Genomic DNA, 72,089 nt, shown 5'->3' on the forward strand with positions numbered 1-72,089 from the left:
AACAAACTTGTTGATGATCTTAAATGTGAAAATGAATCTCTTAAGATGCATACCAAGTGTTTGATTGCTAAACCTATTGTTAAAAATGATGAAAATATTTGTTGCAATCATGTTGTGGTACCCGATTTTGTGCCTAGTATGTGTTCTACCTTAAAGGACAAATCGGTGTACATTCCTCCACATAAAAGAAATCAAAAGGTGGAGAGAAAGACTGTTAAGTCAAAGCCTTTGTTTAGGTCTCAACCTAAGGTTTTGAATGGATCTAAGTTTGTTCCAACTTGCCACCATTGCAGTGTGATTGGTCATATAAGATCTCAATGTCATAAGTTGAAGAGGAAACAAAACCATGTTGCTAGATCCCTTCCTAAAAAGCCTAGTGGACCTAAACACATTGTTTGTCACCATTGTGGTGCATTTGGTCATCTAAGACCTCAATGCTCTAAGTTTCATGCTTTTAAAAGAATCAAAAGAAAATAAAAACTTGAGCTTTTTGGAAGTTGTGCTAAAAGGAGCAAACTGGTTTTGAGTGAAAATAGCATGTTGTTAAAGAAAATGTTTAATGCTCTTAACTCCTTGACTATGTGCATCTCTAGTTCTCATTCTTCCAATCCTCGTCTCACTTCTCTTGAGACACTCATTCCAAACAATCGTTCCGTTTGGATGAGGAAGGGTTCATATGGTTGAGCTTGTGCTCTTTTTGGTCCTTGATCTAATTCTTTCGATCTTTGTAAGACCCTTCATGCATTAAATGTCATATCATCATGCATTTTGTGCATCTTGCATTTATTTATATGCATTATTTTGTTTTTTATCTTACTTTTATATTTCAGTTTTGTGTGAGTAAAAAAATTTAAAATCACATAAAAAGTAAAAAATTCAAAAAGTTTGATCATATATGTTTGAGCACATATCACATGTGAGTTTGGCCTTGTACCTTTGTACAAATGGCTTTGTGCATTTACGAGCTTAACTTGTTAGTTTTGCACTTATATCTTTGTGGGAAAAATCTTGACATCTTTGTGTGATTGTTGTAAATCAATCTTCAAGCTTGTCATGAATGATTAGTCAATAATCATGTTGGTTTTGATACATGCGTAGACTTGTACTTATATCTCTTCCCACTCTTTTATTTTTATTGCTTAAAGAGCTCAATAAATGTAAATCTCAAAATGAAAAGAGATAATGAGCTGCAAAAGCTATCGCATATACTAGTATTTGACTAGGAAAAAGGGAAAGCGACTTGTATTGAAAATGTTTGATGCCCAAAAGCCAAAGGCTTATTCATCAAATTGAAATATCAAAAATTTCAGGCATCAATTTCAAAAATGAGATGTATTACTCAAAATGAGTTGTATTGATTCAAAATGATCAAATGATATGAATTGTAAGAAACCAAATGAAAAGTTTCAATCTTATGTAATCATTTTCTTGTGGGAGGTCATATATGTTTATTTCTATAATTGAGATAGACCACTTGACTTAGTACTAGTTGTGTATGACTTGATTGAATTGATCATTGAAGCTTCACTCTAGACTAAGGATTATTCCACATTTGATACACACACACAACACACATGCCTAATGTTCAATAAATGTCTTATTCATTTGTTAGATTGTACTTGTCTAAATGTGATGTGTGTGTGCTCAATCTTATATGGATTAATCCAAAAAGATTTTTGATCATTTTATATGTTTTTGGAAGTGACTTTTATCACTCTTTGTGTTCATGTTTAGTGTTTACTTTGTTTTTCATTGTTTAAACATGTTCTGTTTTGAAAAACAGGTGTCAGAGTTTTTCGCGGCTCAGCTGGCGACTCGTCAGTCACAAAACCCCAGTCGCGAGCTCATCCAGAAGCTTTTGGCGACTCACTCACGGCTTGCTCGCGACTCACTCGCGACTCGCGAAAATTTTCGCGACTGAACCTCGCGACTCGCCCAGTCGCGAAACGCCCAGAAATAGCTTTTTAAAGGGCCTTTTGTGGGAAACTTGTTTTAAACCTCTCCCATCCTCTCTAAAACCCCTCTTTCAATATTTTTACATCAAAATCCAACCAATTTGAATGGTTTTTCACTCCATTAACATTTCTAAGGTAATTATAAACTCTTTTCAATAATTTTGATCCTTAGATTATGTTTTGGTGAGTTTTGTGCTCTCAATTGGAATTTTCATCATAGGGGTTGGGAAAACTTAATTTTTGTCAAATTTTTTCATGGGATTTGTTTCTTTTGTTGATTTGCATTGGATGTTGGCCCCTTGTGGCAAAAAGAACATGTATTAAGGGTGGATTTCTTGATTTTCATGCATTGTTTCACATTATTGTTCATAGTGTGCATGCTAGGTGTTTGATAAAATGCCTCTTAGACATTTTCTTGCTTGTTTGGACTCCGATGAGTACCAAACTTTGGGGTTTCTCATGTTTCCTCATTAGGAATATGTTTGGTTCATTGGTTGTGTATTTAACACACCTTGCCCCACATGTGCATTTTTCATGCATTGGTCATGCATTGCACTTAGCCACCTCTTGCACACACCTTTGCTACCCTTGTCATGCATTGGTCTATACCTTACTTCTTCATCCTAGCATGTCATGGCTATCTTATACTTTGTAGCATTTTACATTGTCTTAGGTTTGAGCTTCATTTTCTCATTCATCTCGCACCCCTCTTGCATCATTAGCATTATTCGTACCTTCATCTCTTGCCCTCGTTTCTCCTTGACCCTTTATCTATTCCTAACAAAAAGGGGGAGAGTATACCATAGTGTTTTTGTCATTTCTATATGACTCTTATGCACATCCTTAGGGGGGAGAAATTCTATTTCTCATGCACATTTGTAAGGGGAGAGATATTCCATAAAGGAGATGCATATACCAAGGGGGAGAAGACATTGTGTTAACAACAAAACTTTATTGTGTTTGTTTTCTTGTATTGCATCGTGTTTGTGTTTTGGACATGCATATATCCCTATGCTATTGTGCTCCATTGAATGCATGTTCAGATGATTATTTGCTTTGCTATGTGATCATCGTAGTCATTTCTATATGACTGTTTTGGTGTATGATCAAGTTGCTCACATATTTCACATCATGTTTACTTGATTGCAATTTACTTATTACATTATACTTGTCATTTTATTACTTGTTTTACCTTGAGGGTCTAATGTGTTTTGTGCAAGTGTTTCAGGTTACAAGTATATATGCTCCAAGTGCATCATAGCTTCTCATCACTTTGAAGGGGAGAAACTTTAAGCACTTTTAGTTTATATTGCTTAAGTTTATATTCAGTTTTTTTTGTGTTTTGTACCCATGTGCTTATGTAAGCTTTTAGGGTTATATTTTTATGCATTTCTATAGGTTTTATGGTCTGTACCATGCTTTATGCAACCTTTTATACTTTGTTAAATTAGTACTGTTAACTAAATGTCATGCATTTTCTTGTTAAGTACTGTCACTCTTGTGCCCTTGTAGGATTGTTCCTAGATGCATATACTTAGTGTATTATGCATTGGTTGAGTGTTGGGCATACAAGTAACTTGCCTTGTTCTTGTTAACTTGTATGTTCAAGTGTTCATTCTAAGTGTGAATGAGCACTGTGATCACTACCTTGTAGTGATTACTTGTCTGATCAAGTCATGGTCTGTTTCTTAACTCCATCTTTACTTGATCACATATTGCCTGTTTCATATGCATTTCATGCTTTTCTGCATACAATGATCATGGTGTATTGTTGTGTTTCAAGAGATTCATGGTCATATGATTCAAGAGCTTCACAACTTCTAGATTTAGGTGTGAGTGAGTTTTGCCATTGTTCCTAAACTCACGTTTAAGTCTAGAGTCTGTTTTAGGGTGTTTTGTCACGGAATAGCCAAAATGGGAGATTGTAAGGTCGAATTAATCAACCATGTGTTGGCTTTATTCCGTGACAAATTTAATTGTAATACAGCACTTAGAAACCCTGTATTTAGGTGGGATTGTTGTAAGGGTAGTGTGTGAGAGAGTGTGAAGAAATGCTCAAGACTGTGTAGTGAAGCAGGGACTCGCGGCTTGCAAGCCGCCAAAAATCGCACACGTGCAGAGCATGCAGGGGAGCTGAACAGTCATGCCAACTGGAGCACTACAGGACAAAAATCCAGACTAGCCATTCAGCTAGCTCGCGGCTTGAACTCGCGACTCAGTCAAGTCGCGAGGTCAAGTCGCCAACCAGCCCTGTTTTTGGAAAAACTGACTCTTCGCATTCCATTCTCACACCAGTATAAATATCCCTCATTCCCACAAAATATGTGTGGCTATTCAGAAAGAAAAACCCTAAGAGAGGTTTCTTCAAAATACCCACCCAATTAGAAAGAGCTACTCATTCTTAGAGAGAAACCTTTGTAGTCTCTTCTCATTCCCTCTCTCATTGTCATACCTATTGAGAGGAGATTTCTATCCAAACACTACCCACACCAATTTAGAGTGTTGAGTGTTTTTGGAGTTTTGGGGAGCATTGGAAGATGCCAAGGATGGCGGATGCTATGGTCTAGTAGCGGAATCCGGTAAGCTAGAAAAGAAAAAGGTTCGGTGCAACCTCGTTGGAGCAAGAAGCTTGGAGGGCTTAGGTGCACTGGGTAGATTAGGCTTGGAGGGTCTATTGCTGTCCATGTATCCCAACTACATTTTCTAGTGGATTGTTTACCGCTTGGAGGGCGGCGAAGAGGTTTTACGCCGAGGGCTTCGGTTTCCTCTTCGATAACACATCATGTGTTGTCCTTGTGTTTGCATCTCTCTTCCCTTTATCTTTGCCTTTTATTTTCTGCTGTGGATGTGATTTTAATTGGCGTAGATTGTTTACCAATTCTATATTATAGCTTATGTTCATTTTCGGCACACTAGTTGTTTGACATAAAGCTTGAATTGGTTAATTTGTAAATTGGGGGTTTAAACGTTCAAGGGTGTTTATACACATATTTGAACTTTCAAATTTTATTTTTTATTTTTTATGATTGGTGATATATTAATTTATAAGTTTTATGTAGTAAAAGTTGTAATATCAAACTTCACTCATGAGTAAAATAGTGTGCAATCATTTAAAATATATATATATATATATATAATCATAAAATTTGGGCCTTTTTATAATTGGGGTAAGACCTTTTTTACGAAAGGCTAGTTGTGTAACACATTTACAATATATTTTTTCCACATTTTAGGGTTCCAATTGGGTTAAGTTTTTATTGGTCTTGTATTTTGGAGTCTTGTTGAAGATGAGAAAAAGAAAATGCTAAAGTTAAGAAAAAGTTTAGTACAAAATTTTCACAATTTGATGTTGCAATGAATGTGAATAATGAATTTCAAAAACCTAATTAATGATGTTTGAATTTTATTTTTTATTTTTTATGATTGGTGATATATTAATTTATAAGTTTTATGTAGTAAAAGTTGTAATATCAAACTTCACTCATGAGTAAAGTAGTGTGCAATCATTTAAAAAAAAGTATATATATATATATATATATATATAATCATAAAATTTGGGCCTTTTTATAATTGGGGTGAGACCTTTTTTACGGAAGGCTAGTTGGGGCTTTAGGCCGATCCTGATACTCATTGTTTTTTTAATTGGTGTGATTGCTTAATTATTTAGAAATTATAAAAGACCCGATAGGCTCGCACGAAGCAAAGCCCAAGCCTTTGGGGCCAATTATCTTTGTTTTGTAATATCTTATTTTATCCGACACATGATCCAAAGTCGTGTATTTTTTTTTTGCTAATGCCCAAAGTCATGTACTTTATTTAATGAGGAAAGTAAAGGAGTATGGTATGGAGGGTAAAGACTGGTTATATGTTGGTTTAAAATGTACCCAAGATACAAAACTTGCAGAGTCAGCTGATGACACATGAAAAATATAAAGGCCTATGAACAAACCCAAGTGCTGACAATTTACACACAAAAAGATACGTTCATTAGTTGCTCCGCCTGACATTATTTATCCATGAGAAGCATGCCCCCTTCATTTAATGCTCTTTAATGAGCTTCGGCCAATTTATCACGTCCTCTAAGTGCCATTTTGGCCTAGAAGGGTTCAGCAAATCAAGGTTAGTAAAAACTTTACCCAAATTGTGATTAAACCAATTCGATTCGCGGATCTCATTATGTGGCTTACTTACCAACTTGAGAAAGATGTTGACTGCAAAGTTCTTTAATTCATCAACATGATGAAGATCACGAATCTCCTTGATTACAAAACCTTACGGTGTACAAATACAACAATTTCTTAAATTAAAAGATGAACTAGGGCATATGTCTCCGGTTCACAATATGCTTGTGAAAAACTTTTGCATTAAGTTGCATCAATTGTGACAGCCCTTAAAACAATCCTTATATATGTTTAAGGTTGTGAGAAAAGAAAACTCAAACATCTATTCACAGATTGGAGTGAAATCAGATCTTAAAAACTGATTTTCATAAATCTCGACAAATACCCTATCTATCGAACAGCTGTCGAGTATCGAGCTTAAACAACCTTTTAAACCTCGATAGATACTAGCTGTTGAGTTTTAAAATTTAAAACTTTTTCACTTGTTTTTTGGACAGACTTGAATGGTTTTAACACTTGAACTTGAAACCTTCTTCCTTGAAGTATTAAACACATCCTAGATCTACCCAATTACAAGTAAAGTGCGTTTTGTCAAATGATTAGTCAATTCTATATTGACATATGTTCCTAACATAATTCACATATGTCCTAACAATCTCAAATTTTTTACAATGTCTTTCATTAATAACCCTTGTAATACCCATCTTATCTAAGACACTTATTTTACTCAAACACTTAAGACATATCTCAAATTTTTTACAATGCCTTTCATTAATAACCCTTGTAATAGCCATCTTATTTAAGACACTTATTTTACTCAAACACTTAAGACATAGTAGTGCTCTCTCTCTCTCTCTCTCTCTCTCCTTTGCTTTCCTCGTCTTATTATTATTATTTTTTATACTAATAGATATTGAAAGTATTGTTTAATTTATTTTACCTCCTGTGAGTTCGTGTCTTTAAGATGCTTTCTTTTCCAGGTACCATTAGCCTCTGTTGGATGTCTAGAATGAGTTTTGAATTTGATTCCCTTCTCTTTCGACTCGTGTTAGTCGGCTCATTCCCATTTTGCTTGGGCTTACCCAAAATCAACCCTACAAGATGTTTAAACTATATACCTTATTAATAAATGATGGATGCAATTTGCATTGCAATTTGAAATCACCTCTTCATTTATTTTTCTTTTTCTTTTAATTTTTTCTATACGATACAACTCTTATTGACTTTTATTTATTTGTTTATCTAGTGACAGTTTTTTTTTTTTTTAACTCCATTTTTATAAAGCTAAAAAATAATTGGTATGGATAATGGATTTGACATACATAAACAAATATATGTTTTCATATCGCATTTAATTTGACCATGACTTGCATTTTAGCTTCAACGTTTTAAGATTAACTAGTCGCTAACCCGTGCGATGCACGGGAAAGTTCTTAGAAATACTAAAATTTTCCAATTAAGGAGTGGTCAATCTAGTGAGAAAATGAATGTCACTATTAATGTTTTTGGAGGGTTGAGAGAAATTTAGTTAAGATAAATGGACATTTTCGCTACGGATTTTAAGGAATAAGTCACACAAATGGTTAATTACAATGGTTAATTACAACACTAATATTCAAAGGAATACACATAATTCATTAGAATGTAAAGGATTTGAGTTGGTGAGCCAAGGGGCGTGTGTGTGTGTGTGTATATTTAGTGATCTTGTCTCATATTTCTTAGTCTACCGACAAAATTTTGAAAAATAATATGATGTTTAAACATTGGTTATTGCCTGCACAACAAAAAAGGTAAAATTTCAAATCAAAATATTACATATCACGTCTAAAAGAAACAATAACAAAAAGTAAAATTATACGACATGCACTTATAACAAAAATTTATAATATTTGAAGAGTTTTGCAAATCAACTCAACAAAATCTTATTAAATTGGTCAGGGATAGCTTCACTAACTATATTTTATCAATATAAATAACTATTTTCATAAGACTTTTGTTTAAATTATCATACTAAATATGAGAAAACAGGTGCAAGCATATTGTTGTTGAATCTACACTGCATCCCAAAGAGTTTCTCTTTGATTGCTTCGTTCTTCTCTGGCTATACAGCGAAAGCTCCCCATCATAACGTTCCTGCCTAGTAAAACTTTGCAGACAAAGGCAGAAACTATAGTACATATACAATATATCTTACTCCCATATTCATGTGCTAAATGGTCTTGCTTTAATATATAACATAATAAGGATTTGTGTCAATACTAATATGCTACAAACCTAATGTAGATTTTGCTCTCATATATTTTGTGCCTTAGTGACAAAATTCACAAAAGTCCCATCCAGTAGTTTAGGCTATTGTTTCCATGTTTTGAAAAACAGAACCTAATATTTATTGAAAAAGGAATGAAATAAAAAAATAATTAAAAATCACAAAATAAAGAACCAAAAATCAAGAACATAGAGGGAGATTGTTGGAAGCAAAATTAACGAACCTAGCATGAATTGTGAAGAGTCAATTGATAAGATTTTAGACTCGATTAGAAAGGAAGCAACTCTAAAAGTTGAAGCTCGCCAAGCTCTCTTGCATTGTTTTTGTACCTCTTGAGGTACGGATACCAAGGGTTTTAATGGATGAGCAACTAATAGACTAAACAAATTGGCCCGTATTTCAACCATCAATAACACGCCCAAAATGACAAAAATCTAAATAGATTAAAATGGAAGATGGCAAAAGAACTTAACAATTTATTTATAACTGCTAAAAATGTTATAGGATTTCCAAAATATCTATTCATTTCTTTATTGTTACTATTATTATTCTAGAAAGTATGGTTCAAACATGGATGGAATTCTTTCCCACAAGAATTCGATATATTTTGAAGAAAAATAGCCTTTTACCTTCCACAGCCTTAGGGTGTTATCTTTAGAAGTAGCAGCCACAATGATATCTTCAACACCTGTATATAGAGAACAACTTTAACATTGATAGTGTAAAGAAGTAGAGTCACTGAAACATTTACCATTTGAAAGAAATAGATATCGGCGAACAAAGAATAGATGAAAAAAATATCTTCAGAAACTAAGTAGGATTAAAAAATGAAAATTATTACCAAATTGCTTCAGACATACAAAGTTCTTAAACAATTCAAGCCATATAGGTCCCAAGTTCAAGTGAAACAGTTATTTTTGGCATTTATGGGAAGTAACAATGGAGAAAGAAATACCCTTTCTTTATCTCAGATTTAGGCTTCTTATAAACTTCCTTTTCCTCTTTTTCTAACAAAGACAGTACCACCTTAACAAAAACAGTTCCCATGAATCAAAATTCCTAAGCAAATCTAAATATCCCCATAAGCAGAGCACTCAACAATAGGAGTGTAGGACTGCTATATTAATAGGAAATATTTTCCTTAAAGTGAAAGCTTATCTGAAAAAATTCAGTGAAGCCTTCTCATTGAAGTTAAGATTCAAAATAACTTTCAGAAAGGATGGAAAGTTTTCTATTAGATTTTTTTCCTTGTACTTCCTAAGTGATGGAAAGTTTGGTTTAGACATTTTTACAAATGCTTTGGGGAGCAAATAACATAGTCACCAACCAAATCTTCAACTTGTAGTACAACTTTAAACAAAATACAAATGTATATAAATAGTTACTAAGTATTTAACATCTAACCACTGTAATTTATCACACACACAATGAAGAATACAAAAAAATTCCAATACCAAGAGTAATATAAACAAAGAGAAAGTAAGTAAATCACAAAAAGGACACTCACAATGTGGTTCATGTGGGTGTGAGAGATGCAAATGAAGTCTTGCTGTATCGCCTGCTAGGGACAATGACCAACATTGAAAGCCAAATTAGGAGTATGCAAACTTATGCAGGTTTTGTGGCATGCAAGCACCACAAATTTCCACATCTTCTCTTCCTACCCTTATAGATGAAAAGTAGCTATTCATAATTATGAGGTTGTATCACAGGAACAACATCCTCTCCAATGATAAGTAAATGGTGTTATTCAATTTTCTCTCTAGAAAGACTTTAGGTTTGAATTCCTATAATCCATTTATTGTAAACCCCAAAAAAAGGAAAGAACAGTTTAGGGCATCTAAGATTGGTTCAAACATTGCGTGAATGTGTGCCTAACATGAACAAAGGTCTTCTTCAGTAACTAAAAAAATAAAAGTAATAAACCCTCCCTAGAAAACGATTTAAGAAGATGATGCTAAAATCATTAAATCAACAAATTTGGTCAACTAACAGAGTTAGCAGCTTCAACTAAACTTGAACAAATCAAACCTAAAAAATAAGAGAGACATATTGAAACAACACTGAGGCCAATATTCATTCATAATTCATTTACTAACCCAAAGCAAAACCAAAAAAAAAAAAAAAAATTAAGAAAATTAAGATTAATAAAGACAGATTCAGGGGTTAACCCACCATGACAGCAACAAAGTCAGAATCTCCTTTTAAAAGGCTCGCACGGCAGAATCTTCTTAACTTTCCCCTCATTTTCTTGTGTATTTAACACCAATAACCTAGAGGTCAGAGGTCAGTTCGTGTTTTGTGTTTTTCAGGGAAAAGATGGAGGCTAAGAGAGAGTTGAAGAAGAAGCAGATATCTTTGATTTTGCACGAGTTCAACCTTAATCAAAACCAATTATCCAAATACTTAAATTAAAGAAAATCAAACCAAATCCAAGTACCTAAATCTAAGATAACGAAAATTAAATCATATACAACACCAATTTTCTTGTTTAAAAATACCTGCACTTAGCTCTGGCGATATATGACGGTGGTCGGAGGCTGGCACTTTTTGCCACTGAAGGAGTGAGAGAGTGCCCATGGGCTATGATTTAGGGATTTTGAGAACTGAGAGAGGCAGAGAGAACGGCAAAGAAGAAAGGGTATTTGGTCTCTCTAGAGTGGGTATAAAACCTAAAATAAAAGGAAAAATAAAAGAGTGGGAGAACGCAGAGCATCAATTGAGAGAGGCAGCAGAGCATCAACTGAGAGAGGCAAAGAGAACGGCAAAGAAGAAAGGGTAGGGTATTTGGTCTTTCTGGAGTGGGTATAAAACCTAAAATAAAAAGAAAAATAAAATAGTGCGAGAACGCAGAGCATCGGGTTGGGTTTTAAAAAAAGTTTTATTATTATTATTTTTTTAATATTGTGCTGACGTGGAAAATTGTGGAAGCTTCAAAAGCTTCGGTTTTATATATATATATATATAGATTACTTCTCTCAATTTATATATAGAGTAGCAGAAAAGTATTTAGGCCATCCTAGTGAATTCAATATAAAAAAAATAAAAAAAAATAAACCATCCCATGCCACATAAGAAGGTTGAAAATTTCAAATCTATGGAGGATTGGGCTAAAAAAAATGTCCTAACCCTCCTAAAACCTGTTGAGGAATATTGGCAACCACAAGACTTTTTGCCAAATCCTACTTTAGATAGATTTATTGAGCAAGAATTAACATTTTTTATAATTAGAATGAAAGATGGATCAATAAATCATTTGAATTGATGATTTTCACATAATATATTATAATATCATGATTTATTACATTTGCTCTTTAGACAAGGTATATATGCGTGCATACAAAGCGACAATATGATGATCACTTCTATTATATTATTATCGGTATGATTACTTAACTCTTTAGAAATTTTGAAAGATATATTGATGCCTATTTTTGCTAAAGACCTGATAGGCCCATAAGAAGCAAAGCCCAAGCCCTTAGTTCCAATTATCTTTGTTTTGTAATATCTTATTTCAGGCAATGGGCCATTTTTGCCCTTATTTCATCCTACACATGGCCCAAGCCCAGGTTCTTTAATCAGGGGAAGGAAAGGGATATAGTATGGAGGGTAAAGGTTAGTTCTATTTTGGGTTTAACAGGGTCCAAGATATAAAGCTTCCAAAGTGGGACGGTGACACTTGCATAATTTGAGCAGCCATGAATAAACCCATGTGTTAGCCGGGGAAATACCTTCACAAGTTTCTCCATGTGACTAAAAATTCTACCTGACCGCATTTAGCAATGAGAAGCATGCCAGCTTTGTTTAATGCTTTCTGATGAGCTTTGGCAGATTTATTTGGTTCTCTAAGTACCATTTTGGCCTAAAAGGGTTCATAAAAACAAGGTTAGCAAAATATTTATCTAAATTATGATTAATCCAGCCCAACCTAGTACTTATGCAAAAACAAAATTGAAGATTGCCATCCTTTCATTGATCCTAGGAGCATCTCAAATGTATTACAAAGAATTGCATTAATAACCTAGTTAATAACCATCTTGCCCAAAACACTTACTCTACTCAAACACTTAAGACCATCTAAGATAATAGCACTTAGAAAAATTATTAAATACTTTGGAAGTACCATAAATGCGTACTCCCATCTCTCACATGAATTTTGGGTCCCACCATAAATTTAATTAATGGGACTCTCAATTATTTGAGAGAGGAGAGTATGTATTTTATCTAAATTATGATTAATCTAGCCCACCCTAGTACTTATGCAAAAACAAAATTGAAGATTGCCATCCTTTCATTGATCCTAGGAGCATCTCAAACGTATTACAAAGAATTGCATTAATAACCCAGTTAATAACCATCTTACCTAAAACACTTACTCTACTCAAACACTTAAGACCATCTAAGATAATAGCACTTAGAAAAATTATTAAATACTCTTAAAGTACCATAAATGCGTACTCTCACCTCTCACATGAATTTTGGGTCCCACCATAAATTTAACTAATGGGACTCACAATTATATGAGAAAGAGGAGTATGTATTTTATCTAAATTATGATTAATCCAGCCCACCCTAGTATTTATGCAAAAACAAAATTGAAGACTGCCATCCTTTCATTGATCCTAGGAGCATCTCAAATGTATTACAAAGAATTGCATTAATAACCCAGTTAATAACCATCTCACTCAAAACACTTACTCTACTCAAACACTTAAGACCATCTAAGATAACAGCACTTAGAAAAATTATTAAATACTCTTGAAGTACCATAAATGCATACTCCCACCTCTCACATGAATTGTGGATCCCACCATAAATTTAATTAATAGGACCCACAATTATGAGAGAGGGGGGAGTATGTATTTATAGAACTTCGAGAGTACTCAATAATTACCCCAGCACTTAAGGGTATTTTGTACATGCAGTAGCACAATAGTGCTCTCTATTTCTTTTATCATCTCCTTTGCTTTAATCATTTTGCTATATTTGACACTAACAAAATATTGAAAGTATTGATTAATCTACTTTACCTCTAGTGAATCTATGTCATTGAATTGTTTTCTTTGCTATGTACAATTAGCCTCTATTGGACGTCTAGAAGGAGTTTTGGACTTAAGTTCCTTTTTCTTTTGGGCTCACCCAAAATCAACCCCCAACTAATAAATGTGGATGCAATTGGCATTGTAGTTCAAAATCACATTTTCTTTTTTGTGATTCAACATTTATAAACTTTGTTTTTTTTTTTTTTTAATTCTTTTTATCGAAGTACAGTTATTTTAAACAATTACAATTTCATAAATCTAAAATTAATTTGTACCAAACAGATATACATAATTAAACGAACTATTGTTTTCATAAGTATTTAATTTGACCATATTTTGCATTTTAGATTCAACATCCTAACATTAATTGCTTCCCTCTTTTTAGATTTAGAGGAGCAGAAAAGTGTTTAGGTCATCCTAATGAATTCAATGTGACCAAAGCCCGTCCCATGCTACTTGAGACGGTTGAAATTTTCAAATCTATGGAGGATTGGGCTACCCAGTGAATTTAATATGAACAAAGCCTGTCCCATGCTACCTAAGAAAGTAGCACAATAGCGATTTCTATTTATTTTACCAACTCCTTTGCTTTCCTCATTTTTCTATATTTAACACTAACAAATATTGAAAGTATTGTTTAATCTACTTTATCTCTGGCGAATTTATGTCATTAAGCCGTTTTCTTTGCTATGTACCATTAGTCTCTATTGGACATCTAGAAGGAGTCTTCGACTTCGGTTCCTTTCTCTTTTGGGCTCACCCAAAATCAACCCCCTACTAATATATGATGGATGAATTTGGCATCATAGTTCAAAATCACATTTTTTTTGGTGATACAACATTTATAAACTTCGTTTTTTTTTTTTAAATTCTTTTTATCTAAGTACAGATTTTTTTAAAAATTGCAATTTCATATAGCTAAAATTAATTTGCTCCAAATTGATGTATGATGTACACGAAATATATACAATAAAGTACTCACATATCTACATATTTAGTCTTACTTTTATGTTATTTTGTGACTGATTATATAATATCTTTGTGTTGTAGGTAACAAGGGCTTTACATGCAAAATGGGGTTAGGCCAATTGAATCAAGCCAACTTACATCCAGCCAGGCATGAATTCAAGAAAAGACAACCCAATTAAATTTAAGTCCAATTGGGGCAAGGAATCAAAAGAAATTTGCACCAAATCCAAGTCCAATTCGGATTAGGATTCTAGACTGCACATCAGTTAGTATTTTTGGCATAACTTTCGGTTCAGATGTCCAATTGAGATGATTCAAGTTGGGCTGGAACTTTAACTTAAAGGGCTACAACTTTGTAGTTTACCAAAAGTCCAAATTCTGACGTTAAATGGGCCAAAACCGTCGGTTAAATGAAGCCTAAAAATCTGGGATTTTCTCCAAACGGGAATTCAACTTGTAATAGGATTCCTTGACCTATTTAAAAGCTCTTTAGGGCAAAATTCAGGGGGCTGAGGCTAGTGCTAGGGCTGGGGGCTGTACATAGAGAGTGGGGCTACTTCTTTGGTTTTCTTCCATGACAGTTAGTTTTATTTTATTTGTCTAGTTTAATGTTTAGTATTTTATTTTTGTGTTCTCTTTCAATTACCATGTGTAGCTAAATTTATAATTAGGGTTGAGGATGAAATCTTGTTAAGGATTATCAGTAATATTTATGTGATTTGATTTTTCCCACAATAATTGTTCTTTAATGATTTAAATTGTTCTTACTTCATATCAATTAACTAAGATAGGATTCTAGATATGAGTTCAATCATGTTTTTCTCATGATTTAGGATTTGTCTTAATTAATTGAATGCTTGGTTTATTAATTCTTGATTATAAAATTGGATATCGTTTGTGATTTGTATGTCAATGGATACAATTTATGATTTGATTTTTAGAATTGGATATATTTTGTGATTTGTTTGGCTATGGATACAATTGATGATTTGATTTTATACTTAAGTAGCGAAGAAGAATATTCTTTAGATTTTTAAACATAAGTTTTAATGATGATATTTTCCATGATAGCAAGATTGATTTCTAGATTATCATGTAGTGAGTTGGGAAAAATTAATGATCATAAATATATACTGATATGACTTACAAGGCGGATTCCAAAACCTTAATTCCTTTTCCTTGATTGTTTACATCTTTTTATTGCTTTATATATTTTGCTTAGTTTAACTATTTGCTTAATTTTATTATTTGCTTAGTTTATTTAATTGCAAACAACCAATTTTTATTAAACTAGATTATGATTAATTAGGTTAAGGTTTAATTAATTTTCCTACGTTCATACAAGTCTCTGTGGGTTCGACCTTGTTCTTGTCCAACTATACTTCAGTACGGTTCGTACACTTGCGAATATTTTAAAATTTCACAACAATGTACATAAACAAACAATTGTTTTCATAAGTATTTAATTTGACCATGTCTTGCATTTTAGATTCAACGTCCTAACATTAATTGATTCCCTCTTTTTAGATCTAGAGGAGCAGAAAAGTGTCTAGTGTTAGGACATATGTGATTTGATGTTAGGAACATATGTCAAACTAGTATTGGCTAATCCTTTGACAAAATGCACTTTACTTGTAATTGGGTAGAACTAGGATGTGATTAATGTTTCAAGGAACAAGGTTTCAAGTTCAAGTCTTAAAGCCATGCAAATCTGTCCAAGAAACAAGTGTGAAAGTGATGAATTTTAAAACTTAATAGCTAGCATCTATCGAGGTTTAAAATCCTACTGAAACTCGAAACTCGACAGCTAGCTCGATAACTACCCTATCTGTTGAGGTTTTTGAAATTCAGTTTTTCAGAGTTGATTTCACTCCAATCCATGAGTATGTGTTTAGGCTTTCTTTTCTCACAACCCTAAACATATGTAAGGATTATTTTAAGAGCCGTAAAAGGTTGCGCAAGTGTGAAGCAAAGTTTTGCTCATGCAAATTGTGACCGGAGACAAAATTTGTCCTAGTTCATCTTTCTCTTGAAGCAAAGTTTGTACACTTCAGGGTTTTATGACCAAGGATTTTCATGATCTTTATCATGTGATGAACTGCAGAACTTTGCAGCCAACATCTTTCTCAAGTTGGTGATTAAGTCGCGTATTGGGATCCGCACATTTATTAGTTAGTCACGTATTGGGAGCCATGCATTGAGAAGGAGAGATTGTCACTACAGAATAAGTCCAATTGGATATTAGGGTAAGGGTTCAACAGTTGGTTGGTATAAGGTACTGGGATCCCTTTACTTGTAACCGCTTGTTTTGATAATAGTGGATTCTCGGGAATGGTGACTTTAAAATCACCCAGTAGGGTTTTTGCCATGTAGGTTTTCCTCATTCGTAAACAAATCACCGTGTCAATTTAATTTTTGCTAAACTTTAGTTAATTGGTGATTGTTTGTACTCGCACTTTGCATGTTAATTAACTTAATTAATTCACTTGGAAAAATTAATTGGTTAATTTAACACAAGGGGTCAATACATTCTTGGCCTATCAAGTGGTATCAAAGTAGGCACACTCTGATTAGGTGTTAATATTTACTATGTGATCTATTGACCCCTATTTGTCATGGATTGAGGACAGTCTCTTATTATACTTCCTTTATTTAATGACACTAACTATGCATACTGGAAAGTACGCACGAGAGTTTTGTTACAGTCATTAGATGAAAAAGTGTGGCAAGCTGTGGAGATCGGTTGGTCCAAGCCTACGGAAGCGCCGATCGATTGGGATGATGCCAAGATCAAGGCGACAAACTTCAACAGTAGGGCATTGAATGCTTTATTCGGTGCAGTCACTAATGAGGAGGTCAAGAAGATATCCTCTACTAAAACCACTAAGGAAGTATAGACCAATCTCCAAACAACCTATGAGGGAACCAAGGCTATCAAGGATTCAAAGCTTCAAAGGCTTACTACGAACTTTGAAGAAATTAAGATGAAGAAGGATCAGTCATTCAATGAGTTCTATGCCAAGCTCAAGGACATAGTGAACTCAACTTTTAATCTTAAGGAAACCTTTCCTGAACCCAAGATTATTAGAAAGGTGCTTAGATCTCTGCTCAAGAGATTTCATGCCAAGATCACCGCGATTGAGTAATCAAAGGATATTGACAAAATTCCTTTGATAGAGTTGGTTGGCAATCTACAGACCTATGAGTTGGGTTTGACAAAGATTGGGAAATCAAGCAAGAGAAAAAGTATGGCATTGAAGGCCAAGAGCAGTGACACTGATGAGTCTTCAGACGATGAAGATTCTAAAATAAAATCATATATCACATGGCAATTCAAGAAGTTTTTGAAGAATGCCAACGCGAAAGGATTTGACAAGGATCGAAAGCAATCCAGTTCTTCATAATTCAAGAACCAAGACAAAAGGAAGAAGGATGTTAGGGATGGCAGTCAGTACATTATTCCCTCAAGACCAAAGTGCTTTGGGTGTCAGGGCTTCGGTCACATGAAACAAGAGTGCCTTACGTATCTTAAGACTATTGGGAAGAGCAAGGCACTTGCTGCTACGTTGAGCGACACTCAGCCTGAGGAGGATTCTGATAATGAGGATCATGGAATCCTAAATGTCTTCACTGCCACTGTAAATCCTACTGAAGGGATTGTTGAAGATGTGGATGAAGAAGAGGAATTGGTGAAGTCTAAGTTTGAAAATATGGATGAACAAGATGACATCCATATAGCTTATGCAAAGTTATACAAGGTCTTAAAAAAGCATGAGAAGTTGTATAGGTTGGCCACCAAGAAGCTTAGTGAAGTGGAGCTTGAATGAGAAGAAATCTCCACAAAGTTTGATAAATCAAATTAGATCATTGAAGCACTGAGATTTAAGAATAATTTATTGGCTGAAAAGACCAAGAAGCTTGAGGCAGAACTGTTCCAAGTCAGAGCTTAGTTGGAAAGGACTTCAAGTGCAAAGCTTGATGAGATGCTCAGTCTTCAGAAATCTGCTTCCAATCGAACCGGTTTAGGATATGATTTCTCTTCTCCTAGTATTGCTTTTGCTAGTATTACTGTTTTTGTTTCTCCTGTTGATAATATTGAAATTGAGAACAATGATGTTAAAAATGAATTAGCTAGTGAGAAAATAGACAAGGGTAAATCTATCTTAAGAGCACCCCTTTAAGCTTAATAAGAAAGAGATCAAGAACCCTAGGGCTAAGAAGGGAAATACTTAAAAGCCCAAACAAAAAAAACAACATTTTTGTCATCACTGTGGCGCAGCTGGACATACTCGACCTAATTGCTATAAGTGGTTAGCCACTCAACAGAGTAACAGCATGATCGTGTCGGGAAACCAGAATCAATTTTCCTTCTCTTTTGCTCCTCTTGGAGATCTTCTCAAAGCTCTCATGTTCCTTTCGAACTTAAACGTTTTCAATTCTTCCCCCTTATCGCTGGATCAAGGGTTTACTAAATGGAAAGGTTCTTCCAAGGTGTGGAAGGAAAATGGCTCCAAGTGATTCTGTCACTTTTTCTCTCTCTCCCTTTTTTTTTTTTTTTTTTTTTTTTTTTTTTGCATTACTTGTGTGTTTTGCTTTATTGTTTTGAGTCAGTCTAGTTTTATGCATTGATTTGTTTAACATGTTTTTGTTTGTTTACTTTTTAGTTTTGTTTTATTTTGTTTTTCATATAAAATAAAATAAAAATTGAAAAGTCAAAAAAAATACAAAAACAGTGTGTTTTGTGTACATTGATACTTGTGTACCTTGGATGGCCATTGAAATAAAATTTTCTAAACTTTGTATCTTTTGTAACTTAGATGAGCGTCTATATGCACAACAAAGCAAGTGAGTTTTGTGGCTCGTGTTTGTGATGAGTAAGATTACGTAAATAACCATCTCACCACTCGCCACTATTGCTCGCCAATCATGAAATGGCATTTGTATGCTTCTGCATAGCAAAAGTGGACTGTCAAAAGCTTAACATCATTGAGAATTTTTTTTTTCTATCTCTTATATGCCCATGCATGATTTGCTTAAAAGAAAAAATATGCAAAGAAAAATAAAAGCAAAAAGAATTAAAATGCTTTACATATGATTGCAAGTGTATATTCTAGGAGACGTGGGAGTTATAGGATGTACCTCGAAGGTAATAGTCCTCATCAAACAGTTATGATTGTGTGTGAGTTAAAGTGATTTTCTCATATCTCAAATCGTCATAACATGTAGACACTTATACAATCTTGCAATGTTTTTCACACACAACACGCAAAATTCTTTGCTACTTTCGATACATGTGCAGGTACAATGTGATTTGGCCATCACAAGGAATACTTGTGTAAATGTATGCTCACTAAACTATCTTAACTTGTTTTTGAAATATAAAATTGGTTAGACGTGTTTAGTGTGTATGTGTGTTTTGGATCTATGTGCTTAACATTTTTCTTGTTGAGAGATGATTCTGAGAGCTTAAAATGTTGTTTGGATCTTTGGTTGTATAGCATGCTTGATTGCATTCATATCTATGTTTTTCTCTTCTTGAAAAATTGTTTTTAAGCAATCTCAACAACTGTTGGACACCTCTCGACAGCTAGGCTGTCTATCGAGACCCTTCAGTTGTTTTTTTATCACATTCTTGATAGCTTCTCGATAGCTGCTGGATCCAACGAGATACCTTATGGTTGCTTGATAATGTCTTGACAGCTTCCTCAATCCATCAAGATTCCTTTGTTGTGGATACTTCTCGATAGATCATGGATAGCTCTTCGACAGCTAAAAGCGCCTTTTTAATTCTCAACACCTTTCGATCTGTCAAGATTTATGAAGTTTCTATTTAAAGGGTTAGCGCGATTTCTGTTCATTTCTCTTCGATCTTTCTCAATATTTTCTGACCTTTTCACCTCCCAAACTCTTCACTCTCACTCCAAACTTCGTTCCCAAGAGTTTTCGACCTTGATCTTGTTCTTCTTCACTGGTAAGGTCCTTAATCCCTCACTTTATCATGCATTTCATTCCTTTTGACCTAACTTTTGGGATTTTTGAAAAATTTTGGGGTTTTTTAAAATTGATGAAGTTTGTGTGAAATTTTTGGGATGGGTGTTGTGTGAATGAGTTTAAATATTCATGCATTACATCAAACTTGCATTATAACTATATTTTCATGCATTTTAGATGTGTGCTATACATGTTGAACTGTTTGTGTGCTGTTAGGATTAGATTGGACTAAGCCCATGATGTATTTAAATTTGCATGTCACATGTTCATGCATTTTCATGCATACATACCTTCAATTTCTTTATATTCTTATATACTACTGTTGTTGGTACTTTTCTAACTCTCTCTCTCTCTCTCTCTTGCATTAGTCTGCTCTATGGTACCTAAACGCAAATCTACTCTATCCCAGAACCCTCTACATTTTGGGGCATCTTCTTCATCTAACCCTACACCTTATTTTGTTCAGTTCTGTGATGATGAAGCCCAAAAGGACTTCTCGGAGAACTTTTGTAGACAAGGCATTCATTCGGAATGCCACGACGTTTTGTTGGACTTTTTCAGCACTGACCTACCCACTGTCATTCACAGTAGAGGTTGGGAGTCACTTTGTGACATCCCAGTCACTTGTCCCTTCGTGATCATACAGGAGTTTTGCTCCAATATGCATGGAATCGATACTTTAGTACCTTATTTCTTCTCTTGCGTTCGAGGTATGCGCATCGTAGTTACTCCAGAGATTGTCTCCGAGGTACTACACATTCCTAGGGTAGCGCATCCTAACTATCCTGGCTGTAAGCATCTAAGGACAGTGTCTAAAGATGAACTCTCGTCTCGCTTCTGTGGGACACCATCTTCTTAGGGTGACCGTCAAAACACCCCTTGCTCGAGCTTTGCAAAAGGTCCGAGGTTCCTTAACATGGTGATGACATTCATTCTTCATCATTTGTCTCACTATAACTTCATTACAGAGCCTCATGCTCGATTTTTGTTGTCCCTTTTAGAGGATATCTCTATCGACTTCCTTTCTCACTTTATTCTATCCCTCATAGATGTCTATAGGGATACGGCGACCGATGATAAGCTCATTTTTCTTTTAGCTATCACGCGGATACTTCGCCATTTTTTCATCCCCTTTCCCGTCTCTCCTCATTTTTTCGTGATGGGTGCCATAGACGCTGCTACTGTTCGACGAAGTGAGGCACAGCTCAGACCAAGGTGGCCCCAGACACAGACGGCAGCTCCTCCAACTTCTACCGCTCCATCCACCTCTGCACCTTCATCATCTACAGGTGGAGTGACACTTAAGGCCATCATGGCACAACTTGTGTGCATGGATGCTTGCCTTGACACTCTCAGTGATGAGTTGTGTCAGGTGAACATCCGTGTCAGTCGTATTGCACGACGACAGGCTGCCATGGGTGGTTTCACTGTTGCTTCTTCTCCTTCTCCACCGGCGTTCGAGGATAAGAGTGATGATGTCTCTGGCAATGAAGGTGCTGATGAGGATGATGGTGCTAGCTTACCTAGTGATGACGAGATGTCTACTTAATGTACTTGCCCTTTGTCACTCGTGACAAAAAGGGAAAGTAGTTTTGAGTTGAGAGTAGTTATACTCATAGGGGGAGGGTTAGTATAGGAGTTTTTGTGATAGGGGGAATGTGTATATAATGGGATGTTGTGAGGATTCTTGTATCTTTTCTTTTCTTTCTATTTTAGATACATTGTTTCTTTGTATATTGGTCTTGTGACCACTTGACATACATTATACTTATATTTGGTTTATATATATATATATGGATGTATGTTATTCACCTATCTTTCCATGTGTTGTTTCTTTTCCCTCTCTTTATACATGTTTCTTATATGATGTATGCAATCTTATATTTCTATTTCACACTAAGATGCCTTGATGAGTTTTTTTAAAAGTATTTCAGAAATACAAGTTGTCAAAGTCTACTTGCCATAAACTCTCTTCTTACAAAGTTTTTTAAGAGTTTGTGTTAGGATAGATTTTATTGTATTCAACAAGTGAGTATGAGTTGAGTGATTTATGACTTCTCTTATATGTTCATTTGTTTGTTGTGGTTTTATCACAGATTGCCAAAGGGGGAGATTGTTAAGACATACGTCATTTGATGTTAGGAACATATGTCAAACTAGTATTGGTTTATCTTTTGACAAAACACACTTTACTTGTAATTGGGTGGATCTAGGATGTGATTAATACTTTAAAGAACAAGGTTTCAAGTTCAAGTGTTAAAGCCATGTAAATCTGTCTAAGAAACAAGTGAGAAAGTGCTGGATTTTAAAGCTCGACAGTTAGCATCTATCGAGGTTTAAAAAGCTGCTAAAGTCTGAAACTCGACAGCTAGCTAGATAGATACCCTATTTGTCGAGGTTTATGAAATTCAATTTTTCAGAGCTGATTTCACTCCAATCTTTGAGTATGTGTTTAGGGTTTATTTTCTCACAACCCTAAACATTTATAAGGATTATTTTAAGGGCTGTAAAAGGTTGCGCATGTGTGAAACAAAGTTTTGTTCATGCAAATTGTGACCGGAGACAGAATTTGCCCTAGTTCATTTTTCTCTTGAAGAAGTTGCTGTGTTTGCACACCTTAGGGTTTTGTGACCAACAAGCTTCGTGATCTTCATCGTGTGATGAACTGAAGAATTTTGCAGCCAACATCTTTCTCAAGTTGGTGATTAAGTCGCATATTGGGATTCGCACATCTATTGGTTAGTTACGTTCTGGGAGCCATGCATTAAAAAGGAGAGATTATCACTACAAAACAAGTCCAATTGGGTATTGGGGTAAGGATTCAACTATAGGTTAGTATAAGGTACTGGGATAATTTTTACTTGTAACCACTTGTTTTGATAATAGTGGATTATCAGGAGTGATGACCTTAAAATCACTCAGTGGGGTTTTTGCTGTGTGGGTTTTCCCCATTCGTGTCAATTTAATTTCCGATGCAATTTAGTTAATTGGTGATTTGTTTGTGCTACCAAGCGCTTTGCATATTAATTAGCTTAATTAATTCACTTGGCAAAATTAATTGGTTAAATTATCACAAAGGGGTCAATACATTCTTGGCCTATCATGTAGGTCATCCTAGTGAATTCAATGTGAACAAGGCCCGTCCCATGCTATCTAAGACAATTGAAATTTTCAAATTGATGGAGGATTAAGCTACCCAGTGAATTCAATGAGAACAAAACCTGTCCCATGCTACCTAAGATAGTAGCACAATAGTGCTCTCTATTTCTTTTACCATCTACTTTGCTTTCCTCATTTTATTATATTTGGAACTAACAAATATTGAAAGTATTGTTTAATCTACGTTATCTCTAGTGAATTTATGTCACTGAGCCATTTTCTTTGCTAAGTACCATTAGCCTCTATTGGACGTCTACAAGGAGTTTTGGACTTGAGTTCCTTTCTCTTTTGGGCTCACCCAAAATCAACCCCCAACTAATAAATGATGGATGCATTAGGCATTGTAGTTCAAAATCATTTTTTTTTCTTTTTTTTTTTTTTTGGTGATACAAGATTTATAAACTTTGGTTTTTTTATTAAAAAAAAAAATTATCATTTTATCTAAGTACAAATTTAATAAACAATTACAGTTTCATAAAGCTAAAATTAATTTCTACCAAATTGATATACATAAACAAACTGTTGTTTTCATAAGTATTTAATTTGACTTGTCTTGCATTTTAGTTTTGACATCCTAACATTAATTAATTCTTTCTTTTTAGATTTAGAGGAGCAGAGAAGCGCTTAGGCCATCCTAGTGAGTTCAATGTGAACGAAGCCCGTCCCATGCTACCTAAGACAATTGAAATTTTCAAATCTATGGAGGATTGAGCTACCCAATGTATTCAATGTGAACAAAACCTGTCCCATGCTACCGAAGATAGTAGCACAATAGTGCTCTCTATTTCTTTTACCACCTCCTTTGCTTTCCTCATTTTGCCGTATTTCCCACTAACAAGTATTAAAAGTATTGTTTAATCTACTTTATCTCTGGTGAATTTATGCCATTGAGCCGTTTTCTTTGCTAGGTACCATTAGCCTCTATTAGACATCTAGAAGGAGTTTTGGATTTGAGCTCCTTTCTCTTTTGGGTTCACCCAAAATCCACCCTCTACTAATAAATGATGGATGCATTTTGCATCGTAGTTCAAAATCACTCTTTTTTTTTCTTTTTTTTTTGGTGATACAACATTTATAAACTTTTTTTTTTTTTTTTTTTTTTTTTTTTTAATTTCTTTTATCTAAGTACAAAATTTTTACACAATTTTAATTTCATAGAGCAAAAATTAATTTGTACCAAAATCACATACATAAACAAACTGTTGTTTTCATAAGTATTTAATTTGACCATGTTTTGCATTTTAGATTCAACATCCTAACATTAATTGCTTCACACTTTTTAGATTTAGAGGAGCAAAAAAAAGTTTAGGCCATCCTAGTGAATTCAATGTGAACAAAGCTTGTCCCATGCTACCTAATACAGTTGAAATTTTCAAATCTACAGAGGATTGAGCTACCTAGTGAATTCAATGTGAACAAAACCTGTCCCATGCTACCTAAGATAGTAGCACAATAGTGCTCTCTTTTTCTTTTACCATCTCCTTTGCTTTCCTCATTTTACTATATTTGACACTAACAAATATTGAAAGTATTGTTTAATCTACTTTATCTCTAGTGAATTTATGTCATTGAACCGTTTTCTTTGCTATGTACCATTAGCCTCTATTGGACATCTACAAGGAGTTTTGGACTAGAGTTCCCTTCTCTTTTGGCCTCATCCAAAATCAACCCCCTACTAATAAATGATGGATGCAATTGTCATCGTAGTTCAAAATCACTTTTTTTTTTTTTTTTTTGTGATACAACATTTATAAACTTCTTCTTCTTTTTTAAATAATTCATTTATCCAAGTATAGATTTTTTAAAATAATTACAATTTCATGATGCTAAAATTAATTTGTACCAAATTGATATACATAAACAAACTGTTATTTTCATAAGTATTTAATTTGATCTTGTTTTTCATTTGAGATTCAACATCCTAACCTCAATTGCTTCCCACTTTTTAGATTTAGAGGTGCAGAAAAACGTTTAGGCCATCCTAGTGAATTCAATGTGATGTAATTTCTTGTCCCATGCTACCTAAGACAGTTGAAATTTTCAAATCTACGAAGGATTGAGCTACCTAGTGAATTCAATGTGAACAAAGCCTATCTCATGCTACCTAAGACAGTAGCACAGCTCTCTTTTCTTTTACCACCTCCTTTGTTTTCCTCATTTTGTCGTATTTCACACTAACAAGTATTAAAAGTATTGTTTAATCTACTTTATCTCTGGTGAATTTATGCCATTGAGCCGTTTTCTTTGCTAGGTACCATTAGCTTCAATTAGACATCTAGAAGGAGTTTTAGAGTTGCGTTCCTTTCTCTTTTGGGCTCACCCAAAATCCACCCTCTACTAATAAATGATGGATGCATTTCACATCGTAGTTCAAAATCACTTTTTTTTTCTTTTTTTTTTTTGGTGATACAACATTTATAAACTTTGTTTTTTTTTTTTTTTTTTTTTTTTTTTTTTAAATTCTTTTATCTAAGTACAAATTTTTTACACAATTATAATTTCATAAAGCAAAAATTAATTTGTACCAAACTCATATACATAAACAAACTGTTGTTTTCATAAGTATTTAATTTGACCATGTTTTGCATTTTAGATTCAACATCCTAACATTAATTGCTTCACACTTTTTAGATTTAGAGGAGCAAAAAAGTGTTTAGGCCATCCTAGTGAATTCATTGTGAAAAAAGCCTGTCCCACGCTACCTAATACAGTTGAAATTTTCAAATCTACAGAGGATTGAGCTACCTGGTGAATTCAATGTGAGCAAAACCTGCCCCATGCTACCTAAGATAGTAGCACAATAGTGCTCTCTATTTCTTTTACCATCTCCTTTGCTTTCCTCATTTTCCTATATTTGACACTAACAAATATTGAAAGTATTGTTTAATCTACTTTTTCTCTTGTGAATTTATGTCACTGAGCCATTTTCTTTGCTATGTACCATTAGCCTCTATTGGACGTCTACAAGGAGTTTTGGACTTGAGTTCCTTTCTCTTTTGGGCTCACCCAAAATAAACCCCCAACAAATAAATGATGGATGCATTTGGCATTGTAGTTCAAAATCATTTTTCTTTCTTTTTTTTTTTGGTGATACAAGATTTATAAACTTCGTTTTTTTTTTATTAAAAAAAAAATTATCATTTTATCTAAGTACAAATTTAATAAACAATTATAGTTTCATAAAGCTAAAATTAATTTCTACCAAATTGATATACATAAACAAACTGTTGTTTTCATAAGTATTGAATTTGACTTGTCTTGCATCTTAGTTTTGACATCCTAACATTAATTAATTCTTTCTTTTTAGATTTAGAGGAGTAGAGAAGCGCTTAGGCCATCCTAGTGAGTTCAATGTGAACGAAGCCCGTCCCATGCTACCTAAGACAATTGAAATTTTCAAATCTATGGAGGATTGAGCTACCCAATGTATTCAATGTGAACAAAACCTGTCCCATGCTACCGAAGATAGTAGCACAATAGTGCTCTCTATTTCTTTTACCACCCCCTTTGCTTTCCTCATTTTCCCGTATTTCACACTAACAAGTATTTAAAGTATTGTTTAATCTACTTCACCTCTGGTGAATTTGTGCCATTGAGCCATTTTCTTTGCTAGGTACCATTAGCCACTATTAGACATCTAGAAGGAGTTTTGGAGTTCAGTTCCTTTCTCTTTTGGGCTCACCCAAAATCCACCCTCTACTAATAAATGATGGATCCATTTTGCATCGTAATTCAAAATCACTTTTTTTTTTCTTTTTTTTTGGTCATACAACATTTGTAAACTTTTTTTTTTTAAAAAAAAAAAGGGAAAAAAATCTTTTATCTAAGTACAAAATTTTTACACAATTATAATTTCATAAGGCAAAAATTAATTTGTACTAAAATCATATACATAAACAAACTGTTGTTTTCATAAGTATTTAATTTGACCATGTTTTGCATTTTAGATTCAACATCCTAACATTTATTGCTTCACACTTTTTAGATTTAGAGGAGCAAAAAAGTGTTTAGGCCATCCTAGAGAATTCAATGTGAACAAAGCCTATCCCATGCTACCTAATACAGTTGATATTTTCAAATCTACGGAGGACTGAGCTACCTAGTGAATTCAATGTGAACAAAACCTGTCCCATGCTACCTAAGATAGTAGCACAATACTGCTCTCTTTTTCTTTTACCATCTCCTTTGCTTCCCTCATTTTACTATATTTGACACTAACAAATATTGAAAGTATTGTTTAATCTACTTTATCTCTAGTGAATTTATGTCATTGAACCGTTTTCTTTGCTATGTACCATTAGCCTCTATTGGACATCTAAAGGGAGTTTTGGACTTGAGTTCCTTTCTCTTTTGGCCTCATCCAAAATCAACCCCCTACTAATAAATGATGGATGCATTTGTCATCGTAGTTCAAAATCACATTTGTTTTTGGTGATACAACATTTATAAACTTCGTTTTCTTTTTTATATAAAAAATAATAATTCTTTTATCCAAGTATAGATTTTTTAAACAATTACAATTTCATAAAGCTAAAATTAATTTGTACCAAACAGATATATGTAAACAAACTGTTGTTTTCATAAGTATTTAATTTGACCATGTTTTGCATTTTAGATTCAACAACCTAACATTAATTGCTTCCCTCTTTTTAAATTTAGAGGAGCAGAAAAGTGTTTAGGCTATCCTAGTGAATTCAATGTGAATAAAGCCCATCCCATGCTACCTAAGACAGTTGAAATTTTCAAATCTACGGAGGATTGAGCTACCCAATGAATTCAATGTGAACAAAACCTGTCCCATGCTACCTAAGAAAATAGCACAATAGTGCTTTCTTTTTCTTTTGCCTTCTCCTTTGCTTTCCTCATTTTGATGTAGTTCACACTAACAAATATTGAAAGTATTGTTTAATCTACTTTCATCTCTGGTGAATTTATGTCAATAAGCCGTTTTCTTTGCTGTTTACCATTAGCCTCTATTGGATGTCTAGAAGGAATTTTGGACTTGAGTTCCTTTCTCTTTTGGGTCACCCAAAATCAACCCCCTACTAATAAATGATGGATGCATTTGGCATCGTAGTTCAAAATCACTTTTTTTTTTTTTTTGGTGATACAACATTTATGAACTTCGGTTTTTTTTTTTTTTTTTTTTTTTTTTTTTTTTTTTTTTTTTTTTTTTCAGAAAAAAAAAAATTCTTTTATCTAAGTACAGATTTTTTAAACAATTATAATTTCATAAAGCTATAATTAATTTGTACCAAACTGATATACATAAACAAACTGTTGTTTTCATAAGTATTTAATTTGACCATGTTTTGCATTTTAGATTCAACATCCTAACATTAATTGCTTCCCTCTTTTTAGATTTAGAGGAGCAGAAAAGTGTTTAGGCCATCCTAGTGAATTCATTGTGAACAAAGCCCATCCAATGCTACCTAAGACAGTTGAAATTTTCAAATCTATGAAGGATTGAGCTACCAAGTGAAGTCAATGTGAACAAATCCTGTCCCATGCTACCTAAGAGAGTAGCACAATGGTGCTCTCTTTCTCTTTTACCATCTGCTTTGCTTTCCTCATTTTGTTGTATTTCACACTAACAAATATTGAAAGTATTGTTTTATCTACTTTATCTCTGGTGAATTTATGTCATTGAACCGTTTTCTTTGCTATGTACCATTAGCCTCCATTGGACATCTAGAAGGAGTTTAACTAGTATTTTAACAAAATTTTCCTTTTACACCTTCTTAAAATATTAAATAAAATAAAAAAGCTTAAATAAATTTATGAGAGAAAAAAATTAACATGATTTAGTCTTAAGCACCTGTTGTTTGCAAGAAAAACGTTTTAAATAGTTATATGTATTTTTTGTGAAGACATGAGACATGATGGCACAATAATTCTTAAAAAAAAATTAGGACTCAATACGGTGGAGATACCACAATGAATTAACATATTAGTTAATTTTATTTACTTTTATGCACATTTCATTTTTATTTATAAGTTTTCAAAATAAATATTAACTATCAAAATTTTAAAAAATATATCTAATTAATGAGGACAAACTTGCAAAAGTGTTCCCGGCACGTCCAACACAGACACGTTAGAGATTTTGAAGTATTCATGCTTCTTAGGGGTTAACTATTCTAATTATCATATTTGATTATCAAATTGGTGCAATTCCAATCAAAACAGTTCTAGGTTTTCAAAATTGCCGTCAGTTCTTTGTCCAAACTTCTAGCATGATTCAAATACAATAGCTACAACTCTCTTTTAACACAGTGTGACATTGAGTTTGCATCTAAAACCTAACAGTGATGAGTTAAGTCTTGCTATTTTATTCCCATGTTAAATGCTCTGCAAATTTATAATGCTATTGGATGGGGATCTATACTCTCAAAATTCATATGGTTCAACATGTTAATGTATAATGCATTTTGGACCTAGGATGTTGGCACCAGGCATAGTCCATACCTTTGGACCATTTACACATCATTCCAAGAATGAGCTGCATTTATCTCCCATGGGAACACAGCTAAGGTGCATTAAGGGATTGAGATCTATCCATCGCACACGAGGTCTTGGATCACACTAGGATATTGAAATCCGACAAGCGTACCCGCTCTGATACCAATTGAAAACTCAGATTTGTGGTAAAACCCAAGAGGTTATTCAGACCCCCAATTAAAAATTACAGTTAGATTGCTTTTACTCTAACTTATACTAAGTGCGGAACAAGAGTAAATACGCGCAATGAACTGATAACACTATCCTAAACCATATTCATCCGTCATCAACAATAAAATGAAAGCTTAAAGAGTAGGGAAGAGAGATGCAAACACAAGATAACACCGAGATGTGTTATCGAAAAGGAAACTGAAGAACTCTGCGAAAAACCTCTCAGTGACCCTCCAAGTCGAAATTGATCTACTAGAGAATAAAGTTCGAGTACACAAATGACAAAAGACCCTCCAAGCCTAGTCTACCCCATGTACTTGAACCCTCCAAGCTCCTACTACCAACGGACTTCTCGGAGTCTTGTCTTCTCTAACTTTCTGAATTTCGTAATTCAGCCCGATTTCATCCGCCAATGAATGATTCCTTCCAATGCTTCTTAAAAGTACCAAAATCTCACTTGACACTCAGAATGGGTGTGGTAAGTGTTTGGGCTAACAATGTCTCAAGGATTTAGAGATGTAGAGGTAGGAGTTGAGGATAACCACAAGAAAATTTGTAGATGATTGTGGGTATATCAATCTCTAACTCTCAAGTGTATTTGCTTGGGTTTTCTCTCTAAAATGCACTTCATACAATTTGTGGGTAATGAGGGTATTTATAGTGTGAGTAAAGAATTTGGTAAAGCAACACAACTTTTTGCCAAACAGAAAGTTTCGCGGGTACTTTGCGAGTTGGCCCTTCTTGCGAAACACTTGCGAATCTGACAGCCTAGCATGACTCATCAGCTTCCAGTCATATGCTCTACACGTGGCCTTTTCATGAGTTGCTTCTTGCAAGCTACTCGCGAAGTTCACTAATTCATCTTTTGAAGCTTGATTCTTCACTGATCTCTCGCACTCATTCCTTACAAAAAAAACCCACATACATATAAGGAAAATGATTGAAAATATTACAATCAAATTTGATATGAAATTAAAGCCAATACAAGATAGTTGGAAATCACAACTTTACATACCTTTATAAGGTGACTAAAACCAACACCTGATTCTATTTACTCATATTTTTCACTCAATTTTTTAATGAAAAAAAATGATTTATTTCATAAACTTGGCAAAAAAGGAAAAAAAAAAATAATGTTGTTTAGTAAAATAGAAATAATCAAATAAATATAACTAAAAAAAAATATATGAAATTTTTGCAATATTTTTTGTTTGTTCATTTAAACCCCAAAAACCAGATTGTTTAACCTAATTTATTAACTAAGTGATTACTTAGATTAATTTTCAAATCTAGGTTAAACAAAAATAAATCATATCATGCAAAGATGTAGAAAAGTATATAACACCACGATATGATGACCTAGGAAAACCAATGAAACTAATAGTTTCAAGATAAAAACTTAGGGAGGATTTAACCTAGTTATTCTCAAGGTAAAGTAAATCCACTATAAGAGAATTGAAGTTTTTAGAATCATATTTAACTCTAAATCTATTGCTACCTCATGTAGTAACTTACTAACACAACAACACGCAAACTCCGAATCCACAGACTCCTTCTCTTCTCAGATTTACATCAACACAAGCTACTTTGCTTGTGACTTTGAGATCCTACTCAAAGGTTTTAGATCACTTTCAATAATGATCTTGATGCAGCAACTATGTTCTACCAAACACTTGATTGTAGTTTTAGCTCCAGTAGATTCTTGTGTAGTTAGAAGGTACAAAACTTCTTAGATCTCACAAAGAGTAACACATAAGTCTTCTAAAAGTCTTCAAAACATGGTTAGGGTTTTCCTTTTATATGTGGAGAAGTTTAGATGAAACCCTAAACATTTTTGCAAGCTTGGGCCTGTTTAAAATTCTGCAGAAAAAACTGGACCTGGGATTTTCGATCAGTCAAGCCTAATTATCGATTGGTCGAGCAAGGCAAAAACACACTCTCTTTTTCTGCAATCAGCTGGACTTGAGCCTTGAAACAACCACTTTTAACCTAAAAACCTAAACTAGACATGTTTTGTTCTCAATTACAAACATAATTCTAAATGTTTAAATCTAAATCTTTAGAACCTAACACTTTTAGTTAAAGAATTAAGTTGAAATTTTAATGTTTTGATGGATTGAAAAATTAATGAAGTTGAAGTGAACAATAACAAGTATTAGAACTTATAAATTGGTACGATTTAAGAAATAATTAATTTTTTAATGTTTTAAAAACAGAATTTTAACTCTAGGTGCAGTACAATATTAACTTCATCAGTTCTATTCAAATACATAATTGCATTAAATTTAATTATTTTTTAAAATGATGTCAATGTACTTTGGTGTACTGTATCCATGTGTTATTGAGAACCCAATAACTCTATAAAAAAATATTACAAAATTCTTTTTGAGAATGTAATACACTACATCTAAGTAGTGGCGGCTCCAAGATTATTTTTGGGGGCAAAAGTTGTGTAATTTTTTCTAATGAAGAAGAAAAGTGTAGAAAAAACAATTTCATTTCACTGCTAATGGCAAAGTAAGCTAGAGTCCAATAGAAGATTTATTTATTTTAAAAAATGAAACAACAGTTTTAAGGGTAGAGCTATTGACACAACACTTTTACAACAAAATTTAGGTGGCAAGTTGTTAAAGATATGTAAAATAGTGATGTCATTTGTGGGTTTAGATAAAAACTAATTAAAGCTTGCCACTTAACCTTTATTGTAAAATTATTGTGAAAATAGCACTAAAATGATCATATTCAAGCTTATTTCAATAGGGATTAAAAAAAAAAGAAAATTAACCCATTTCCACTAAACTGGCTGTAAAGCCGTCTCTGCATCTAAGGGGTATACATTAGTTTTATCCTAAATAATAGAACTCCTTGTAATTAGTGTAGGTTCGGTGGAATAGGATGTTCGTTGGAAAACATTGTTCCATCAATGTTTTAACTTTTTTTTTTTTTTTTTTTTTTGAGATAGACTTTACTTTTTATTTTAATAAACCTAATATTGGGCCACCTGAAAGTAATGAGTTTTCCAAAATAAATAATGGAACTTTTTAAAGTAACCTTTTTTTTATATAATTAAAAAAAAAAAAAAAAACTTTTTAAAGTCAATTATCTTAATTGTATGACATGCATCCTAAAAAAAGGAGCGCCTAATTTCCACCCCCATGATAACAGACACACTAGAAATATAGTTGACATACCTTGTAGATTGTAGACTCGCCGGCAATACACTTATTAATATGGGAGACTTTCTTTGGCAAGGAATAACATTGTACACTAACCATTACCACACGCTAAAATAGTAAAATGCTAAATTTTCAACCCATTTCTGTATATAGAGCTGCACCTATGCAGAGCTACACATTTTTTAAATCATTAATTTTTAATAAATTTCATGGTTAAAAAGTACACTAGTGACCATGCCATCATACTTATAAATATAGTGACTTAATTCCATTAAGTCATTAAACTCCCTCAAAAGAAACAAGGACATATTCCTATATAGTTTCAAAATAGGTGCATATTGCTAAATTTTTTAAAAATTAAGGGCAAAAGGCTAGAATCTCCGATAAACAAATGTATGTTTTCATATTGCGTTTAATTTGACCATGACTTGCATTTTAGCTTCAACGTTCTTACATTAATTATTTCTCTCACTTTCTTCATTGGATTTAGAGTAGCAGAAAAGTGTTTAGGCAGTCCTAGTGAATTCAATGCAAACAAAACCCGTCCCATACTACATAAGAAGGTTGAAATTTTAAAATCTATGGAGGATTGAGCTAAAAACAATGTCCTAACTCTCCTAAAACCTATTAAGGAATGTTGGCAACTGCAAGACTTTTTACCAAATCCTACTTCAGATGGATTTATTGAGCAAGAATTAACTTTTTTTTATAATTAGAATGAAAGATGGATCAATAAATCATTTGAATTGTTGATTTGCACATTATGTATTATAATATCATGATTTATTATATTTGTTTAGTAATATCTTATTTCATCCTACACATGGCCCAAGCCCGGGTACTTTAATGGGGGAAAGCAAAGGGTAAAGATTAGGTCTATTTTGGGTTTAATATGGTCCAAGATATAAAGTTTCCAAAGTGGGCATAATTTGAGCAACCATTAATAAACCCATGTGCTAGCCATTTACACACAAAGGGATACCTTCACAAGTTGCCCTATGTAACTAAAAATTCTACCTGACCGCATTTAGCAATGAGAAGCATGCCAACTTTGTTTAATGCTTTCTGATGAGCTTTGGCAGATTTATTTGGTTCTCTAAGTACTATTTTGGCCTAAAAGGGTTCAACAAAACCAGGTTAGAAAAATATTTATCTAAATTATGATTAATCCAGCCCACCCTAGTACTTATGCAAAAACAAAAATGAAGCTTGCCATCCTTTCATTGAACCTAGGAGCATCTCAAATTTATTACAAAGCATTGCATTAATAATCCAGTTAATAACCATCTTACCCAAAACACTTACTCTACTCAATCACTTAACACCATCTAAGATAACAGCACTTAAGGGTGTTTTGTACATGCAGTAGCACAATGGTGCTCTCTATTTCTTTTTCCATCTCCTTTACTTTCCTCATTTTTCTATATTTGACACTATCAAATATCAAAAGTATTGGTTAATCTACTTTACCTCTAGTGAATTGATGTCATCGAGTTGTTTTCTTCGCTATGTACCATTAACCTCTATTGGATGTCTAGAAGGCATTTTGGACTTGACTTCCATTCTCTTTTGGGCTCACCCAAAATCAACCCCTACCAATAAATGATGGATGCATTTGGCATTGTAGTTCAAAATCACATTTGTTTTTCATGATACAACTTTTATAAATTTTTTTTTTTTTTTTTTTTTTTTTTTTTTTTTTTTTTTTTTTTTTTTACTTTTTATCTAGGTACAGTTTTTTTAAACAATTACAATTTCATAGAGCTAAAATTAATCTGTACCAAACTAATATACATAAACAAACTATTGTTTTCATAAGTATTTAATTTGACATGTTTTTCATTTTAGATTCAACATCTTAACATTAATTGCTCCCCTCTTTTTAGAAATAGAGGAGCAGAAAAGTGTTTAAGCCATTCTAGTGAATTTAATGTGAACAAAGCCCATCCCATGCTACCTAAGACAGTTGAAATTTTCAAATCTATGGAGGCTTGGGCTAAAAACAATGTCCTAACTCTCCTAAAACCTGTTGAGGAATGTTGGCAACCACAAGATTTTTTGCCAGACCCTACCTCAGATGGATTTGTTGAGCAAGTCAATGAACTAAGGAAGAGAACAAGAGACATTCCTGACGAGCACTTTGTTGCCTTAGTTGGTGATATGATCATAGAAGAAGCCCTTCCAACTTACCAAACTCGAATTAATTCCACAGAAAATTTCCATGATGAAATGGGTGTAGATAACACACCTTGGGCAATTTGGACAAGGGCATGGAGTGCAGAAGAAAACAGGCATGGTGATCTTCTCAATAAGTACCTTTTCCTTTCTGGAAAAGTTGTCATGAAACAAATTGAGAAGACAACTCAATACTTGATTGGGTTAGGAATGGTAAGATATACAACATGAGAATTTCAAAACTTTTTTAACTTTTGAGAAATGAAGATTTTAATAATTTAACTAGTATCTTAACAATTTTTTTTCCTTTTGCACCTTAAAATATAAAATAAAATCATAAAGAAATCTATGAGAGAAAAAATTAACATGATTTAGTCTCAACCACCTATTTTCTGCAAGAAAAAAGTTTTAAATTGTTATATATATATATTTTTGTGAAGACATGAGACAATTTTAATAATTTAACTAGTATTTTAACAATTTTTTTCCTTTTACACCTTAAAATTATTTTTAAAAAATTAAAAAAAAAAAAAAACTTAAATAAATTTATGAGAGAAAAAAGTTAACATGATTTAGTCTTAAGCACCTATTGTCTGCAAGAAAAAAAGTTTTAAATAGTTATATATATTTTTTGTGAAGACATGAGACATGATAACATGATAATTCTTTTTTTTTTTTTTAAATTAGGACTCGATATGGTGGAGATACCACAATGAATTAATATATTAGGTAATTTTATTTACTTATGTGCACATTTCATTTTTATTTATAAGTTTTCAAAATAAATATCAACTATCAAAATTTTAAAAAATATATCCAATTAATGAGGACAAGTATGCAAAAGTGTTCCTAACGTGTCCAACATGGACATGTTAGAGGTTTTGAAGTATCCATGCTTCTTAGGGGTTAACTATTCTAATTATCAGTTTTGATTATCAAATAGGTCCAATTCCAATCAAAATAATTCAAGGTTTTCAAAATTGCAGTCAGTTCTTTGTCCAAACTTCTAACATAATTCAAATACATTAGCTATAACTCTCTTTTAACACAATGTCACATTGAGTTTGCGTCTAAAACCTAACATTGACGATTTAAGCCTTGCTATGTTATTCCCACATGAAATGCTCTTCAAATTTATAATGTTATTGGATGGAGATCTACACTCTCAAAATTCATATAGTTCAACATGTTAATGTCTAATGCATTTTGAACTTAGGATATTGGCTCCGGGGATAATCATACCTTTGGACCATTTACACATCATTCCAAGAACAAGCAGCATTTATCTCCCATGGGAACACAGCCAAGCTAGCCATGCAACATGGGGAAGTAAAGCTTGAAATAATTTCTGGTTTTCAAAATTGAAATAATTTCTTTGACCAACTTTTAATCTCTAACTCATACAATTAATAATTACAACTCTCTTTAACACTGTCACAAGGAGTTTGCATCACAAACCTAAAATAGCCATTGGCGAATTAAGCCTTGCTTTCATATTACATTTACATAACCCTGCTTAAGATGTTCCTTATTATACTATTACAGTGTTGGATGGAGATTTTTATTCTTAAAATTTGTATGGATTAACTTGATGTGCGTTTTGTACCTAGGATCTTGGCCACGGGTATGATCCATACCTTTTAACCATTTACACATCATTCCAAGAATGAGCAACATTTATTTCTCATGGGAACACAGCCAAGCTGGCCATGCAATATGGGGACATAAAACTTGCCCAAATATGTGGCATAATAGCCTCAGATGAGAAGCGCCATGAAACTGCATATACAAAAATAGCTGAAAAGCTTTTTGAGCTTGATCCAAATGATATGGTAATAGCCTTTGCAAACATGATGAGGAGGAAAATCTCAATGCCAGCCCATTTGATGTATGATGGCCATGACCATAATCTTTTTGATCACTTTGCTATGGTTGCATCAAGGATTGGGGTCTACACGGCTAGGGACTATGGAGAAATTGTGGAACTTTTGGTGGCTAAATGGAAGGTAGAGAAGCTTACTGGACTTACAAGTGAGGGTCAAGAAGCCCAGGACTATGTATGTAGGTTGGCTCAAAGGATGAGAAGGCTTGAGGGGAGAGCTATAGCAAAGGCCCAAAAAGCACCCAGTATTCCTTTCAGCTGGATTTCTGGTAGAGTGGTGTAGCTAGATTTGATGGGTTCTATTTTACTTGCTTTTTTTGTGTGTGGATAATTTAAATATTAAAATAATTGGGGAGGGTGGTTTGAAGCTTAGTTCTCTTTATAATAATTCCACACAATGTCACTCTGCTACAAATGAAATAAACTACCAATTATAAATAAATCCTAACGTCGGATTATATGAGCAAAATGAAGTACAAATCATGTGTTAAATCATAAAGGATAAGGTGGTACTATTCTTACTTAATTAGTCTTATTTAACTGTAACCAAAGATTTTACTTAAGAAAAATGTTAGAATTATTCTCCAAAGTTTATTGTCTTTAGATTGATGTGACAGCTTATATTGCATTACCACATTGGTTGTTTTGGTAATCATTTTACATACACTTAATTGCACCACCACTATAATCCCATTGTCTATATATATAATAATAGGTGAAGCAGAGAGAAAATCCAATTAGATTTCAATTGGATTCTCAATTTTGCGCCACTTGTCCTAACCAAAACTCAAAAAAAAATTTAATTAGATTATAAATTTGACTTCAATTTTGTGTCATGTATCTTATCTAAATTTTCTAATTGTTGTGCCCAAATAAATGATGCATTAACATTTAACACAGAAGCCAATAAAACCACAATAATAATGCTCATTGGCCTAAGCAAAAACATCTTACCTGCACACTTTCATGGAGATTATAAATTGGACTCCAATTTTGTGTCATGTATCTTATCTAAATTTTCTAATTTTTGTGCCCAAATAAATGATGCATTAACATTTAACACGGAAGCCAAGAAAACCACAATAATAATACTCATTGGCCTAAGCAAGAACATCTCATCTGCACACTTTTATGGGTGATCTCAATAGAGTCTGGAGCTCTTCTAATCCCACAACCAGAACCAAGGAGTCCAACGAGAAAGACTATAAAAGTAAAACATCATCTCCTCCTAATTCCATATCTTCATCCCATGTCTCCTCCTCTCTCAACCTCTACCAACTAGATCCACACACTGCCCTCTCCTCCTCCTTACGGATTTTTTAGAGCAAGGCCGGGTTCAAACACAATGTTCAATCCCACTCTTCCTTGCTTCACACTCTCATACATTAGCGCTTCATTGGCGCCTCCAAGAAGATTCCAAGCTCAATGATTAATTCTTATTTTTTAATAGTTTTTAGTGTGTCTGGATTAATATTTTGTTAATTTGTTAAAAGTGACAAAAATATAATCATATATATTATATTAAGTTGAAGTTCAATTTTAGAATTCAAATTGAATCAAATTGATTTCTAATTGTAGTTTAATTTTGTGCTATGTGTCCAATTTGATTTTTAAATGTTGGTGTTAAGTTACTTCCATTCATAATGCTCAATGTGGAAATTGAATCTACTAAGATAAACATCTTATCATCACAATTGTTAATATTTCCGTGCGTAAGCACGGACTACATGCTAGTTACTAATAAATGGTTAGTATATTAAAAACTTTATGGTGAAAAAAATACTAAGAATTTTAGAGAATCTTAATCTATTAAGTTAGTTTCTACCCACCAGAAGTTTTGTAACTCAACTAACACCTTTTGGTGTTTTCAATTGAGATATTCAAATTTTAAATCCACCCTCACTTATGTTAACCAACACCTAAGAATTTTAAAGGATTGCATCCTATCTCCCTCTCTCCCACTATCTATCTATTAAAAAAAAAAAATTATTAAAATTGGCTTAGGCCTAAGCTAAGAAATTATTTAGTGCACTTGGTGCAACGCACTTTTCTCTCATAAGTGCCAAGTGAGGGGTTCAAATTTATGTGAGAGGAAAATGCAATACAATGGGTGCACTAAATAATTACATGGTTTGGACTCCAAATCCTAATAAATAAGTGCTACCCATAAAAACAGGCCTACAACTCTGAGCTTGGTAAACCAAGCCCCACATCAAAAGCCCACAAAGGCCGAGTAGTGAACCTAAACAAGCGAAGGCTACAAATCCTAATACTCAGTGCTACCCATCAAAAGCCCACATACACTTCAAAAGAACGAAAGGGAAGGTGCCACAAGGTGCATGTCAAATCCATTTATTACCCTCAACTTTGCTGCCCATTTCGTCAAAGATAAAGATCTTCCATTCATGGCTAGAATAAGGAAATACTTTCTCATCGCTAATTACCCAAAAGCAGAAATAAAGGTTACAATTATAGGGAAAAGTCAAGAGTTTGTTGTCAGAGGGCTTTGGGGTTCGATAAGGATGGAGGGTTAAAAATGGAAAGATTACTCCGCGGCTGTTTTGTGACTTTCCTTCATGACAATTATTTTTATTTATTTGTTTAATTTGATGTTTAGTAATTTTTTTTTTTTTTTTAATGTTTTCTTTTAATTACCATGTGTAGCTAAATTTATAATTGTGGGGCGCAAACGACTTATGGGCCAGGCCCATCTACCCAGGGAGAGTCCAAAGGCCCAAGCCGAGGAGGGTTATGGCCCAAGTTCAACGAAATAACCTTTGGGTACCGCCGAGGGTAGTTCAGTCCTCGGCAGACCCACAGTACCCCCAAAGGGAAGGGTAAAAACGGTATAGGACTGGAACATGGAAGAAAGATCTAAAATATCCAGGAAAAGCTGCTGTTATTGTCATTTAATGTTCTGAACCCGACAGGGCCGCATTCTTTGGCTCTTACAACCACCCCCAACGACTTTGGGGGATGGACTGATGGGATAAGTATCAGCCATGTAAAGATTGACCCTACACGTGGATGAATGATAATGAACACAGGCGAGTATAAAAGGAAAACTAAGTAACTTTGGGAAGGGGCTGGGAAAAAATGGCCAAAAACGAGAGCCTCCCAGCCCACCTCCAGGAGAAGTACTCTAGGGTGACGATCGTTTAACCTTGTATGAACACCATGAAAAACCCATCGCCTATCGATCAAGGCCTAGCCTTTCAAACCCACGCTCTACAAATGATATTGTTAGGGCCATTTTACGTGCGAACCCGACACTGTTACGGTCCGCCACGAATCGTGACCCTACAATAATTAAGGTCGAGGATGAAATTTTGTTAAGGACTATCATTTTTATTTATGAGATTTAATTTTTCTCACAATACTCAATAGTTGTTATTTAATGATTTAAATTGTTCTTGCTTTATCTCAATTAACTAAGATAAGATTTTTAATATGAGTCCAATCAAGTTTTTCTTATAATTTTGGATTTATCTTAATTGATTGAATGCTTGGTTTGCTATTTCTTGATTTTAAAATTGGATATCTCTTTTTTTTTTTTTTTTTTTGGGAATAAAAAAAGGATCGATCTCTTGTAATTTGTTTGTCAATGGATATAATTGATGATTTGATTTTATATTTAGGAAAGAAGAACAGCATGCTTTAGATTTTTTTTAAATAGATATTTTAGTGAAAATATTTTCCTTGATAGCAAGATTGATTTTTAGATTATCATGCAGTAGTTGGAAAAAATTAATGATCATAAATATTTGCTTATATGAATTATAAGGTGGATTCCAAAACTTTATAATTTCTTTTTTTTGATTGTTTACATATTTTTACCGCTTTAATAATATCTTTTCTTAGTTTAATCATTTTCTTTTGTTAGGTTCTAAGACTTTAGGAACTAATGTATTAGAACTTCAATTTTGTATTATGTTGTCAAATCATGATTAAAACATAGAGTCTAAGTTTAGGCTTACTCAAAGTATGTTTATTTGTAAAATTGGAATCGGGTGATTGCAGAATTTATTGGACTAAATCTGCAAGGCTCAATCGATCAAAAATTAGACTCGATCGATCGAACCACGTGCATATTTATTTTTCTGCAGACTTCCAATTCAACCCAAACTCTATTTAAACGTATTGGGTTTCAAGTAAAACACTCTTATATATAAAGGAAATCCTAAAACATTTTTATAAGTTTTTTAGAGAGAGAAGTGTGTACCTCTTTTGTAGATCTAGGGTTTTGTACCCAAAAGCTCTTTAAGGACTTTGTTACTCTTTATGCTGTGTGTGTGAATCTTCTATGAAATCTAGAGGTGGTTGCCTTCACATACACTTAGGGTTATCAAGAATCAAGATTATGTCAAGAACTTGATGATCAATTCAGTTGTTGTTTCAAGAGCCTAAAGATATACAAGCGGGAGTGCTTGCCTTCACATACACTTTGTTGCTCTTTATGCTATGTGTGTGAATTTTCTGTGAGATTTAGAGGTGGTTGCCTTCACATACACTTAGGGTTATCAAGAATCAAAATTATGTCAAGAACTTGATGAACAATTCAATTGCTGTTTCAAGAGCCTAAATATATACAAGCGGAAGTGCTTGTGATTGCTGGGAATCCAAGAAAGAAGTAGTCCGTGGACTCGGAACTGTCACGTGGTCGTGGTAGTAAGTTTCCTACACGATGTAGCAATAAGATGTTAGTGGTCTAAGTCGCTATTGTGTAAATTTCAATTATTTCATAGTGGATTTCTTTTACCTTAAGGATAGGTAGATTAAATCTTCCCCAAGTTTTTTACCGATTTGGTTTTCCTGGGTTATCATATCGTTGTGTTCTTTATTTTCCGCACTTGTCAATAATATGATATATGTGTGTTAACCTAGATTTGATAATTTGACTAAGTAATCACTTGGTTAATTAACTAGATTAATCTGGTTGTGTTTTAAAGGATCTAAAAACGTACATCTTTATTTTATTTAATTTCAAAATAAATCAATTTATTTATTTTGTTAAGGTTTAATTAATATTCCTACATTCATATAAGTCTTTGTAGGTTTATCCTGGTTCTTATCAAATTATATTTTGGTAAACAAGTTTTTGGCACTGTGTACTGCCATATAAAATAAATTTTTTTAAAGAAAATAAGTATAAAAAAATAGGAAGCAAGAAAAGAAAACCAGTCAACTTTCAGTGTGAGAAGCTAATGCAAATTAAACAAAGAATATTTTAGTCGATTGGAACGGCAAGGGCCCTACGCAGCTAATTATTCTTATTCATTAAAATGAAGTGCATTTGTTTTTGGTTTTATTGGAATCAATTGGTGAAATTTTGAAGCTAGCACAATTTCCATATTGCGTTTAGGGAGGTACAAATTGTTGAGCACAGTCCTGCGTCTGTGAAGAAGAAGCCCAAACATGAAGAAGAAGAAGAATAGTAAACGCGCGGTTTCACTTAATACCAAACGCAACATTTTGCTTTACCGAGGCTTGTTTTGTTTTAAGTAAAACGGTGCGTGTTGTTCTGTTCAAAGGGATGTTAGATTAGGCGCAAGACTTAGCTGGTGGTTTAGCTTAACAGGTTTAACAACCTTCCACATTTTCAGGAGTTAGATCCGCATAAAGTGGACAGTTAACTTAATTAATTAATTATCAATACTAGTTTCCAGATTCATCTTTTTTTTTTTTTTTCTCTCTCTCTCTGCTTCTTTCTTTGACTTTCTCTCCCTTTCTCACACTTTCTCAGATATTTTCTTTTCTGTGTTTCTAGCCGTGATTGTTGACTTGTGTTCACTATTACTCAGTCTGTGATACTGAGTTTTCCATCACTAATATCACTCACTGCTCGAATGTCTTTAACATGAAGACAATTAATTTGAGAAATAAACGAAGACAAGAACTCAAAGAACATAGAAATGAATATATTCAGATTAGCTGGTGATATTACCCATTTAGTCAGCGTTCTTGTCCTGCTCCTCAACATCCATACCGTCAAGAAGATCGCAATTGTTTGAATAATTTTCAGGTTGGGATTTGAAAATGCAAAAATTTTGCAATGATGGTTTACTTGGATTTGGGAAGTGGTTGAGGAGAGGGGTTATAGTGGGTCCTGGTCTAAAGGGTGCATAAGTTTCAAATCTGGTTTAGATTTTCTGTTAGGATGCTGAGAAAGTGATAAGAACATTCTAGAATGATGTCATATTTTTAATTTTTAAAGAAAATTTTAATTAAAAAAGAAGAAGCAATTTTGATTCAAATATATATTATATTTTAACAAATTCTTTATTTAAATTTTTTTTTTTTAATCCACATTGCAATACACTTGTTATTATATGCTGTATAAAAAGTCTCATCAGTATTTTTCATCCATCACTTAACAGTAAAAAACATACATTTTAACACAATACCAAAAAACTAAGAATCAAATTAATATATTTGAAAAGTTAGAAATTAAATTAACACACAGTATCAAAGTTAATTACTAAATATATAATTTATCCTTTGTCTTTTCAATTAATCCAACAGTGGCTACCTAGAATTCCAACTTATTGGGCATTTATTGTTATTTGTGAAATTACACTTTAGGTATTAAAATTAACATTTTGGTTTTCCTTGCTTCCCACTGTGTTCCTAATTAATATATATATATATATATATATAAAACTGAAATATCTAAAATTTCTATAATTTTTTACGTCAGTATTATTTTAAAAAAATAAATAAAAATTCTGATTTCCTTTCTTCTAAAACTCGATAATTCAAAAACTTCAATCTCATTAAACACAGACCTCCTTTCTCTCTCCTCAGTTGTTTAACAAATCTTCTTTCTTTCCCTAGAACTCTTCCCTACGCAGGTTTTCTCTATTTTCCCAATCCCAATGTGCAAGCTAACCTACACAAGTCATCTTTGTTTTCCTATTTGACTTTGCAAATCTTTGCTTTATTCCTCTAAGCTAAGGATAAGGAGCAAAAGAAGAAGATTAATGCCGTAGCATAACATCCAAATAAACGTACTTATTGCCCAGTAGACTTGATGGGAGACATAGGACAAGCATCTGAAATTCCATTTAAACACGGTACCAAAGATTGTGTTTTACGGTACCTAGAAGGAATGGGTTTTCCAAAATAAATAATTAGTAGTTTCTGAAGTAACTTTTTTTTAAATTAAAATTTTAAAGCAACATATCTTAACTGGACTAAAAAAAAATTATCTTCATTGGATGACATCCTAAAGATGCCTAATTTCCACCCCAAATGATAGAGACACTATATAAATATTAAATATAAACTGTACACTAGCCGGCACTACGCTTTTTCTTCTTCTTCTTTTTTGTGACTAAAATGATAGAAGGCACTACGCTTATTAATATGGGAGACTTTATGAAGCAGGGAACCAGAATCTTTGCCAAAAAAAGATTGTATTTTGTTTTTCTGTTCAATGAAGTTTTTTTTTTTTTTTTTTCATCCAAAAAAAAAAGAAGAAAAAGAACAACAATCTTTGCCGAGGTGGTTTTGCATCATGGATTTGAATTGCATAATGATAGTTCTCACCACTATGGTATTCGGACAAAATTTAGTTACAAAATTAATCGTAACCTTAGGCTACACAACCTTACTCAATATTTTTTTATTGAAAGTAAATTTTGACAAATCTACTATTAGATTATATTTTCTTCTTATATCCTCCTTACTTGCAAAATTTCTAGAAAATTAAAAATCAATAATTATGTGATCTACAATTTATTTAAATTGCAAGTTTTTATTAATTAAAATTATGCATAAAATATAAGTTTGTAGATCATATAGTAAATAATATCCGATTGATACAAAATTTGACATGTATATTAAAAACATAAAGAACATGCAATTCAACTATTAGATTTTTAAAATGAGTAAACATTCGGTTCTGGTGTGGCGTAAAACCAGTGTTTTACGCCACGCCAATGAGAGCTCGCCACGTCAAAAAAAACTCCAGACAGCAAAAAAAAAATAAAGACTCTCCCACAAAAAACCCTTCACGCACGCACAGACCTTCCTTCACAGCCTCCTTCAAGCTCAGAAAAAACCTCCTTCACGCTGAACCTCCACAACCTGCTCGCACACTCGCCGGTTCACGCCATTTGCTCTACTTCCTTTCTTCCTTCACGCCGAACCTCCACCACCGCCACACAGATCGCCGGTTCACGCCATTCCTCTACTTCCTCTCTTCCTTCACGCCGAACCTCCACCACCACCACACAGATTGCCGGAGCAGAACGATTTCGAAGAAGAAGAGTTCGCGGGAGCTTGGAAACAAACCGGAGCCGCCGTGAGCTACGATCCAAAGGTTTGTTTTTCATGATTTTCCCTTTTCCCCAATTTGGATTTCGAATTGGGTGTTCGGATTTTTTGTTTGCTTCATCAGAAAGTTTCAAATTTTGAGCATTTCCTTTTTGATGAGAACGGAGGGTGAGTGTTTGTTTGTTCTAATGAAGGAAGAGAGGAAGCAAAGGAATGGCGTGAACCGGCGATCTGTGTGGTGGTGGCGGAGGTTCGGCGTGAAGGAAGAGAGGAAGCAGAGCAAATGGCGTGAACCGGCGAGCGTGCGAGCAGGTTGTGGAGGTTCGGCGTGAAGGAGGTTTTTTCTGAGCTTGAAGGAGGCTGTGAAGGAAGGTCTGTGCGTGCGTGAAGGGTTTTTTGTGGGAGAGTCTTTATTTTTTTTTTGCTGTCTGGAGTTTTTTTTGACGTGGCAAGCTCTCATTAGCGTGGCGTAAAACACTGGTTTTACGCCACGCCCGGACTGAATGTTTACTCTTTTAAAATATGTAGTAATATTTATTTTATTGAATAAGGTAGCCTAAGATTACAACTAATTTTGTAGTTAAACTTTTTCCATCGTACCCACAGAAACTAAAGGACTATATTAATAAATTAATTAAAAAAATCAAATTTAAAACTCAAACTTAAACCTAAAAACAAACCCACTGGCTTCTTTCAAATGAAATAATAGAGATCGAACGCTTACTAGCTACTCCCAAGTTGACATAGCTCTTGCTTTAATTGAATCATGGTGATGTCGTCGTCTCCAATTGGCAATTGTTAAAGCGCCTGCTGTTATTATATCTCATTGCAGAAGGACAGAAGTTGGTGCAAAGTCGAATATATTTGTTGAATGTTGATTGTTGGGGAATTTGCTGTTATTATATCTCATTGCAGAGGGATAGAAGTTAGTGGGGAGTCGAATATGTTTGTTAAAATGTTGATTGTTGGGGAATCTAATTTTGAATGACTTGAGAGCATCTCCAACAAGCTCTCTAAACCCAAAATTTGGAGCGCAACCTACAAAAACATGCTCCAACAATCTCTTTAATTCACTATTCATTAGCAAAAAAAAAGGTTGCTAATGAATGTCACTCTCTTGGTTTGATGACCTACTATTCATGAGCAAAACAATTAACTGTAATAAAAAATTCAAACCACCGAATAAAATAATCTATTTTATTTAAGTTCACAACGGCTAATTGCAAACATCTCAACCATTCCAGAATTTTCTCTCTCAAACATCTCTATCTAAACTCAATCACAATCAAAATACAAACTCAAATCACAATCAAAATCTTAAAACTAATCCCAAAAAAAAAAAAAAAAAAAAAACAACAACAACAACAACAAAAACAAAGCAAATCTAATCCATCTGAGCTACGGTGGTGAGGCGGACAAGCGGTGGTGGAGCAGACAAGTGGCATGCATGAACGCCGATTTGAACTCTTTCTTGCCGGCAATTTTTGTGTGTGTGTGTGTGTGAGAGAGAGAGAGAGAGAGAGAGAGAGAGAGAGAGGGAGAGAGAGAGAGAGGTATGACTGGAGATACTGAGTTAGAAACAAAAAATGAAATTGAAGATAGAGATGAGAAGTATACATGTGTGGAGGAGAAAACAAAGAGGGAAAAAAAAAAAAAAAAAAACGTATGGATGAAAAAATAGATGGAGATAAAGGGAAATAAATAAAGAATAAGTAATTATAATTGAGAAATGCTACCGCAATATTTTCACAATAAATCTTAAGTGTTAGTTTTTTTTTTTTTTTTTTTTTTTTTTGAGAAAGAAGACATCATATTACTTTATTAAGTGGGGCCATTTGAATCAGGCAGTAGTACAGTAAGGAAGTCTGGTGGTACATCTTCCATCCAGGCCATCATATGTGTAAGAGAATTTGCTTTCCTCGCTAAGTAATGGGCTACCTTATTTCCTAGTCTTCGTATAAAGGAAAATTCCACAAAGAAAATGCAAGCTAAGAAATAAAATGTCCTGTAGAAGGTGCCCATAGTGTGCCAAACTGCTGCTGCCTTGTTTTAGAGCTTTCATCAGGGTCTCAAAATCTCCTTCAAGTACCATGTTATCAAAGCCCAATTCCAAGGCAAACTCAAGTGCTCGTCATGTTGCAAGGATCTCAACTTCAATCACTGTGTTTGGGAGTGGTATTTTCTGTGATAAAGAAGCCATAGGAAGGCCTTCATTGTTTCGGATAATGATTCCCATCCCCGCAGTAGTTATTTTCTCCAGGGGGGACCAGGTGGTTGGTCCTTGAGGTAGCGTTGGTGCTTCAACCAGGAAGGTCTCGAGCCATTTTTCACGAGCTACATCCAGAATTTTGTCCAATGGTAGAGCTGGTTTGCCTAGTCGAAGATTGTTTCGACGGTTCGATAGGTTCCAAATCACTAAGGTAAAGAGCTCTGGATCTTTATCACCTACAAAAAAAAACTCAATAATGTCAGTGAAAGAGATGCTCCTCTTGAGAGCATCATGGTTCCATATGGGTGTGCAACGCCAGAGAGGTTCAAGTAGTGGGCATCGGTATAATGCATGCACCATATCCTCTTTGTACTGTCTATAGGCTTCACATAAATCATCCACCAATATTTTGCGCCTGACCAAGTTTGCTTTAGTAGGAATGGAATCCTTGCAAGCCCGCCAAACTAAATGTTTTACTTTCCCAAGTTCCAGATTTTTCTCCACAACGGCTTTATGGGTTCAAAGTTGGACGGTCCTTGTTGTTGCATCAATTGCACATCTTGTAAGAACTTGTATCCGGACTTTACCGAGTATTATCCATCTGGCTTAAAGGGCTAGATTAGTACATCATCTTGAATGGATCTGCATAGAGGGATATTTTTTATGATGGAGGCTTCAAACTCATAGAACATCCCATCAATGACATCCTCCCTCCATTTTCTGTAGACCGGGTCCATCAAATCCCTTACCATGATAGCTTCTCCACCATCAGGCCTTGGTGAGATAACCTTTGGACAGCTTTTAATAGGGAGCCAATTATCACCCCAAACATGGACCAAATCTCCCCTCCCTGTTGTCCATGTCGCCCCCCCTTTTAATCACTTCCTTACCTTTGAGGATGCTCTTCCAACCATATGATGCATAGCCTGGATTCTTGGCTTCCATAATTGTAGAGTTTAGGAAGAATTTCGCTTTGAAAACTCTATAGAGCAAGGATTGAGAATCATGAAGAAGTCGCCAAGTTTGTTTTGCTAAAAGAGCAGCATTGAACAATGAGAGATCTTTAAAGCCCATACCTCCTTATGACTTTGGTCTACATAAATCTTGCAACTTCACCCAATGTATCTTCCTACTATCTCCTCTTTGGCCCCAAAAAAATCGACAAATCAATGACTCAATTTCATGGCATAAGGTGACCAGCAATTTGAAACATGTCATAATGTATGTGGGGAGAGCTTGAGCCATTGCTTTGATCAAAATCTCTCTCCCCGCTTGTAATAAAAGCTTTCCCTCCCATCCTTGCAACTTCTTCCAAATTTGTTGTTTAATATGGGTGAAGCTCTCTCTCTTTTTTTGACCTACAAGTGATGGTAGGCCAAGGTATTTCTCATAATGGTGGATAACTGGAACTCCAAGCAACTCCTTGATTGGTGTTTGCCACATATTATCTGTGGACTTGCTGAAAAACAAAGTGGTCTTTGTTCTATTGATTTGTTGACCGGAGGCTCTCTCATATTTTGCAAGGATATTAAGCAAGCTTTGGCATTCACTTTTACTAGATCTGCAAAAAATGAGATTATCATCTGCAAAAAGAATGTGGGTTAGTTTAGGCCCATTATGGCAAATGGAAACCTCCTTAATATCTCCATCAGTGGCTGCTTTACTTATCAAGCCATGCAACCCCTCGGTGCACATGAGAAAAAGGTAGGGGGAGAGGGGGTCACCTTGGCGAAGTCCCCGTGTGGGGGTGATCTCACCATGAGGTTCTCTATTTATCAAAACAGAGTAGGATGTTGTTGTAATACATACCATCATAAGCTTCACCCACCTCTCATGAAAACCCATTTTTTCCAACACTTTTTCCATATAAGCCCATTCAACATTGTCATATGCTTTACTCATATCAAGTTTCAAAGCCATAAACCTCATTTTCCCTTTGGTGTGATTTCTCATATAGTGCAATATTTCAAAGGCTACTAGAATATTATCAAAAATTAGGCGATCTGACATAAATGCACTTTGGTGATCAGAGATAAGTAGTGGCATAATATCTCGCAATTTGTTTGCTAGTACCTTAGAGAAGATCCTATACAAAACATTACTTAAACTGATAGGTCTAAATTGGTGTACATATTCTATATTTTTTACCTTAGGAATTAGGGTGATAAATGAATGTCCAAGTGATGGAGGTAATACCCCGGTATTAAGGTAATGTAAAATTGAATATGATACATCCAAACCAAGCAAAGACCAATAAGTTTAATAGAAAAGCGATGGCATACCGCCGGGGCCAAGCGCTTTCATGGGCGCCATTTGCTTAAGGGCAGTCTCAACTTCTTCCATTGTAAAGTCCCTGATAAGTTTGTCATTCATCTCATCTGATACTACCCGAGGAATAACCTCCACCACTTCTTCAAAGCTGTCTGTGTTTGCTGAGGTAAAGAGCTCCATATAGAATTTCAGGATTGTGGCTGTAATATGTGTTGGCTGAGTGCACCATCTACCCGTGTGGTCATACAGACTTCTAATGTAATTTCGGCAATGTTGTTGAGAGGCTTTGCTGTGAAAAAATTGTGTATTATGGTCACCATCCTTAAGCCACATAATCCGTGATCTCTATGCCCACATTTTTGCCTCTTTATCTAGCAATAGAATGACTTCAGATTCTAGGATTCTCATGCGGTTGGAATCTCTAGTTCTAAATACCTCTCTCTTGGTAGATTATGATTAGCTAATATTGGTGAGGAAAAAATAATTTTTTTAGAAAGAGAAAAAAAAATTAATAGTACATTCAAATAAAAATCAACATCAACTCATCACAAATGATTTTTTGTGAAAGTGTTGTAAAAATATTATGAATATAGTTTTTAGAAATTAATGAAGGAAAATTGAAAGGAGAATAAAAAAAATATTAAAGAAAGAATGAAGAAATAATATTTAAATAGAATAAAGAAATGATAGAGAGCATGTTGGAAAGTGTATTTGAAACAAGAAAGTCAATTTCGTACCGAAAGCCGTTTCAGTTTAGCTAATGAAACGATATATCTTGATACTAATACACCATTTCGGAGTTACCGCTCTATATATATATATATATATATATATATATAATCCATAGTATTTTAAATCCTATGTCTTTGAGTATATTAGGCTCAATTCATCATCAATTTTATCATTCTATAATAGCCCAGTCCATTACATTTAAATCTAAATTGTCTAATCATTATATTTAAAAATAATAATAATAAAACTTTGATCAAGTGTAAAAGGCATATTTCTCAAAAAAAAAGTGTAGAAGGTATAGACTCTACCTAACCCACGTGAATTCTTTTTTTTTTTTTTTTGGTAAGAACACCACGTGAATTCAACCCTATATCTTTGAGTATATTAGGTTCAGTTTGATCATCATCAATTTTATCCTTCAATAATAGCCCAATCCATTACATGTAAATCTAGGCTGGATTTGGATTCGGCTGAAACCCACGTTTTGAGTTCTGCATTTTAACCTTTTTTTTTTTTTTCCCCCTGCAGGCGTTACTTTTAGAGGACAACAGCACTGTTGAACACTGTTTAGCACTGTTTACAGATTAAAAAAATAATATTAAAAATAGGTTCTATGGTACTATTCACACATTTAAAAATTATTTTATTACAGTGTTTTTAGTTTTTAGTTTTCAGTTTCAGTAACAATAAGTTCAATCCAAACAGACCCCTAAATTGTCTAATCATTATATTTTAAAAAATAATAACAAAACTTTTTTTTTTTTTTTTTGATAAGGATTAATAATAAAACTTTGAACAAGTGTAAAAGGCATATTTCTCAAACCAAAAAAAATAAAGAGTCGAAGGTAAAGACTCTACCTAACCCACGTGAAATCTGGAGTGAATTCAACGCCTGACATTAGTTTTAACTTTTACCAAAGCCACACGTTACTTCAAAAAATAATAAACACAACTTCACAGCCACACGATTTAAAAATGCATTGAGAAGCTATGAACGACTGGTACAAGAAGTCTGTGTTGGGCGAAGAAGAGAAGACAAACCAGTAAGAACAAGAGATGCAGATTAACAGAACGAAGACATGATGCAGCGGTGGGCTTCGCCGGAACTTCGTCATTGTATCAGTGTCACGGATCTATGGGTTTCTACCGGCAAAAATCAATTTCAAAGAGGTAATTTTCTTCTGAACTGATTTCGGCCGGAATGACCGGAACTTTCCGAAATAGCCAAAATAACCCGAAACAGCCCGGTATAAAAAGCGGTATGAAACAGGGGTTACCTATACCGGTTTGCTCGCCGGAAAGAAAAATTTGGACCATACCGACCGGTATGGTTCCAAATTTGAAAAAATAAATAACATACTGATAATTTTTCAAACAATATAAAAATTTAAAGAGATCGTTAATAATGCTCTGACAAGGCAAATTATAATAAAGAGTAAATGATTAAAAATGTGAGAGAGACTTTTTGTGGTTCCATACATTTAACAAGAATCGACCCTCTAAAATGGGTGTAACCTTAATCAAATAATTCTAATTATATAGATGAGTTTAGGCGAACTCAATTAGTAGTGGTTTTTTATATCGAATCTAAAATCTAGGTTTGAATCCTACTTATTCCAAAAAATGAGTTGCCTCTTGCCATGATAATAAAATGTAATTATAATAAAACATATATAATAAGTTGAAATCCCAACATGTCTATAATAATAATAATAATAATAAAAATTCACCTAATAATTATTGATTTCTAATAAATCCAACATTTAAAAAAAACACTAGTAACCTTTTCATCATCCTTCTAGAAATCAATCATGAAATTCCATTAAGTCATTAAACTCCCCTAAAAAAACAAAAACAAAAACAAAAACAAACGAATATACATTAAACCCTTTACACCATCCCACACGTCTTCTTCTACCCTTCCCCCTCACTGATTTATATATATATATATTCCTAATTTCATAACAACTAAGTACTAACCAATTCCCTTTATCTTTTAGTGCTTGGTGTTCTGGAGCTAAAAGAGAGATTAAAGAGAAGACATGGCTTTACTACTCAACTCCTTCAACTTTTACTTTTCTCCTTCAACACATGCTCTCTCACTGATGAGAACTCAGAGATCTTCTAAGTTTTCTATGACTTCCCCCCTCTTCTCCAACAAGAAGTAAGATTAAACTTCAAATTCTCTCATCTTTTCACAAGAACTAACATTTTTCATAATTAGAATGAAAGATAGTTCAATAACTCATTTGAATTGTTGATTTTCATATCATGTATTATAATATCTTGATATATTTTATTTGCTCTTTAAACATTGTACGTATGCGCACACACAAAGCAAATCCCAAAGCCCTTGGGACCAATTATCTCTGCTCTGAAATATCTTATTTTATCGTATGCATGGTTCAAGTCCATGTACTTTAGTGGGGAAAGTAAATGAAATAGGTGTGGAGGGTAAAGATTGGGGCTATCTTGGGTTTAACATGGTCCTAATCCTAAGATATAAGATTTAACACTAGCAAAGTGGGTTGGTGACCATGGATGTCAATACCGTACCGTACCGGCCGGAATATACCGTACCGGTTAGCAATCCGGTACACTCGACCCCCCTGTTTCGTACCGGAAAAAATACCGGCCGTACTAGTCAATTTCGGGCAATACCGGCCGGTACAGAAAAAAGTTTTTTTTTTTTTTTAAGTTTTGTAGTTTTTGAATTTTTGTTAGGACAAAATGGTAACTTATTTGTATTAACTTATTAGTATTATTTGTTTTTTTAGTATGTAATGGTAACTTTTAAGCTTTCTATTTTATTTTTTATTTTTTTTCCCTTTTAATTGATACTAAAGTCTAAAACCATGAATAACTAGTTCTCAATTGAGGAAATGTTTTATGGTAAACTTTTATATTTATTATAATATATATATACACAAACACATACATACATATAAATATAAAAAATAGCGGTAAACCCGAAACGGTACACCGGTATTAATCGGTATCCGAAATATATTGTACCGGTGGCCAAACCGGTACGGCCTCCGGTACGGTATTGACATCCTTGCTGGTGACACTTACAAAATATAAAGGCCTATGAATATACCCATATGCTGCTGGCCACTTACACGCAAAAGGATACCTTCAAGAGTTGCTCTATGTTATGTGACTAAAAATTCGGTCTGACTGCATTTAGTTATGAGAAGCATGCCAAGTTCATTTAATGCTTTATGACAAGCTTTGGCAAATTTAACAGGTTATCCAGGCGTCATTGTGGCCTAGAAGAGTTCAACAAATTAAGGTTAGTAAAAAAAATTACCCAAACTTTGCTTAAACCAACCCACCATAAAACCTAAGCAGAAACAAAATTGAAGCTTTCCATCCTATCATGGATCTTAAGAGCATCCCAAATTTAATTCAAAGCCTTGCATTAATAACCCAATAATACCCATCTTACCTAAGACACTTACTCAACTCAAACACTTAAGAAAATCTGAGATAGGAGCTCTTAAGGGTATATTGTACATGTGGCAGCACAATTGTGCTCTCTCTCTCTCTCTTACAGTTTTACCATCTTATTTTCTTTCCTCATCTTGCTGTATTTGACACTGATAGATATTGAAAGTATTTTCATCTATTTTAGCTATTGTGACTTCGTGTTTTTGAGTTGTTTCCTTTGCTGTGTCGTTACCCTTTATTGGACATCTATAATGAGTTTTGGACTTGACTCCCTTCTCTTTTGAGCTGAGGTTAGTTGGGCCAATTCCCATTTTGCTTGGGCTCACCTAAAATCAACCCCTGCAAGGAGTTTAAATTATATGCCTTATTAGTAAATGGTGCATGCATTTGTTCATGCTATTTGGCATAGCAGATCGAAATCACTTTATTTTATTTTCAGCTTTTTTATGATACAATTTTAATGAATTTTTTTTTTTTTTAACATAGGTAAAAAAATTAAACAACTCCATTCTCATAAAGCTAAAAAAAATAATGTGTACCAAACAGATATACATAGACAAACAATTGTTTTCATATTGCATTTTAGCTTCAATTTCCTGACATTAATTACTTCTCTCTCCTTTTTTTTGTTGGAATTTAGAGGAGCAGAAGGGGGTTTAGACCATCTTGGTGAATTCAATGTGAACCTAGCTTGCCCCATGCCACCTAAGAAGGTTGAAATTTTCAAATCTATGGAGAATTGGGCTAAAAACAATGTCCTAACTCTCCTAAAACCTGTTAAGGAATGTTGGCAACCACAAGATTTTTTGCCAGATCCTACCTTAGATGGATTTATTGAGCAAGTCCATGAACTAAGAAAGAGAACAAGAGACATTCCAGATGAGTACTTCGTTGCCTTAGTTGGTAATATGATCACAGAAGAAGCCCTTCCAACTTACCAAACTCGAATTAATTCCACAGAATTTTTTCATGATGAAACGGGTGTAGATAACACTCCTTGGGCAATTTGGGCTAGGGCATGGAGTGCAGAAGAAAACAGGCATGGTGATCTTCTCAATAAATACCTTTTCCTTTCTGGAAGAGTGGACATGAAGCAAATTGAGAAGACAACTCAATACTTGATTCAGTCAAGAATGGTAAGATATGCAACATAATTATTTTAAAACCTCTTAAATTATAAGAAATTGAGATTTTAATAATTTAACTCTTATTTTAACAATTTTTTTTTTCTTTTACACCATCTTATATAAAAAAATATATGTTTATATAATTATATGTGTGTGTGTGAGAGAGAGAGAGATGTATTAATTAATTAATTATATTAATAGGCATATTTCATTTTTATGTATAAGTTTTCAAAATAAATAACAACTATTAAAATCTTTGAAAACATATCTAATTAAAGCAGACCAGTATGAAGAAGAGTCTCTAGCCTGTCCAACATGGACATGTTGAAGGTTTTGAAGTGTTCATGCTTCTTTGCCCATAATTGTTCTAATTTTCACTTTTGATTATCACATAGATGCAATTCCTATCAAATCACTTCTTGGTTTTCAAAGGATTTGGGTTACCTCCAATACTTTTTTAAATGGAATCTCCTTTTATTTTAATGAGAAACTGCCACATCACACACTAACTAAATAAAATGTAAAGATTAAAACCTACTATCACTTGTCATTGTATATTTAAAACAAAAAAAAAAAGAAAAAGAAAAAGAAAAAAGAAAAAAGATATTCAGTTGAAACTGTATTGGAGGTAAGTCAAATCTATTTTCAAAAGTGCAATAAGTTCTTTGACTAAGGGCAGAGCCAAGTGTAATTCAGGGTGGTCACAGGACCACCCTACTTGAAAAGATATAAATATATATATATATATATATATATATATATATTAAAAAATATGAATTTTAAATTAAAATGGGTTGTTGACCACCCTATAAAAAAAAATTTTAAAAAAAAACTTGAACATCCTAAATAAAAATTTGACCCCATTAAAAATAAAATTTGACCTTTCAAAAATTATAAGAAATATTATGTTCACAACATTTCCACAACACTTTCACAATAAATCCTAAGTGTTCAATTGTTACTGGCTATTACTAATGGACAAAAAAAATAATTTCAGTGGTATATATATTATAACCAGTAACAAATTGCCACATAGGATTTGTTATGAAAATTTTGTGGATGTAGCATTTCTCAAAAAATTTCCAAACAAAAAAATTAGCTTGTGATGTTTTAAATTTTTTTTCAAAATGAAATCACTATTTTTTTATATAAAAAATGCATATTTTTTAATTTTTAATGATTTAGTGCTTGTTTTAGTCTTTAGCTTAAATTTGTTGGATTTATCTGATAGATCTTGTATATACGCATATGCACTAAAATAATGCATTAATACTTTATTGAACATGATTAAATATAATGGTTTAATGCTAAGTTGAATATATTGAATAAACTTATAGTTTACCTTTTATTCTTTTGTTATCACTTCTATTGTAAGATTTATGTTTTGACTTGAATAATATTTTTTCAGATCTTAGGCTATGAGAAAATGTTTCATCTTTTTATCCTAATGATCAAGATGAAATAATTAAAAAGAGCGTATTGACAAAGAAGTTCTTGTCAACCTCTTGGTCATGATTTCTCTTTAAAAAAAATGGTGGAACTTTGCATCAATTTAATCATAATTAGTTTAAATAATACAAAAAAAAAATGTATGGAAAATATCATAAAAAAAAAAAAAAAGTATGATGTATTTTGTTTATATTGTTACTTATTTAGGCAAGGTGTTGGCAATTGAATAGGAAATCATTAGTTTAATGATTATTTGATTGTGTATATTGAAAAGATGTAGCTAATAGTATTAATAATGAAGCTATCATATAATGATTTCAAAATAAGAAAACTCATAGAATGAAAATTTTAAACTTTATGTATTTGTGCTTATTTATTTTATAATATTGTTATGTTCAAGTTTTATTTTTATTATATTTTGTTTCATTTAAGTTTCTTAATGACCACTGTCTTTGACTAAACTGTTAACCTAATTCAAATACAATAATTATAACTCTCTTTAACACTATGTCACATGGAGTTTGCATCTAAGCCTAATATTGCCATTGAGGAGTTAAGGCCTTGCTATCATATTACATTTAGATAACCTTGCTTAAGATGTTCCTTATACAATTTCCACATGTAATGCCCTTAAAAGTTATAATGTTGGGTGGAGAACTATAGTTTTAAAATTCATATAATTCTTGTTAATGTCTAATTGCATTTTGCATCTAGGATATTGGCACTGGGGAAGATCCATACCTTTGGACCATTTACACATCATTTCAAGAACGAGCAGCATTTATCTCTCATGGGAACACAGCCAAGCTAGCCATGCAACATGGGGACGTAAAGCTTGCCCAAGTATGTGGTATAATTGCCTCGGATGAGAAGCGCCATGAAAGTGCTTATACAAAAATAGCTGAGAAGCTTTTTGAGCTCGATCCTAATGATATGGTGATAGCCTTTGCAGACATGATGAAGAGGAAAATCTCAATGCCAGCTCATTTGATGTATGATGGCCATGACTATAATCTTTTTGATCACTTTGCTATCGTTGCATCAAGGATTGGGGTCTACACGGCTAGGGACTATAGAGAAATTGTGGAACTTTTGGTGGCTAAATGGAAGGTAGAGAAGCTTACTGGACTTACAAGTGAGGGTCGAGAAGCCCAGGACTATGTATGTAGGTTGGCTCAAAGGATGAGAAGGCTAGAGGAGAGAGCTATAGCAAAGGCCCAAAAAGAACCCACTATTCCTTTCAGCTGGATTTCAGGTAGAGTGGTGTAGCTAGATTTGATGGGTTCTATTTTACTTGCTTTTTTGTGTGTGGATAATTTAAATATTAAAATAATTGGAGAGGGTGGTTTGAAGCTTAGTTCTCTTTATAAGAATTCAACACAATGTCACTTTGCTACAAATGAAATAAACTACCAATTAAAAACAAATCCTAACGTCAGATTATATGAGCAAAATGAAGTACAAATCATGTGTTAAATCATAAAGGATAAGGTGGTACTATTCTTACTTAATTAGTCTTATTTAATTGTAACCAAAGATTTTACTTAAGAAAAATGTTAGAATTATTCTCCAAAGTTTATTGTCTTTAGATTGATGTGCAGCTTATATTGCATTACCACGTTGGCTGTTTTGGTAATCGTTTTACATACACTTAATTGTACCACCATTATAATCCCATTGTTACTAATAAATGGTTAGTATTTTAAAAACTTTATGGTGAAAAAAATACTAAGAATTTTAGAGAATCTCAATCTATTAAGTTGATTGCTACCTGCCAGAAGTCTTGTTGCTCAATTAACACCTCTTGGTGTTTTCAATTGAGACATTCAAATTTTAAATCCACCCTCACCTATTTTAACCGGCACCTAAGAATTTTAAAGGATTGCATCCTATCTCCCTCTTTCCCACTATCAATCTATTAAAAAAAATTTATTAAAGTTGGCTTAGGCCTAAGCTAAGAAATTATTTAGTGCGCTTAGTGCAACACACTTTCCTCTCGTATTAATGTGGATGCCAAGTGAGGGGTTCAAATTTATGAGAGAGGAAAATGCAATACAGTGGGTGCACTAAATAATTTCATAATGAGTAGGTGGTTTGGACCCCAAATCCTAATAAATAAAGTGCTACCCATAAAAACAGGCCAACAACTCTAAGCTTACTAAACCAAGCCCCACATCAAAAGCCCACAAGGGCCCAAGTAGTGAACCTAAACAAATGTGTGGCAAAATGGAGAGTGACCCAACAATGGGTTCGGTAACCTCATAATATGCTACAATGGACTAGGACAACCAGTAACTCAGTTGAAATACGTATGTTGTTATAAGGAAAAATGGCTCAGTCTGCAACCCAAGCATGCAGTAAAGCATGATCCATCACAATCAAAAGTCCATGAACTTGAAGGTAAACTTTGGTAGGAAGGAGAGGAAGACATGAAACACATACACTTCAAAAGAACGAAAGGGTTCTATCTTTGACGTCAAAAAAAAAAAAAAAAAAAGAACGAAAGGGAAGGTGCTACAAGGTGCATGTCAAATCCATTTATTATCGTTTCACCATTTATTACCCTCAACTTTGCTACCCATTTCGTCAAGATAAAGAACTTTCATTCATGGCTAGAATAAGGAAATACTTTCTCATCACTAATTACCCAAAGCAGAAATAAAGGTTACAATTATAGGGAAAAATCAAGAGTTTGTTGTCAAAGGGCTTTGGGGTTCGATAAGGATGGAGGGTTAAAAAATGAAAAGATCACTCAGCGGCTGCTTTGTGACTTTCCTCCATGACAGTTATTTTTATTTATTTGTTTAATTTGATGTTTGGTTTTTATTTTTTTTTATATGTTTTCTTTCAATTATCATGTGTAGCTAAATTTATAATTAAGGTCAAGGATGAAACTTTGTTAAGGATTATCATCTTTATTTATGAGATTTAATTTTTCTCGCAATACTCAATAGTTGTTATTTAATGATTTAAATTGTTCTTGCTTTATCTCAATTGACTAAGATAAGATTTTTAATATGAGTCCAATCAAGTTTTTCTCATAATTTTGGATTTATCTTAATTGATTGAATGCTTGGTTTGTTATTTTTGATTTTAAAGTTGGATATCTCTTGTAATTTGTTTGTCAATAGAAATAATTTATGATTTAATTTTATATTAGCATGCTTTAGATTTTTAAAATAGGGATTTTAGTGAAAATATTTTCCTTAATAGCAAGATTGATTTTTAGATTAAATATTTTCCCTATTAAAATATTTAATGATTTTATTTTGTTAAGGTTTGATTAATATTCCTCCATGTAGGTTTGACATCGTTCTTATCAAACTATACTTTTTTTTTTTTTTTTTTTTTGAGAAGCTAGCCAATCAGGCTGGGAAATTATTGGAAAAAGAAAAAATAGATCAAGGAACATCAAAGCCAACTAGCTAGGAAATATCTACAGGTAGGCCACCCGACCATTCCTGATACCCCATTGAACATTTGGCCTTCTTAGCTAACGCATCGACAACCACATTACAAGACTGATGAACAAAGACAAATTTAAATGACTGAAAATCAGAAACTAAGGAAAGGATGTCGTCCACAATATCTCCATACGAATTCAGCACCGGGCTCTCTTCGAAGATAGCATTGATTACTGAAGCTGAGTCTCCTTCGAAGATAACATTCTACAGATCCTTTTCAACAGCAAACATCACGGCACGGCGACATGCAAGGGCTTCCAAATCAGCAACTGTCGAGGCTAGAGCTATTGGCATTGACAGAGCCGCCATTACTTCTCCACGCCAATCTCGAATGACAACCTCGATGCCTGCCCAGTTAAGAGGCTTGTACAAAGCAGCGTTGAAATTTACTTTGATGTATCCGTGCTCTGGAGGTCTCCACTAGTGTTGGATAATAGGCATATGCACGGGTTGAGCTTCATATTCCTGGGCAGCTAGGAACTCTTGTAGCAGCTTACTTGCCAGAGAGCTAATGTTGGCAATTGGTTGCACTTGGCGCCCAAAGTGTAAGGCATTTCTTCGATTCCACAGACACCAAGCCGCTACTGCAAAAATTTCCTTCCTGAAGTCATTCGTCACTTGCAAAAACCGATCAAATAAATCGCAAAATGTTAGAGGAGGGGGGTTTACGGCCTGTTGGGCCCAACTGTGACAACTCCATACACCTTCCACCACCCTACACTTCCAAACAGCGTGTAACAAGTCCTTATGGCCTTCATTACACAGCTCACACACCTTCGAGTTTATGTGTTTTTGCCAAAACAGGTTACACTTTGTGGGGAGAGCATTGTGGCAGGCCCTCCAAACAAAGTGTTTTATTTTGTGAGGTACTCGCAGCTCCCAAACTGCCTTCCAAAAACGTCTTTGAGGCTCTTGATTTGAGCTGCCTGGCGAGACTCTTGTAGAGAGCAGCTTATAGGCGCTGCTTGTAGAATACACCCCTGAAGAAGTGTATGCCCAAATGACCCGGTCCTCTGTGTTCCTAATGCTCAAAGGGATTCCCATGATTACCGACACCTCACTAGGCAAAAACATCTCTTGGATCACCTCAATTTTCCACCCTCTCCGATTAGCATCAATGAGGGAACTAATTAACAATCTAAGACATCTTTATAAGTGTTTAAATAGAACCTCAGTCATACCTGAGTCCTCGGACCAGATACTTTGGGGAAATTAACACTCTATGACATCTTTATAAGTGTTTAAATAGAACCCTAGTCATGCTTAGGTCCTCGGACCACATGCTTTGAAGAAATTAACACTCTATGACATCTCTTTAAGTGATTAAATGGAACCTTAAGCATGCCTGGATCCTCGGACCACATACTTTGAGGAAATTGACATTCTCTGATATCTATCTGTTTTTCACTAAGTGTCAAAACAGATCCAAGATTATAATCAACTCCTCGGACTAGTGGCTTTGAGTAAGTCAAGGACCTTGATTATTTATACAAGTGTTGGGCAAAATTAAGAGTATCTCCCCCTTCCATTTTCCTTTCAAAGTACATTACTTATCTTTATTAGATTCAACCTTCATTGCAGAAGGATCATTTCACAGTACAAGTATGGGGTAAATCTCTTTGTTGTTGATACTTAATCAAATTATTTAAACTACCAGTAGGGTATTGTTTTTAGTTTTTATTAAAGTTAGAGTGGCAGCAATTTTATTTTATTTGCAATAATAGTAAACTTGAAAGCATATAAAGTAGAGACACAAGAAGTAAAAAGAAAAGTCTATTCATTAATCAAAGGAAGATGCATTATAAGCGGTGGTAGAAACCACAAGGGAAAAAAAAAGAAAGAAGAAAAAAAAGAAGATAATAATAAAAAAAAAAATCCTATAACTATTTCTCTATTGGTTGAGGGCCCTCTTTGGAATCAGCTGCCTTCAGCTTGCCACCCTCAGTCTGAGATTTGAGCTCTGCGTCCTTGGCCTGGGAGACCACATCCCTGATTGTAAGGGCATCCTCGGAGGGATTGGCCTTCATCAGTGGCTGAGCCTCCTTACCCACTTCAGCCCCTTTAGAAACTTCAGCACCAGGAGGGGGAGCTTAGGTGGCAGGGAGCTGCTCAGGAGGAGGGACCATATCCGGAACTTCTCGAATATCTTCTGGGAAGAAGATATTCTCGGCCCTTCTCAACTCAAAGTCTGCAGAGACTCCCGCCCGATCAAGCGCTACCGCCCATAACTCGATATAGTAGTCTTTACACACTGCGGCCACGTCTTCTGCCAGCCGGGTCTCCGTATCCTATACCCCACATTCATAGGATGCCTTCACTGCGGCCTCAGTGGCTTTCCTGGCCACCCGAGTTGCATCCTTGGATTTCTGCAGCTTCGCCTTAAGATCCAAAACCATCTGTCTTTCGGTGGCCAGGTCTATCTCGGTTAAGTGCAATTTTTGGCATTGATCCTCGACCTCCTTCTCCATGGTCTTTAGACCTGCTTTAGCACTCAGGCAAGCCTAGTTCGCTTCTTTCAGCTTCTCAGACAACTTCGTCTTTTCTTGTTTGAGGGCTCCAAGAGCCTTCTCAGCATTAGCTCAGGAGTGGGCCTCAACATTAACTTCATCATGAGCATTCCTAACCTACTCCTCAGCTACAAAAACTTGTTGGGTGATCTGCATGATAATAGCAAAGTGGTCAAGTATATACATTTGAATAGGTATACATCCTAGCATTGAACTCAAAAGAGTATTAACTGACTTACCATGGCTAAGTCCCTCTTCAGGGATATGAAAAGGCCTTGTTGCCTTGTCCGCCTAAGGCCCTCCATGTCTCTGGGGTGAAGAAGAGGCTGCTCTAAGGCCTCGGCGAGGAAGGTGGCGTGCCTCCTTTGGGACTCCCAAATCGTGGCATCCTAAGGAATGGGAGCACCCCCCCCCCCACCTCTAGTCAAGGGGCCCATGTGCGCGACCCTCGGCGCGCTTCAGCACCAGTCTCCTACCTGCTCTCCACGGAGGGAGCCCATTTGTCCTTAACATTCTTGGGCTGTTTCGCCCCTTTCGAAGGAATAACCTCCCCCTCTTCCCCATCCTGTGCCTTTCTCTTCTTTTTTAAATCGGGACAAGGGAGCAATCCTTCTGCGGTCATAGGGAGAGGAGAAGGGGGAAGATTAGGAGGAACTTGGGTTTTGGTGACTTCTTTTGAAGTTGACCCCTTATTTTGATTGGCCAACAGACCCTTTAAGCTAGACCTTTGCTTCAAGTCCATAGCTTCTTCTTCCTCCGAGTTGGTATCAACCCAAGCTACTATCAACCTCAGAGAATGAGTAGCAGAAAACCTATCCAAATCAGTGTCAGAGTCCGAGAGCTCTATCGGCCTTTCTAGCAATTCACCTTCATCCTCAAGATGGAATTGGTCGATCTCGGCCTCGAGGGATAAGGGTGTGGAGGCTGTCTCCTCTCTCGGGGCAGCTAATTCCCGAGGGGCACGTTGAATGGGCAGCTCAACGGGCGGAAGGTCTCTCTTGGACAAGAACCCCGGCTTAGAGACATCTATGCGTGATAGCCTAAGGTCACCAGCCCTTATTGCCTGGCCAATGTCTTGGAATATGCGAGACAGGGGCTCGTAGTCCAAAATTAAGTGGACGACCCGTAACTGACTGTCTTCACTTATGAATATCTTGGACCTCAGCAATTTGTTAAGACCTGGTACGTTAACGTGACTAAGTCTCGGAGCAACGTGGTTTTTATTTGCAAAAACAACCGAGAAGGAAGTTGTGATTAGAAAAATAAAAACTATTATTCGAGAAGGCGAAATGTTAAGGCAGAGTTATATAAAAAAAAAATGCATAGTATATAAGAAAACTAAAATCCTTGCTAAGGGACCTAATCCTAAGGTACCCTACTTGGATCTCCCGCCCGAGTTGGGTAGTGAAAACCGTCATTCTATTCCCCGAAGACAATAAAGTAATCATCCTTCATGCCCTTGTTTGACTTAGGAAGGCATGATATCAGTCTGATGACATCGGACCGGGACTTGAGATAGTATCCCACGCCGGCAAGCTTGTGGCACTCATACATGTGAACCATATCATGCCACGTGAGCCCCAAGCCCATCTGCTCGTTGAGAGCATCTACGCAACCCAAGACCCTAAATAGGTTAGGGGAGTACTAAAGGGAAGTCAGTTTGTGGTTAATCAGTTAATCCCTGGTTATCCTACCCATGGGAAGCGTCATTTCTCCCTCTATGAAAGCAATCATGGGAATGACGACTTCACCCACTTCTCTATTGGTAAGTATTCGGTCTGGGGGACAATATTGTAAGCCCACTCCTTGTGGGATATGGTATTTGGCCTTAAAACCCTTCATACCGGCCGGAGAATCCACTAAATGCTTAAATCTACCCATCTAAGCAAACGTGGATGACAAGGAGAAAGTTTTCTAATAAGGAAGAAGGCCGAGGAGAAAAAGAAAGTTTGAAGAAATAGATACTTATGAAAACAAGTGAGTGTATCAAGTCCTAAACCTTTAGAAAAATCTTTTGAAAATTTCTTGAGGAAAAGAGTTAGGGAAACTTAGGGATGTACGGAGCTTAGTGAGTTGGAGTACTTGAAATCTTTAGAGGACTTGAAAATTCGCAAAGTAAAGGGAAAATGATTTCCCTCAATGCTTTATATAGAGGGTGAGATTGAATGGGAGTTATCCCGCTCAAAACCCAAGGAAAAATATCAACCATTGGATTGGCGCCTCACCGTTGGATGTAGGGAACATAACGCCGCTTGGAGCAGTTAATGACGCCTCACAGGCTACGAAGCATCAGTAGCAATCATGGGACACGCAAAACGGTAATTTCACATGTGTGAACCAGAGAAATAAATGGTCTTGACTCTTAAAAATCAAAACCCCACTTTTTCTCCTCGGATGAGAGGGAAAAACCAGAGTTTTGAGGGGTTATTATAGAGATAAGGGCCTAAAATCATAGATTGAGCCTTAGGCTTTGTTCGAGGACGTTGAATGGTCCGAGGAGGGACAAATAGTTATGAGGGGTTCCAATTTAAAGTTTCATGAGTAAGGAATGAATGGAAGGTGGTTCAAGGAGGAACTCCTCCTCGGATATGATGAATGCAGCTCAAGTATGTATTCCAGCAATTAGTGACCCTCCAAAAGCTCCAGTGATAGGGACGTGCCTCATGAACATACGAGAAGGAAGGAAACCCAAAAATATCTAAGGGAAAGCTGCTACCACTACATTAAATGCACTACAGCTACTTTTCTAACCACATTTATGTGGAGTAGACCCCTAAACAATGCTGTCCTGGCTACCACAACTCACAGAAAGCCAAAGAGGGTGTTTGATGGGATAGACACTCAAGTAAAGGCTCAAATGATCAACAGGTGTAGGATCAAGATGGTTCAAAGGGAGCTATTTAATGTGAGAGACTCTCCATGAGATGGGGATCGGACAAATAGAGAAAGAAGACTGTAGCCATCAGAACTATACTTGTACCCAATTGTACTTGATTTGTATGACAAAATACCTCCTCGGACAGTGAATTCATTCAGCTCTATTTTCTTTGTTCTTCCTTGATCATCTTTTAAATCCATACTAGCCATTGTCAAATTCATTAAGGCCTAGTTCTTTGACCCATTGGGCCAAGATCCCATACATCTTGGGTTTGGGCTGCAAACCTTGTTTCTACATTATCAATTAAAAAGGAAATGTTAATGAAACTTGGATGTAAAACCTTAATTAATAATTTTATATCTCAAAGAGAATGAAAAATATATTCTAAATATATAAAAAATTAAAAGTTAAATAAATATTGGAGGATGTGATACCTATAGAAGAGTGGCAATTCCTATTAATAGTGACAATGATGTGACATTATTTTAATAGATATGATCATTTTGGTAGGATGTAGTACCTATAGAAGTGTATTTGTGCTATTGATTCTGGGAGGCCATGATAGTACTATCATGGTAGAGTTAACCCAAAATTCAGTGGGAGAACAATCTTAATCTTGTCTGGGAGTAGGCAAGTTTCTGCATCTCACACAGTTGGACAGTTGTAAGTGCAAACATTATAACACTACTTGTAAATTCTTGTTCAGAAACAATAAAATCAAGAAACATACATGTATCTTTGCTTATGATTAAACAAGGTCGTCATACTGTTCTACATGTCAATGTCCATTTACAAACCCTTTTATAGAATTAGCTATGGGCATGAATTATCTATTGATCTAGTCCTAATCCATAGTGGTTTAAGAAATAATTAATTTCATTTAATGCCTTAACAATAGAGTTTCAACTTTTATATATATGAGATTAAATTCTATAAGGATGTGGTGTGAAACTCATGTTTTACCCCTCCAATCCCAACATGCCACATCATTTTATCACATATTTAAGAATAAACACAATCACACTTAATCAATTATAATACCCATATATAAATCTAACCAAATTGGGAATTTATTGAGATGTTATTAGGTGTGTTAGGATGTATTGAATTTTAAGTAAAATACTAATGTGACAATCACTTAATGGATGGTGTAAAACATGGGTTTTACTACCCATCCTTATAGAATTTAATCTCTCTCTCTCTCTCTCTCTCTCTCTCTCTCTCTCTCTCTATATATATATATATATATATAGATATATATATTAGGGTAAAGACAAACTATTACCCTAAAGTTTAAGAGGGCTTTGAATTTTTTAGACCCTAAAATTTTAGAATTTAGATTTTACCCTTAAAGTTATATTTTGTTTGCATTAGTAGCCTTTTTTTCTTTATTTTCCGTTGAGTGTCGCATAAAATTACCACGTGTTTAGTTCATCCAATAAAATAATGTCACATCATTGTCATTATGCCATGCCATTTTTATTATGCCAAATGATGTCACTTTATTGGATGAACTAAACACACGTAGCAAGTTTATGTGGTACTTAACATAAAATATGAACAAATTGGCTATTGATGCAAGTAGAATATGACTTTAGCAAATATAATTCAAATTCTAAAATTTTAGGGTGTAAAATCTATAGACACCCAAATTTCAGAGATGTAGTTTGCACTTTAACCTTTTTATTATTATTATTATTATTATTATTATTATTATTATTATTATTATATAATTTTACTTGACGATTGATTTAGAAGTAATCTCAAAATTGAAGGAAGTAAAGTGCAATTCTTTTAGAGATTAAATTGTATTTTATCTTAGAAAAAATAAGGAGCATAAACTTGGAAATCTCCTCACAATATAGACTTGAAGAAGGTTATTACTTGTAGCAGTGAATAAATAATAAGGTAATTCTTCGGCATGTTATTTTAGGTGCAGTGAGCTAGCTTCCTCGATTAGATTAAAACACATAATTGCTTGAAATTTAATTTAATTTTTTTTAAATGATACTATTGAATGTACTTTATTGGACAATGTAACCAAATGTTTGAATCTAATTAAGTTATGTACTTAAGTTATAGGGTAAATTACAAATTGCACCCCTAAAGTTTGGGAGTGTTTGAATTTTACACCCTGAAATTTCAGAATTTAGATTTTACCTCCTAGAGTTTAGGGTGTTTGGATTTTATACCCCAATATTTCAAAATTTAGATTTTACCCTCTAAAGTTTAGAAGTGCTTAGATTTTACACCTCCAAATTATGAAACTTTAGGGTCTAAAATCTAAACACTCTCAAACTTTAGAAAATAAAATCCAAACACCCTTAAAAATTTGAGGATAAAATCCAAATTCTAAAACATCATGATATAAAATCTAAAACTCTCAAAAGTTAGGGGGTAAAATCTAAATTCTGAAACTTCAAGATGTAAAATACAATCATTCCTAAACTTTAGGGGTGTAATTTGCAATTTACCTGAAGTTGTATTATTATTATTATTATTTTAATACAAGATAGAAATTCTATTCTAACATAATCTAAGTGTATATGTGTATAAAGCTTCCTTCAGGAGACTTGAACCATAGCCCTTACCTCTCACACCTCATAAGCGCTTATACTTATGAAGTGATTATCACACTACAAGTGTGTAGTAATTAAGTGTGCGACAGTTACGAAGTATGTAATTAGGTTTTATCCTAAATAATATAGCTACATGTAATTAGTGTAGGTTCATTAGCATCGGATGTTTGTAGGAAAACATTGTCCCATCAATGTTTTTATCTGAATACACCTAATATTGGGCTACCTACAAGGAATGGGTTTTTCAAAATAAATAATGGAAGTTTCTGAAGTAACTTTTCTTTTTTAATTAAAATTTTAAAGTAACATATCATAATTGGACTAAAAAAACTTATCTTCATTGGATGACTTCCTCAAAATGCCTTACTTCCACCCCATAATGAAAGACACACTATAAATATTAAATATAAACTGTACACTAGCTGGCACTACGCTTTTTTTTTTTCTTTTCTTTTTTTGACTAAAATGATAGAAGACACTACGCTTATTATTTATTAATATGGGAGACCTTATGAAGCAAGGAACCACAATCTTTGCCCAAGGTCCAAGGAACCACCATCTTTGCCACAATCTTCGTACCCACTGAAATTAGAGGACTATATTAATATATTAATAAAAAAAATCAAATTTAAAACTCAAACTTAAACCCAAAAACAAACCCACTGGCTTCTTTCAAATAAAATAATAGAGGTCGAACGCTCACTAGCCACTTCCAAGTTGACACAGCTCTTGGCTCTTGCATCATGGTGATGTCGTCGTCTCCAATTGGCAATTGTCTAAGCGCCTGCTGTTATTATATCTCACTGCAGAGGGACAGAAGTTGGTGGGGAGTCGAACATGTTTGTTGAAATGTTGATTGTTGAATTTTGAATGACTGGCCAAGGCAAATTATTATAAAAAGTTAATGATTAAGAGTGAGAGAGACTTCTTGTGGTTGGATACATTTAACAAGAATCAACCCTCTAAAATGGGAGTAACCTCAATCAAATAATACAAAATATATAGACGACTTTGGGTGAACTCAATTAATAGAGTTTTTTGACGTCGAACATAAAATCTAAATTCGAATGCTGCCTATTTCAAAAAATGATTCGTATTTTTTCATGATAATAAAAAGTAATAATTATAAAATAGATATTATAAGTTGAAATTCTATCTTATCTATAATAAATAAATTAATTAAAAAAAATGAAAAAAAAAATACACCTAGTATAATCATTGATTTCTAATAAGTCCAACATTTAAAAAAACACTAGTGATCATTTCATCATCCTTCTAGACATCAATCATGTAATTCCATTAAGTCATTAAACTCACTTAAAAAAACAAAAACAAAAACAAACAAATAGACATTAAACTCTTTCCACCATCCACCATGTCTTCTTCTACCTCTCTCCCTCACAGCTTTCTATATATATATATATATATATATATATATATATATATATATATATATTCCCAATTTCATAACAACTAAGTACCCCTTTATCTTAGTGTTTGGTGTTCAGGAGCTAAAAGAGAGGTTAAAGAGAAGACATGGCTTTAATACTCAACTCCTTCAACTTTTACTTTTTTCCTTCAACACTTGCTCTCTCACTGATGAGAACTCAGAGATCTCTTAAGTTTTCTATGACTTCCCCACTCTTCTCCAACAAGAAGTAAGATTAAACTTCAAATTCTCCCATCTTTTCACATGAACTAACATTTTTCATAATTAGAATGAAAGATAGATCAATAACTCATTTGAATTGTTGATTTTCATGTCATATATTATAATATCTTGATATATTTTATTTGCTCTTTAAACATGGTATATACGCGCACGCACAAAGTCACAATGATACGTTCACTTTTTCTTTTTCTTTTTCTTTTTTTTTTTTTAATTATTAGTATGGTCACTTAGTTCTTTAGAAATTAAAAAAGATATGTCGATGCTCATTTTTGCTAGACCTGATAGGCCCATGCAAAGCAAATCCCAGGCGCTTGGGACCAATTATCTTTGCTCTGAAATATCTTATTTTATCGTATGCGTGGTTCAAGTCCATGTACTTTAATGGGGAAAGTAAATGAAATAGGTGTGAAGGGTAAAGACTGGGGCTATCTTGGGTTTAACATGGTCCTAATCCTCAGATATAAGATTTAACACTTTGCATATAAGATTTAACACTTGCAAAGTGGACTGGTGACACTTAAAAAATATAAAGGCCTATGAATATACCCATATGCTGGCCACTTACACGCAAAAGGATTCCTTCAAGAGTTGCTCTATGTGACTAAAAATTCGGTCTGACTGCATTTAGTTATGAGAAGCATGCCAAGTTCATTTAATGCTTTATGATAAGCTTTGGCAAATTTAACAGGTTCTCCAGGTGTCATTTTGGCCTAGAAGAGTTCAACAAATTAAGGTTAGTAAAAAAAATTACCCAAACTATGATTAAACCAGCCCACCATAAAACCTAAGCAAAAGCAAAATTGAAGCTTTCCATCCTATCATGGATCTTAAGAGCATCTCAGATTTAATTCAAAGCCTTGCATTAATAACCCAATAATACCCATCTTACCTAAGACACTTACCCAACTCAAACACTTATGAACATCTGAGATAGGAGCTCTTAAGGGTATATTGTACATGTGGCAGCACAATAGTGCTCTCTCTCTCTCTCTCTACCATCTTATTTGCTTTCCTCATCTTGCTGTATTTGACACCGATAGATATTGAAAGTATTTTCATCTATTTTAGCTATTGTGACTTGTGTTTTTGAGTTGTTTTCTTTGCTATGTGTCATTACCCTATATTGGACATCTATAATGAGTTTTGGACTTGACTCCCTTCTCTTTTGAGCTGAGGTTAGTTGGGCCAATTCCCATTTTGCTTGGGCTCACCTAAAATCAACCCCTGCAAGGAGTTTAAATTATGTACCTTATTAGTAAATGATGCATGCATTTGTTCGTGCTATTTAGCATAGCAGATCGAAATCACTTTATTTTATTTTTAGCTTTTTTATGATACAATTTTAATAAACCTTTTTTTTTTAACATAGGTAAAAAAATTAAGCAACTCCATTCTCAAAAAGCAAAAGAAATAATGTGTACCAAATAGATATACATAGACAAACAATTGTTTTCATATTGCATTTTAGCTTCAACCTGACATTAATTACTTCTCTCTCCTTTTTTGTTGGAATTTAGAGGAGCACAAGGGGGTTTAGACCATCTTGGTGAATTCAATGTGAACCTAGCTTGCCCCATGCCACCTAAAAAGGTTGAAATTTTCAAATCTATGGAGAATTGGGCTAAAAACAATGTTCTAACTCTCCTAAAACCTGTTAAGGAATGTTGGCAACCACAAGATTTTTTGCCAAATCCTACCTCAGATGGATTTATTGAGCAAGTCCATGAACTAAGAAAGAGAACAAAAGACATTCCAGATGAGTACTTTGTTGCCTTAGTTGGTGATATGATCACAGAAGAAGCCCTTCCAACTTACCAAACTCGAATTAATTCCATAGAATGTTTTCATGATGAAACAGGTGTAGATAACACTCCTTGGGCAACTTGGGCAAGGGCATGGAGTGCAGAAGAAAACAGGCATGGTGATCTTCTCAATAAATACCTTTTCCTTTCTGGAAGAGTGGACATGAAGCAAATTGAGAAGACAACTCAATACTTGATTCAGTCAGGAATGGTAAGATATGCAACATAATTATGTTAAAACCTCTTAAATTTTAAGAAATT

At 34.2% G+C, this 72,089-nt stretch overlaps 4 protein-coding genes across 4 annotated transcripts in view; all 4 read left to right on the forward strand.

The window, feature by feature from the left end:
• The first annotated feature begins 35,247 nt into the window (after positions 1–35,247).
• On the forward strand, positions 35,248–37,827 carry LOC115963739 (stearoyl-[acyl-carrier-protein] 9-desaturase, chloroplastic-like). The gene is made up of 2 exons (XM_031082877.1): positions 35,248–35,739; positions 37,137–37,827. Exons 1-2 carry the CDS (start codon positions 35,302–35,304, stop codon positions 37,194–37,196), a joined length of 498 nt encoding a protein of 165 aa, XP_030938737.1. The 5' UTR covers positions 35,248–35,301; the 3' UTR covers positions 37,197–37,827.
• LOC115965028 (stearoyl-[acyl-carrier-protein] 9-desaturase, chloroplastic-like) lies at positions 37,236–37,691 on the forward strand. The gene has a single exon (XM_031084238.1). The coding sequence runs from the start codon at positions 37,236–37,238 to the stop codon at positions 37,689–37,691; it is 456 nt and encodes a 151-aa protein (XP_030940098.1).
• A 17,221-nt stretch (positions 37,828–55,048) lies between the features above and the next one.
• Positions 55,049–58,195, forward strand: LOC115965390 (stearoyl-[acyl-carrier-protein] 9-desaturase, chloroplastic-like). The gene is made up of 2 exons (XM_031084597.1): positions 55,049–55,486; positions 57,641–58,195. The coding sequence occupies exons 1-2, from the start codon at positions 55,049–55,051 to the stop codon at positions 58,193–58,195; spliced, it is 993 nt and encodes a 330-aa protein (XP_030940457.1).
• Positions 58,196–70,732: 12,537 nt separating this feature from the next.
• LOC115965386 (stearoyl-[acyl-carrier-protein] 9-desaturase, chloroplastic-like) overlaps positions 70,733–72,089 on the forward strand; it is a 4,356-nt gene continuing 2,999 nt past the window's right edge. The window contains exons 1-2 of the mRNA XM_031084592.1: positions 70,733–70,759; positions 71,544–72,039. Of these exons, the coding sequence (XP_030940452.1) occupies positions 71,602–72,039 (438 nt within the window). The 5' untranslated portion in view covers positions 70,733–70,759; positions 71,544–71,601. The remainder of the gene's footprint in view (positions 70,760–71,543; positions 72,040–72,089) is intronic.

The sequence above is a fragment of the Quercus lobata genome, chromosome 10 (assembly GCF_001633185.2).
Source record: "Quercus lobata isolate SW786 chromosome 10, ValleyOak3.0 Primary Assembly, whole genome shotgun sequence".
Classification (NCBI taxonomy): domain Eukaryota; kingdom Viridiplantae; phylum Streptophyta; class Magnoliopsida; order Fagales; family Fagaceae; genus Quercus; species Quercus lobata.

What these genes read in the sequence shown, in the direction of transcription:
- LOC115963739 (XM_031082877.1), top strand. Translation starts at nt 35,302, where the DNA reads ATGCTACCTAAGACAGTTGAAATTTTCAAATCTATGGAGGCTTGGGCT. An exon ending in ACTTGATTGGGTTAGGAATG is followed by an intron (nt 35,740 to 37,136) that starts GTAAGATATACA and finishes TTTTGTACCTAG; the next exon opens with GATCTTGGCCACGGGTATGA.
- LOC115965028 (XM_031084238.1), top strand. Translation starts at nt 37,236, where the DNA reads ATGCAATATGGGGACATAAAACTTGCCCAAATATGTGGCATAATAGCC.
- LOC115965390 (XM_031084597.1), top strand. Translation starts at nt 55,049, where the DNA reads ATGCCACCTAAGAAGGTTGAAATTTTCAAATCTATGGAGAATTGGGCT. An exon ending in ACTTGATTCAGTCAAGAATG is followed by an intron (nt 55,487 to 57,640) that starts GTAAGATATGCA and finishes TTTTGCATCTAG; the next exon opens with GATATTGGCACTGGGGAAGA.